At 35.5% G+C, this 72,089-nt stretch overlaps 2 protein-coding genes across 7 annotated transcripts in view; one reads left to right on the top strand and one right to left on the bottom strand.

Annotated features, from left to right (window-relative positions):
• Positions 1-2,977, top strand: part of LOC6649252 (E3 ubiquitin-protein ligase RNF185) — a 3,345-nt gene extending 368 nt beyond the window's left edge. The window contains exons 1-4 of one of the 2 annotated variants that reach the window (XM_047011237.1): positions 1,179-1,261; positions 1,566-2,292; positions 2,361-2,527; positions 2,613-2,977. In XM_047011237.1, the coding sequence (XP_046867193.1) occupies positions 1,679-2,292; positions 2,361-2,527; positions 2,613-2,713 (882 nt within the window). In that variant the 5' untranslated portion in view covers positions 1,179-1,261; positions 1,566-1,678 and the 3' untranslated portion in view covers positions 2,714-2,977. Of the gene's footprint in view, positions 1-1,178; positions 1,262-1,565; positions 2,293-2,360; positions 2,528-2,612 lie in introns of those variants that run through there. The other variant, XM_023178938.2, reaches the window with a different exon arrangement.
• Positions 2,978-13,021: 10,044 nt separating this feature from the next.
• Positions 13,022-71,508, bottom strand: LOC6649251 (protein scalloped). Of its 5 annotated transcripts, none has more exons than XM_023179178.2 (10): positions 71,380-71,508; positions 24,340-24,467; positions 23,942-24,080; positions 17,033-17,163; positions 14,272-14,312; positions 14,016-14,208; positions 13,874-13,936; positions 13,629-13,801; positions 13,314-13,548; positions 13,022-13,251 (listed from the first exon to the last, which is right to left on the bottom strand). In XM_023179178.2, the coding sequence occupies exons 1-10, from the start codon at positions 71,411-71,413 to the stop codon at positions 13,138-13,140; spliced, it is 1,251 nt and encodes a 416-aa protein (XP_023034946.1). In that variant the 5' UTR covers positions 71,414-71,508; the 3' UTR covers positions 13,022-13,137. The 5 variants fall into 5 exon arrangements, with proteins under 5 accessions (XP_023034946.1, XP_015032691.1, XP_015032693.1 ...); XM_015177205.3 differs by having other exon boundaries at positions 14,016-14,193; XM_015177207.3 differs by lacking the exon at positions 71,380-71,508 and adding an exon at positions 40,861-41,295.
• Positions 71,509-72,089: the final 581 nt, after the last annotated feature.

Raw genomic sequence — 72,089 nt, 5'->3', positions numbered from 1 at the left:
CCCTGCCCCCCACACACACACACACCCAAAGCCTCATCACTTCATCACTACCACCTGCTGACCGCTCCCCCTCCCCACACACACTACACCCAAACCTTTGCCCCTCCAAAAACGGCACCTGATATTACCGGAATAATAATATAAACATCACGCGTTTCAACGTTCTTGTTGTCTAATGATTAGCGTATTAAAAAAAAATATTTTTTCCATGATATGCACAAAACATACAAATGTTTATCTAATTCCAAAACTCAATTGTATGTATGTCATATGTATGTGTGTGTGTGTATACGCTCCACCCCTCCACATCCCCCCAACACACACACACATTGGAATATAGCCTTCACATTGCCCTACACTCAATTCCAAACTTTAAAGTAATTTGGTCTAGTGTCGAAAGTTGCATATCGAATACTGTTAATTAGCAGAAACGAGAACGAATTCAAAAACTCTAGAAAAACAACAACAAAAAAAATTCCAAACAGTATGTCACAAAAGAATGCTTACGAAATATTTTCTATCTATTTGATTAATCCATTGCACTAAAGATAAACTGCATAATTGCCTGATTATTCTACATTAATCACGATTAATCCAAGTCATGGCCATTAAGTGTAAGAGATAAGCAATAATATAACAGAAACCTAAACTTAGTATACACAAGGGCGTAGCCCAGGATCTTTCTCTTTTTGTGCGGGAAGCAGGGAGGGGTCAGCTCAGTTGAAAACCCCTCGCTATGCACATGGATTAGGGTGGAACTTAACACCAAGCATTTTCGCTTTAAACAACTGTTTTCAGCTTGAAAAACGCCCAATCAACTGTTGGCGTGTAGTTTTCTCATCGTCATCAGTTTGTACGCACTTGTAATTCACAACTGGTTGAAGCTTGACGGAAAAAAAAATAAAATCAGCTGAGGTTCGAATCAAAGTTCTAGATTTTTCGCTACACTTAAAGAACAAAAGGTCTGAAAACATAAAAAAAAACCTTTCAATAAAAAGTTAATTAGCTTTAGATTAAGTTAAATATGAATTCAAAGTTTTATCATTTTAGCGTTTTTTAAATATCGTTGAAGTAAAAGAATTTCGTTTTAGTTGTGATCAAGATCTATATACACACACACATAAGAAGTAGATAATATCATTTACATTTGATAAATAAATCAAAAAACTTGAATTTCATTTTCTCTCTTGATTTTGGTTATAAATTTTCGATATTATCAGATAATAAAATTTTGGAAGAAACGTAATGATTGCATTTTAAGGTGAGTCTCAAAACTGCAGCCAATTCTACCATAGAGTGTAATATTGATTGATTGATTGATTGGCTTTGTTTTGGTTGGTTAGAAAGTATTTTCTGTATTTGTAGGTTTTCACCACCCACACACCCATCACCCCAATCGTCCACCCCCTCATCATGTAGGTCCCAATTTTGCCAATTAGTTTCAGCCGCATTTGTTCCCACGATGGCAATATTGAGAGCAAACATCAATGTACTATACTGTATTGCATACATATATGTATATATGAAATCAAACTAAGAAATTGCATTTTCTATATTTTTTGCAGTGTGACGTCGCTTAGAGAAAGTGCAAAAGGAACCGAGAACCAATCAAACATTAAGAAATAACAGAAAGCGATAAATAAAAAGCGGACAATATTTTTTGTCATACAGAGATTGGATGATGGAGGAGCTACAATTGCCTACCACATCGAGGGCAGCTGCCAATAGAGTTGGCAGCGGTGTTAGTCCCATTGTGGACACTCAAAATATTGGCTGGGCCAAAATAGAAACTGAACCGGAACAGACTTTGCGTCAACGTGCAACAGGAAAGGGATCGACAACAGAAGCAACTACTAAAGAAATGTCAAATGTCGGAACATCGACTACCAGTACATCATATTCCTTTACAGGCAGTGCCCTGGCTAGTGGTAATATTGCCGATCTGAATGAATCACCAATAAACAATAGCGAATCGGCAAATGCAGCTGGATCATCATCATCATCAGCAGCAGGAACATCATCATCAGCATCAGCTTCAACATCAACAGCATCAGGAACTGATGAAAAGGATAAAGAACAAGAGGAGTCTCTATATGAGTGCAATATTTGTCTGGATACAGCAAAAGATGCAGTGGTCAGCATGTGTGGGCATCTATTCTGTTGGCCATGTCTCCATCAATGGCTATTGACGCGACCAAATCGTAAATTATGCCCCGTTTGCAAGGCAGCCGTCGATAAGGATAAAGTCATACCGCTCTATGGACGGAATAGTACACGCCAAGAGGATCCACGGTAAGTTATATACATACATACATATCCCGCATGGAAACCATTTAATTGTTGTCCTATCGTTGCAATAGAAACAAGGTACCACCGCGACCAGCTGGGCAACGTACAGAGCCAGACCCAGCGCCTGGTTTTCCTGGTTTTGGTTTCGGTGATGGCTTCCACATGTCCTTTGGAATTGGCGCCTTTCCATTTGGTTTCTTTACATCCTCGTTAAATTTTGAAGCTCGCCAAGCTGGCGGTAAGTTAATTCCACCTCTTTCTTATTCATAATATATCATTGCTCCCTCTCTCTCTCTCTCTCTCTCTCTCTCTCTCTCGCTCAGCTGCCAATCGTGGACAGACTCAGAATGAAGATGAACAGGCCCTATCCCGAATGTTTCTCTATTTGGCTTTTTTGTGCATCGGATGGCTGCTCTTTGCATAGCCAGAGATCTAAACAACAAAAGCAACAGCAACAACAACAACAACAATCGCAGCAATCGTTATTCAATCAATTTAGGCAATCCCAAACAAGGACAACGATGAGTGGCGATGATGATGACGACGAAAACGCGTAAATAGTAACAACAATTAGCACACAGTATCCTCCGGCGATAAAAAAAAAATAATATTCCAGCAGTCACTACTATAACTGAAAGTAAAAAAACAAAAAATAGAAAGTATACATGGGCATACACACACGCACACCCAGCCAGCCACCCATACTACACACACACACACACACACACATAGAGAGTGAGAGGTCGTCAGTGAGGATATGTAGGAGTACACGGTTTCCCGTTGTGAATGGGTAAACAAAAAACCTTTGCGTTTCATGACGTCGTCTTTCATTTTCAATTGTACATTTAAAATGTCATATTTAATTATATTCGTGTTCTTTAGCCAGGAGTGTGTGTCATATGTGTGTGTGTGTGTGTGTGTGTGTGTGTGTAGGGTGTAGTGTGTGTGGGTAGTGTGCATGTGTGTGTCTATATAAGAATTGAGAACTCTCTCCACAAGAATTAGTGCTAAGAAGGCCAAACTAATCTAAATCATTTCTATGTATTCTTGGGAAAGTCTTAAATTATATTTACCTACATATACACACATACAAACATAAGAACACACACACACTCACACCCACACACACACACGCATACATATATGTATTTGAGAAAATTGTAAAAAGGAAATGGAAATACATAACGAAACAAAAGACAAAATCACACACCAGGCCACACATAGATATTTGAGATAGATTGCCTATATTGTAATTGATCAATCCGTGTTCTCTCTTCTTTCATTATTTTTTTTTTTGGTTTATCATTACTTTGTTTTCAAATTTTATTAATATTTTATTGATTTACTTGTAATCTCTGTTTTGTGTGTGTATTATTTAAAAAGTCATTCAAAAACGTCTCTTGTGTTTTTTAAATGTTTATAAATATATGAATAAAATATAAAAAGTGAAACAAAAAGTAAATCCAGCATAAATTGTCAATGATCTTTGGTTAATTTATTTAGACAAAAGCGTAATAAATTAAGAGTTGACCTGAAAATTAAGTCAAAAAAACTTGTCTAGACATTTTCTGATAATTCTTATCATTATCCAAAATCGATTTGAACTAGAAATTCTGTCAATGTTCTCTGTTCTGTCCTATGGGATTACATATTAAAGGCTTTCGAAATAACCACCTCCCCTTAAGTATGCAATAAAAATGTACTTTTATTCGCGATGATTTGTTTCTGCAATAAAATGCTCTAAAGGTTTCACGCTGGGCCAATCGTCGGACCTTTGGCTTCTTCGAAAACAAAACTCAGTTTTAATGTTACTGATTTAAAGTATGAAGTCTATATATGATAATATATATATGTATAAAGAATCAATCAAGGCCTGCTTGCTTTATCGAATTTCAAAGTATGCAGTTTGTTTTGATTAAATTGGCTGTAAATTTTTGTTAACTTTGTTTTTCAACAGTTTTTTTTAGACGTAAACTAAAACAAAATGTAAAACTTGAATATTGAAAAACCTAAATTGAAGAACCAACAAAGAGAAAATACTTAAACAATGTGTTGGTTGTTTTGTAAATCATAACTAAATTTAATTTGGAATGCATAATGTAGAATGCGTATTTAGATGTTTTCATAGGTTGAAATGGTATATTAAAGTCACCAAAATGTGTGTAACAGGCAGAAGGAAGCTTCTCCGAGCCCTTAAAGTATATATATTCTTGATCAGGATCAACAGCCGAGTCGATCTAGCCTTGTCCGTCCGTCCGTCTGTCCGTATGAACACCTAGATCTCGGAGACTGTAAAAGCTAAACCACTAAATTTGGTATGTAGACTCGTGTAGTATGTAAAGTGATCAAGTTTATTTTAAATTTTTTGCCACGCCCCTTTCCGCGCCCACAATTTAAAAAAAGCGTTTATCTCAAAAACTATTCTAGCTAGAGACACAATATTTGGTACATATATTTGCTTAGTAAATGCGCACATTATGTATGTGTAAAGATTTTGCCACGCCCCTTTCCGCCCCCGTAATTTGAAAAAACTCGATTATCTCCCGTAATTTTCCACCTTACGCAATTAAATTTGGCACACTTAAATTTGATAGTAATATCCAGCAAAATACCAAATTTGAACAAAATCGGACAAAAAACAGTCGAGTTACGGATATAAACGTTTTTCCATAAGGCCAGAGTTGGCCGTTGGCTGGTGGGGGCGCCAGGGTGCTCGTATGCTTGAGTAAGCGAGATATTAAAATTGTGAAAATGCATTTGTTTAATAAATTTGAAACATTTGCTTTACTGGTGTATGGTATACCCAAGTCGGCGAGACGACTTACTTCATTTAATAAGTTTCTAAATGGTTTTATCCTGCTTTGTCGATATCTTTAACTAGACGGGTCTATGTAAATTCAATTTTATAATTACGCATACGCAATGTGTGCTTATATAGGTAAGGATAGACGTGGCCAAATTAATCCAAATTGTTTCCATTTTTTAAGCAGTTTGATAAAGTTTAAGCTCGTTAACCCATAAATAAGACTTAATGCCAAAAAAAAGCGACCTTTGGGCCGACGTTGGGAAATCATTTTAGTCCAAATCAGTAACCAAAAAAGTTCGAAATATTTTAAGGAGCCCTTTTAGACATTCAGGCCTAAAATTAGTTGCCATAACTCTCATTTATATAGTAGATTTGATGCTTTTTTGTTTTTTTAATATATTAAAATTTTTATTAATGCATTTCAGTGTAAAAATTAAAATGACACATTTTTCCTTACGTAAATTTCACATGTTTCTTCCAACTTTCTACTACTATAACTTCCTGTTTTTATCGCTCAACCCTTTTTGCTTTTTTGTTTTGTTTGTTGTTGTAATGACAAGTATATGTATATGTACCTATGTATATATAAAACAAAATACAATATACGAGAGGCTAAATAGATGAGCAATTGATTCTGATTCTGAAATCACTTGAAAATCAAAATCCATTGCAGACCAAAAGAACCCAATACATACATATATATATATATATATATATACATATTTCAATTACAATTAGAATCGTTTTGTGTAAATTTAATTGCAATTTTATTGTTTCCAGTTTATTATCTAATTTTATTTGCATTTCGCTTTTTGCTGCTGTTTGTTGTTGTTTTTCTTTAAGCACTTTTTCTTTTTAGTTTTTTTTTTGTTTTGTTTTTAATGTTTTTGTTGTTTTATATTTGTTTTGTTTGTCCTTGTATACAATTTACCGAAAACTTTCCCTTTCTTTGCTTTGCTTTGCCATCCTTTCTTTCTTTCTTTTCTCTGCCTTACGAAACAAAATATATAAGTGTAAAAGTTAAAATATATATTTAAATTTTCTAAAAGCCAAAATGTAATTTAAAAGATAACTTAAGTTGGTTGTTTGTTTTAAAAATAATATTGGGGGATTGCTGGCATTTTTAAATATAATTTCTTAATCCTCTTTTGTTTTTCAATTTTTTTGCTACGTTGTTTTTTGCACATTTTTTAGCTTAGTGAATTGATCGGTCGATCAACTACTATGTATATGTATGTATATATTATATACATATGTATAAATAAAAACCCAATTAATACGCACACATACTTATGCATGAAGTAAAGAAGAAGAAGTTTTCCCAAAGTTGTCCCAAAAATTTACCCCCCCCCACCCCAAAAAAAAATTGTGACTCAAATCTGATTTGATGGCAATTTTCAACAGGAACGTACATATGTATGTGTGTATGTGTGTGTGAATAGATGTTTCTATTCTTTTATAGCTCTCTAATAGCAAAAAAAAAAAAAACGAAAAATTTTAATTTTAAAAACTAAATTTCTTATAACTTTTTAGTTGTATGTATACTGCATGAATTCTATGTGTGTGTGTGTGTGAGTGTGTATATATGAAATATATTCATCAGATTCTTAAGAGAATTTTGAGATTTAGTAGCAAATTTTTTACTTTATTCCAGGGGTATAAAAGAGAGAGAGACGAAGAGGGAAGAAAGAGAGAGAATTATTTAAAAACTTATAGAGAATATCTGAATAAACTCGACAAATTTGTTAACAGTTCGTTTACCAGATTCAAAACCACAAAAATTAAGTATTATAAACACTTTTGAAATCTAAAATGCTGATCAAATCTGTTCAAATCCAATTAAACTGAAATGGATTTAAATTTAATTTTGAAATTTTCTATAATACCTTGTGATAAGTTCTGAAATTGTTTGCCAGGTTTAATACAAACTCTATATCTACAATGAAACCTCAATATAACAAACTTCGGCATAGCAAAAATCTCAATATAATCAATTTTTGATCAAGTCTCTTAAAAAAATGAAGTAAGTAAGTCGTCACACCGACTTAGGTATACCATACACCAGTAAAGCAAATGTTTCAAATTTATTAAACAAATGCATTTTCACAATTTTAATATCTCGCTCACTCAAGCATACGAGCACCCTGGCGCCCCCACCAGCCAACGGCCAACTCTGGCCTTATGGAAAAACGTTTATATGCATAACTCGACTGTTTTTTGTCCGATTTTGTTCAAATTTAGTATTTTGCTGGATATTACTATCAAATATAAGTGTGCCAAATTTAATTGCATAAGGTGGAAAATTACGGGAGATAATCGAGTTTTTTCAAATTACGGGGGCGGAAAGGGGCGTGGCAAAATCTTTACACATACACAATGTGCGCATTTACTAAGCAAATATACATACCAAATATTGTGTCTCTAGCTAGAATAGTTTTTGAGATAAACGCTTTTTTCAAATTGTGGGGGCGGAAAGGGGCGTGGCAAAAATTTAAAATTAACTTGATCACTTTACATACTACACGAGTCTACATACCAAATTTAGTGGCTCTAGCTTTTACAGTCTCCGAGGTCTAGGTGTTCATACGGACAGACGGACGAACGGACAAGGCTAGATCGACTCGGCTGTTGATCCTGATCAAGAATATATATACCTTTATGGGGTCGGAAAAGCTTCCTTTTGCCTGTTACATACAATTTGGCGACTTTAATATACCATTTGACCCTGTGGGTGTATGGTATAAGAACTAATATATAGTGGCTTAATAGACATCCCTTTAGTTTTGTTATATCGAGCTGTCAATGTGTAATTGAGCAATGCAGAAATTAATTATTGTATTTAAAAAATTTAAAACAAAATATGCATTAATAATGTTTCGATTTTGTATCAAAGACAGAATTAACACATTTGACCATCTCCTTTGAATGAGTTGAACTAAATGAATTGCTTAATAAATTTCAAGAAATTGCATCTTATTAAAAATTATAAAATTCAAAGCTTTAGTGGGGAGAGAAGTATCCTCCCCTTGCTTATACCTGGCTACGCCCTTGTTTGTCTTTAATTTCATAAACAAATCTCTCCCTTTCACTTTTGAACATTAAAACTTTGCTTAAAAAAAAAAAACTGAAGTAAATCAAATAAAATTTGGCTTGAAGAAAATTGCAAAAGCAAAAAACTAAAAAGTACATACATAATAATAAAAAGTTTTGGGTTAAAATTAGAAAATGAATATCGTTCGATTTGAATTATCATGATCTTGAATTTGTTTTCCATACTTTTATGGTTGTAATACTTTTGCTTCTCTGTTAGGCACTATTTCCTTTTAGCATTTCGGTTTCATTTCAACGTTTTTTTGTATGTATTTCCATTTTTGTATTTATTTATTTGTTTTTGCTTTGTTAATTAATGTATTTGTATTGTTGTTGTTGTTGTTGTTATTGTTGGTTGATTGATTTGCTTTTCGCTTAGCTATTAGACTTGCGTTCGTTTCTGTTTTTTTTTTCAGTGTTTCTGGGTTTTAAGTAATTTAAAGACCGCTTCTAGTAAAATATTTTCATGTACCCACATATATATCTATATACATGTATGTGTATGTATATATTGTATTTTTTCGTTAAATTTATTATTGTTATTTGTTATACCCCAAAAAATTTGTTAGTTTATTGTTGTTGCTCTCGAGAAAAATGTACAATTTTTTTGCGAAAATCGATAGTCGATTTTCGACTTTTTAGTTTTGTTTTTGTTTCGTTTTTGTGTTTTTTTTGTTGCGGTCCTTTCGTGTTATCATTTTTTAATTTTTGTGTGTATTTTTTTTCGTTTTTTTGTCTATTTTATTATTACATCATTATTATTATTACTAACAAAAAAATGCGTATTTGTTTTAGTCGTACAACAACGAAATACTTTACATTTATAAATATGTTAATTTTCTTCTTAAATTTTTCATTTAGATCTTTATAAGTATATATATATACATATATCCATTTGTTTAGATATATATGTATATGTGTATTTAAGAGACTTAAACATCTACATATACATTTAAATTTATAATTTTAATTTATACATTTACAATACAAGTTCGTTTTCTGTTTTGTTTTTTTTTTTTTTTTTAATGTTTACTTTCTTTAAATTAATTTATTTTATTTTATTATCATAATTTATATTGTATTCTTCTTCTCTTTTTTTTTGTGTTTCAACTTTTCGAGCTAAGTGAAAGCAATTTTTGAAATCATTTTTCTCATTTCCTCTTTAAATTTAAATTTAATTTTAATTGAAATTTAAATCAAATAGTTAATCATTTAAATAACGGTGGATCGTTCGATTCATGCTTTAATGAATTGCTTTACATACACACACACACACACACACAAACACACAGAGAGAGATGCAGACACACACACACATTTATATCTATATGTATGTGGCAAGTGGCAAAGAGAATAATAAACTTTAACAGAAAATTTCTGAAAAATAATTTAAATTCTGTTTTTTTCATTTATTGCCAAAATTATTAGTCTTCTTCTTCTTCTTTTACACACACACACACACATATATATATATATATACAGTGGCTCACAGCTTATTCGACCCACCTCATATTTCAAACTTTAAAGCAACATAACTTTTTTTGCAGTGGTGATATTAACAAAAATTAAATGCAGTTATGATTGTTAATGTTTAAACTTAAGAAAACAATCAACATTTATTATATATTATTTCAATTTTACGATAGGGTTAACAAAAACTAAAAAAAAATAACAATTCTATGTCACAGCTTATTCGACCCAATGACTTTATTCAACAGCTGCGATCATTCATTTCTTAGAATAACGGTTATTTTTTGACGTTTGCTTTAGTTGTTATGTCCGTAAGTAGATTTTGCACTTTTCATTCGATTTTTTCCGACAAAGCACGTTTTAGAGCCATGGGAAAGCGTACATCGATGGAAAAACGGGAATTGGTCCTTAAACATTTCAAAGAAGGACATTCTCGAAGGAAAATAGCTGAGTTTGTGGACATTCCCGAGTCCACTGTTAAAGGAATTATAAACCGTTTCGTCCAGGAAAACAGAGTCGAAAATAAAGGGAGAAAGGCTCCAAACAAAATATTAAGTGCGACAGATGAACGGATTATTGTCCGTAAAATTCACGAAAACCCAAAGATTTCGGCTCCAAAACTAGCTGTTGAGATGGAGGAAACAATTGGTAAAACGTGTTCTGCTGAAACCATACGCAGAGTTCTCAGGAATAACGATCTACACGGGAGAATCGCTAGAAAGAAGCCCTTTATAAGTAAGACCAACCGAGAATGCCGCTTTCGATTTGCAAAGGAGCATATAAGCAAGGACAATATCTTTTGGGAGCAAGTTATTTTCGCTGATGAGTCCAAATTCAACATTTTTGGCTCTGATGGACGACCCTATGTCTGGCGAAGAGCAAATACTGAGCTCCATGACAAAAATTTAAAACCAACCGTAAAACATGGCGGTGGCAGCGTTATGGTTTGGGCCTGCATGTCCTCAGCGGGTGTCGGGAGACTTGAGTTTATTGAAACAACCATGACAAAGGATATTTATCTAGATGTTCTTAAGAAAAATTTGGTCCAAAGTGCAGAGAGTCTTGGAATAAAAGAGAATTTCCGGTACTACCAGGATAATGATCCAAAGCACACTTCCGGCATTGTGCAAACCTGGTTAATTTGGAATTGCCCTCACGTCATCAAACCACCGGCACAGTCACCAGATCTCAACGTGATTGAAAATTTGTGGGCAATTTTGGACAATAATATCCGAAAGAGGCAAATAAAAAACAAAAATGAGCTAAAAACTGCCCTTATTGAGGAATGGGCCAAAATTGGCTCGGAAATTACCCGAAAACTGGTTGCATCAGTTCCAAACCGGCTGAAAGCTGTTGTAGAACAGAAGGGAGGCCACACCAAATATTGAAATATTAAAAATATGACTTACATCTAGAATAGTGACCCTTTAAATTAGTTGGGTCGAATAAGCTGTGACATAGAATTGTTCTTTTTTTTTAGTTTTTGTTAACCCCATCGTAAAATTGAAATAATATATAATAAATGAAGATTGTTTTCTTAAGTTTAAACATTAACAATCATAACTGCATTTAATTTTTGTTAATATCACCACTGCAAAAAAAGTTATGTTGCTTTAAAGTTTGAAATATGAGGTGGGTCGAATAAGCTGTGAGCCACTGTATATATACATATGCTGTACACATATCGAAAATTTTAAAAGCCCTCCCCGTGTTCTCTAAAACTTATTGCCAAAAAAAAAACATCTTCTTCTTCTTCCTTTACTTTGTTGTGTGTGTTTTTCTTGTGTTTTTTTTTTGTTTTTCTTTTTTTTTCTTTTTTAAATTAAAACTTAAGCAATTCTTTACATCATTTAAAAGCTATTTAACAAAAAAAAAAAAAAAATTATAATAATATTATTATTATAATAATAAAATAATTAGTCATACATTGGGACAAATACACATAGCACAAAAAAAAAAAAAAAATACTACTATGCATTTCCCTTGTGGCGTTATTGTTGTTGCTTCTTTTTCGATACTTGTTTGTTTGTTTTTTTTTTTTTTTTCTTGCGTTCTCTATTAAAATCAGCGCACACAAACAACAAAAATTCAATGTTGTTGGGGTGGGAAGAGGGAACAGGGGGACAGGGAAAAAGAGAAAAAAAAAAAACAAAATACAAAAACAAATTACACACAAAAAATATTTTTTAAGTAACTTTGAGATCATTTAAATGTATTTTTGATGTAAATGTATGTAAAGAATTCTTTTTCTTTTATGTTTCATTCTTAAATTTAGCATTTTAGTTTAAATTTAATTCTGTTTTTTTTCTTTTTGTTTACAAAACATCCGCAAAGCAACTTTTTCCACATTGAACGCAATTTTCGATTGAAAAATTGAATGCAAAAACAAAAGAAGAAACCAACAAAAAGTGACCCAGACACACACACACACACACACGCAAAGACACACATCGACGGAATTTTCACAAATATATATACGTGTATATGTATGTATATATATATATATATATATATATATATATATGTATATAGTATTGTCTTGAATAGATTACAAATCGTTTGCCCCGTTTCACCTAATATTATCATCATTAATCAAAGGTTGTCTGCATTTGTTTTGTTTCTTGTTAGTTCTAGGTCACTTTCTTCTTGTTTAAGCTAACTTATGTTGAGTCCCTAGCCTCCGGGGGCCTTTCGCCAGCTGATGGATTGTTGGCACCAGCTACCGCAGCGGCCATGGCAGCAGCAGCGGCCACATTCACCTGTCGCAACATGCGTAACTCTCGATCAGAATCGATATCATCTGCTGTTGCTGTTGCTATGGATGATGATCCTGTTTCTGCTATTGCTCCTGCTCCAGCTACAGCTCCTGTTGTTCTTGTTGTTGTTATTGTTGTTGTTGTGTCGTGTTCACGGCCGCCACTTAAATTAAGTGCTGAACTTTCATTAGTATACTCTTTGAGAAACTGTTCATATGTGGTAAGTTGTTGCTGCTGCTGCTGCTGTTGTTGATCATTGGCAACAGCATTGGTATAGGGCGGTGGTGGTGGACGTTCCTCATAGGAGACAAGATGTGGTTGTGGCTGCAGTTGATAGCTTTGCTCTGTAGCAGTTTGAGCATAGAGCACCTCATCCACTTGCAGGGCCGTCATTGAGGCTAAACCCTGAGGTGATGTTGGCGATTGTTTGATAATGGCGACGGCGGCTTCTGCTGCTGCTGCTACTGGTCCTCCTCCTCCTCCTGATCTATCGATTTGTGTGATTCCTTCAGTGTTGGTGGTTCTAGTATTAATGCTGATGTTTGTATTACTATTGTTGTTGTTGTTGTTGGTGGTGGTGTTGTTATTATTATTGTTGTTGCTGCTGCTGCTGTTATTATTGTTATTGTTATTATTATTATTATTGCTGCTGTTGCTGTATTCGCTGATTTGTGCATTGGTGGGGTTTGCGGACAGATGATTGGGCGCTGCTTCATGCAGCTCATGCTATTCCTTTATAAGGCGATAGATATGATGCGTGGTACCGCTATTCTGGGCCGCCACCTCGAACACATACGCTATGCATAGCAGTGTCTCTTCCGTTTCACGCGCTCGCATTACCTATAAGAGAAATAATCAATTAATCTTTAGAATTGTTTGTTGCTGTTTTGGTTTGTACTCACTTGCAATATTGTAAAATTCTCAAGTACACTGTTCATCATATAGCGTTCAGGTAAATTCTTTAGCTTTTGTATGAAATTAATCATATATTCGCACATAGGTGAACGCTGTATGCGATATACATAGCGATTGTTCTCTAAACGTGAATATTCACTTTCCACTTTCTCCACCACCTGTTTGCCAAAGGAGCAAACGATTGTCGAGCAGACAAGTTCAATATTCTCATTGCTTTCATATCTATGAGATGAGAAATTGAATTTGAAATAAGAGCAGTTGCTATCGATAATATCAATTTGGCATGAGTTAGTTTCACTTACTGGCTGGTTACACCATAGAAATCCCCCGTTTCGCTGCCAGTCGTTATATCTGTATTGAGATCCGCCCAACATTTAACCAAATAGAATGCATTTTGCGGACCTTTTTCATAGAGATCTTTGAGACCGCCGGATTTTTCCGGAAATTTATCGAATATCTGTCGTATATCAACTGTCTGTAAATCAAAAGAAATTCATTTTAATTTTAAAAAACAATAAAAGTAGTCGAAAATATATAGAATACATACCTCTAAAAGTGGATCGGAGAAGGATGGCTTACCGCCCAATTGTACAAATAGGTGACGGTTATACTGAAATATTGAAAACAAAGAGTGTTGTGTGCTTAGAAAGTCCAATCCCATTCGGTTTTTGGGGGTTCAGGGTTCTTACCATATCATCTCTTTGGATTTCCATGAATGCCGTAAACTCTAGCAAACGGAATTTGTGCGTGGCAATGGCCCTTCCCTCCCATGGCAATTGTGCGGCCGGTAGACCAGCATCGATATCACCCGATACCGCTGTCGAGGGTTTCCCGGCTGGATATGGTGGCTGGGCGAACGGCTTAATGCTGTAATCATAGAAACTATTGTGGTCAATGCAAATGCGTATGTTTTCATTGATGTTCTAGAGGGATTTGTCAACTTACTCTTGCGACGTGCTCGGCTGTAATCCCGGTTGCCAAAATTGCTAAAACAAAGAGAAAAAAAACCAAGTTAGTTTATGGTTTCTTTAATCTTTCCCTTTCAATTAGAATGATATTTGTTGTTGTTGTTGTTGTTGTTACACAGGATGAGTTGATCAAATGGCTGGCGAGAGCTTTACTTGGCGAGTATTACATACAAAGGATACAAAAATTACGTAAACAAACTGTTGTTTGTACGCCAAAACTACCAAAACCCCACAAAAAAAGGTTTTCATTTTAGAAAATAATAGAAAAAAAAAATTTTTTTTTTGAACATTAAAAAAAATTTTTTTTTCTGTTTCTTAAGTTTTTTTTTGTTTTTTTTTAAGTTTTTTGTTTTTTTTTTCTTTTTTAATTATTTTAGTTGCATTTCAAAAAGCAAGGAGTCGATTTCAATGAGCAAGCGAGCGGTGGCTGAGCGCACTGGTGGCCATGTCTAAAGGGGGATATTTTTTCCAGGGGGGTTGCCGAGAGGGAGTAGATTTTGAGTGTGGGTCGGGCAGGCGGGCGCTGGGTAGAGAGACACATACACATACAATATACGAGAGACAATTAAAATTACACACAGAGACACACACACACAGATACACACATATATATGTATATATGAATACAGGATGACAAGCCCAGGTGGGTTGGAGGTAAGCCAAAGATTAAGACAGAGACATGGAGCAATAGAGATAGAGAGAGGAAGAGAGACAGAGCGCAAAGGAGAGAATGTACCGATGATTTTTAATGAAGTTAGAGCTATTATCACACACACACATAGATCGAGAGAGAGAGACAGTTAGGAAGAGACAGTGAAAAAGAGTGGGAGGAAGAGACAGAAATTGCTTTAGCTAGAAAAACAGAGAAAGATACAGAGAGCAAGAGAGATAGAGAGAGCCAACCAGTCAGCGAGCGAGCGAGCGAGCAAGAGGGCAAGAGCGAGCGATCTAACTGATGATGCTTTTGTGTGGTGTGGTGTGGTGTGGTGTAATGACTGCGTGGTTCAGTGGTTGAGTGGGTGATCACACACAAAACAAAACATATAACACAAAAGACAAATGCAATGCATGTGTGTGGTGTGTGGTGTGTGGATGAGCGATAGTATCCTAAGTATGATTCATCAATAATGCTTTAAGGCTCTACACACTATTCGTTATCGATAACTACAGAACTGCAGGACTAATCGGTGAGCTAATTATCGGGTTTTTAGCTTAATTAAGGAATTAGCACAACGTTGCAGTTGAGAATGAAATGTACAAATATACATATAGTAAATAGGATTATATAGAGGGTGGCATGAGTTATCGATTCCATTTTGCAGGGCACTTATCGTTGTCGATTTTTGGTGTTATGTTTTAGTATTTTTGCAGTGGAGTAGATGATGATGATGATTGATTGGCGGATAGACGATCAGTGGGTAAATTTAAAACATTAGCTTACGCCCGGATACAACGGCGGGTGGTGTAACGGCGGCGGCGGTGGTGGTGGTGCTGTTGCTGTTGCTGTTGCTGCTGCTGCTGCTGGAGTCAGTTGGACTGTAATCGGCGACGTTGAAGTGGAAGTCGATGTATCTGCTGCAGTTGAGCCACTGGCTTGTTGTTGTTGCTGTTGTTGGAGATGATAAGCAGCTGCCACAGCTGCCGCATGGTGGTGATGATGATGATGCGGATGCGGATGCAAATGTGGCGGTGGGTGTGGGTGTGAGAGTGGGTGGTGGGGCAAATTGTGATGGGAATGGGCGTGTCGAATTGGTGATGTTGTAGATGACAGCGATGTTGCTGCTGTCGGTGATGCCTCTGCAACGGATACTGTTGCTGCTGCAGCAGCAGCGGCGGCGGCGGCAGCGGCTGCAGCTGCGGCCACAGCTACTACATCCACCTGTTGTTGTTGTTGGTGATGATGATGTAGATGGGCAGGATGTGGTGGTGGTGGTGGTAAATGCTTCGGATGATGGTGCGACTGTTGATGTTGCTGCTGTTGTTGTTGCTGCTGCTGCTGCTGCTGCTGTTGTTGATGTTGCTGTTGGAGGTGGAAATGGTGGGGATGGTGTTGTTGGTGGTGCTGCTGCAATTGCTGGTGATGTTGGTGGTGGTGGTGGTGCTGCTGTTGCTGCTGCTGCTGATGATGATGGTGGTGGTGGTGGTGGTGATGATGGGCACCCACCGCTGATAATGCCGATGCAGCCAACGCCAAATTATTTGCCGCCTGAGCGGAGACAATCTGTGAACTGGTCATGGTGCTCATTGCCTGCAGTGTCTGCTCTTTCTCGTTAAGTAAATGCAAGGAGACACCGTTCGGTTCCTGGAATAAAGTTGTTTAAGGGACACGAATGGACACGAATGTTTTGTGGGCTGGTTTTTTTTTTTTTGTGTTTAAGGTTGTCATGGATAAGCTCATCTCTAACAATCTAGAGGCCCGCTAGAATATCTCAAGAAAGCCTAAAGGGAGATAGGGAGAAAATGGGGGCGAGAAACAAAGAGAGAAAGAAACGAGCCCCCAACTTGCAACTCTGACCAAAATCTTCCTGCCTTGCTTTTTATGCTCTATAAGAATATCGCCATTTTCATTTAGAAACTCCTCAGTTATAATTGCGTCTTCATTACCATAGATTCTTATATATTCAAGATTCAAGGGTCGAGAAATTCTCATATTACACTTATGACAATGTAGAAGGCGGAGGGGGGTTTTTTTTTTTTGGGGAATTCACGTGATGATAGATGATGAAAATTCAACTTACGACTTTGATTTTCGCTTGGATTTCACGCAGTTTCCGTCGGGCTAGCACTTGGATGTGAGAACTGACTTGTTTACGGGTTCTCGTCTTACCCGTACGCAGTTTGATATAGCGTGCAATTAGCTCATTTCGGCCTGGAAGAAACAAATACACAAAGAAGTCAATAATCAATTAATCAAAAAATAGCCCTTATAATTCCCAACTTGTTTAAGCGTCTTATGAAATGAAATGAATTCTATAGAAAATTATGATAAATTCTATTTTACTACAAGTTGGTTTTTCTCTCATTTGATACACAATAGATTTGTTTGTTGATATTAAATATTTGCATTTCCGCGACTGGTTAAAGCATTAAAGCATTCCGCTTTGAATTTATGCGAGTAATTGTAATTCGCTGGAAATTTTCTTCAATTGTGTTAAAATTTAATCTCCAGGGTTTTATCACGACGACGACAATTTCACGTGCAAGGCAAATGTTAGCCTTGCCATCGACCCATCTTTGACTCATCCCTGTGCCATTCCATACCAAGCCTGCTCTCCCTCCCTTACTCCTTCACCACTTCTTCCCCATCCCCTTTCTATCCTTTCAATTCATGGCCTTAAGTTTGCCTTCGCCATTATCAGCCATGGGGCATCCTTTTTGTATCTGTGTGCCGCTGTGTGTTTGTGTGTGTCTAGATGGGTGTGTGTGTGTGTGTGTGTGTGTGTGCTTTTGTATATTGTACGTACGTTTATGCGTTCACTAATTACATTCTTGGCATAGTTTCAGTTCTAACCGAATAAAATATTTTCAGCGACTCAAATCCCCAGCCAAACAGAGAGACGGGCGGACGAACAGACGTAGAGACAAACGGATGGACGGACAGACGGACGGACACGTATATTGCTAAAGCTCAACCACCCGGTAACTCCACCCTCTAATTGAAGTTAAATGGAGATGGAAATGGAGATGGATATAGGATATGCGAGAGTAAGACCCAAAAAGACGCCTTATAAATACATACAGAAAGATAGAGAGAAAGAGAGAGAGATAGAGAAAGAGAGATAGAAAGAGAGGGAAAGAACGTGACTTAAAAGAAATATAAGATGTTGAGTTAAATTCCATACTTTTGTATTCTCAGTTTGAAAAACTTTATTACAGACACATTGTAAATTGAATTAATACCAAAATATTGCTGCTAGATTGTAATAAATTCATAATCCAAACATATCTTGATTGGTTTGATACTCTTTCTGATTTTCTCCAAAATTTTTTTATAGACAAAATGAAAATGCATTTTGCCTTTCACTTGAATGTCAAATAAAACTCAAATGAATAAAATTAATGGCAATTTCTTCAAACATAATGCATATTACATAATTTCGAATTGTATCGAAAATGCAATTCAACTGACCATAAAATAGATATATATTGACCTTAAGTTCAATCTACAATTGAATGTGCAACTTAATTGAATATGAATATGAACATGAATGTATATAGTATATATTCAACACGCAGATATCATAAAAATCAAAGAATATAAAAACATCATAAAAGCAGACAGTAGCATATATAAATGTTCATCTACACACACACACACACACACACACTGATAAATACATAGACATAAACGGGGTGCGTCAAAGGTTAATCAGTCAATTAAGGCGTCAAGTTTTATCGTCATATATTTCACTTGAGATGTTAAACGAGAGATCAAACTTAGAGAGACAAGAGAGAAGAGCAGACTGTCTTTGGGTTTCAAACTATCACAAGGGTAAATCAAGAGAGAACTTCATACAAAACATAACGAAAACAAAAACTTATATCGTGTTTAGAACCAAATCTATAAGTATTCTATTCTAGATGAAATGATTAACAATTTAAACTATAGTAAGTATTGGGTCAAACGACTCATTTTAGTTCCACTAACTCACTGAGTTCCTCAATAAAGTTAGCTGCTTCTTATATTTTCTTTAAAGAAAAAAGATTCTGATAAAGATATCACCCCTTTTACTTTTATTTAACGCCCCCAAAGTTGGTAAACAAAAGTTGTGATTTCAATAATTTAAAAAAGGTGGCCAAAACGATCCTAAAGATATGGAAATATGTTGTTCAGCCTTACATCATTTAACTAAATCAATAGAACTAAACTTAGAACATGGGAATGGGAATGTATATCTGATATTTAAATTGATTTATATAACCTTTATGATAATCTGTTGAAAATTGTATTAAACTGCATGTAAACTGGCTTCAAAATCTATAAATCAGCCACCCACCATCATTAGCCAAAAAGTTTCATTATCATGGGGCATATTTGTGGTGGCCAACAGCAGCAGCAAGTTGTAGGCCACAAATTTCACAGCCCCCGAGTACGTATAGTTGAAGCCGCCCCTCCTCCCGCTGTGTGTGGACTTTGTGTCATGTGTCATAATAACGGGTAGCCGCCAGTTTGTTCTCTCCGCCCGCCCCGACCCTTTTGGCCAACGCTATCGATGCCGCCGCTGACTATGTAAATATTTGAAGAGTTAACAACCAGACAATGGTTATATTTTTCACACATAACACCATCGACTCGACTCCACACACACACCCACACACCCACACACACACACACACACACACACACACACACACACAACTATGTAGTCTAGTAACCGCCCAAACCGACCATCAACCAGCGATTTTTCGTGGCCAATATCCTGCTTTTAGTGGTCCTGCCGCCTCCTCTTTTGTGTTGTATTCTGCAGATAGTTTTGTGTGATTTTTATTTTGAATTTTTTGTTGCAGGGTTTGCATATTTCTTCTTTATTTTTTTTTTTCAGAGAGTGAACTTTCACTGGCCCAAAGAATGTTTATTGATCAAAACATTTCAACGAGCTAAACCAAAAAGATGCAAAATTTGTTTCAATTTTTAAATGATTTGGGTCACCAACCAACCAACCAACCAACCGAACGAAAGACAACAAAAAAACAATCAAGAATTGTCCTTCCACTCCTGTGACTTTCTGTCCAGTTGGTCCTTCGTTGGTCGTTCGGTGTCGATGTCAAAAACACAAAAAAAGAATCCTAAAAACTAGGTAGAACCATGAAAAAAAAAGTGAAAATTAATTACTTGCTGGAAACCCAAACATGCACACATGGGCTTAGTCAGAGAGGCCAAAACGAGGGCCTTTGAAAAAGGAATTTCGAATGGAAATTCAATGTTTTCTTTTTGCTCGTTCAGTAGTAAATAATTTACATAAATGTTTACAAATATCACTCCTCTCTTGGAAGCCATTTTTAACCCTTTGAATGTGACATAACTTCTTGATGTGACTTTTGATTTTCGTGCCGTAATGACTAAGAAGACTAAGAAATGTTTGTTCAAGTTGTTAATTGCGAAAATAATGTTATGTAGCAGCCGTCCCCGCCGCCCCCTTCTTAGATAAGAAGCTGACACTGACTACGCCCTGTTCTTATATAGGGAATATGCATGCAACAACATAATAGACGAGAACACGGACATGGATACGGACACGGACATGGCTATGGACATGACTATGGACAAGGGCCAGGACCACCCAAAAAGGAAGCAAGAAAAAAAAAAAAAACCAGAGGGCCAGGGCTAACTTCGACCGCGTCAGTTTGTATACCCTTGCAACTTTTTTGGTAAATCTTTCCTTACCTTTATAGCCATCAAAGTGGAAAAACGTTTGCAAAAGAACGGCCTACAATCTTAGCATAGGAAATAACGAAGATATTGATCAAAGTCACTGTTTTCCACCGTTCGTTCCTATGGGAGCTATATGATATAGTTACCCGATCCTTTTTAAATTTGGCACAGCAATCGCGTCAAAAGTAAGGAAGTTATCGACAAAAGTCACTGTTTTCGAAAGATCGTTCCTATGGGAGCTATATGATATAGTCACACGATCTTAATCAAATTTGGCATAGTCGTTTCTATGTGTAATTAACTCACCAATATTAAATTTCATGACAATAGCTCAGAAAATAACGAAGTTATTGAGAAAAGTCACTGTTCGTGACTTTGCCATTTGTATGGGAGCTATATGGTATATCCGTCTGAATCCGAGATATACAACACCTGCAGTATATACAAGCTTACATGCAAAATTTCAGATCTGTAGCTCTAACGGTCTAGGAGGAGTTTGCGTTGATACGATCCAGACGGACGGACGTATGGACGGACGGACGGACATGGCTATTTGAACTCGTCTCGTCGTGCTGATCAAGAATATATATACTTAAGAGATGCTTCCTTCTATGCGTTGCACACTTCTGACCAAAATTAATATACCCTTTTTGCAAGGGTATAAAAATTGAAAGAGGGGCTCAATCTAGCTAGAATTTGGAGTCCTTGCCTGTGGACTAACTTTTGGGTGTAACTGTGTGTGTGTGTGTGTGTTTGTGTGTCCGTACGGGTTGGGCTGGCTGAATGGATGATTCTCACCAACATAAAATGAAAACAATATCCCCTTGGGACATAAATTACAAAAACTTGTTGTTTATGCGTGTGCTGTAGACATCTCAAATAAAGCACGCAGGACCAAGTCAGACGACAACAACAACAACAACATCAACAACACGGCGTATGATGACAATAAGAGAAGCAAAACGGTGACCCACCTTTAGAGAGGCACGTATGCATGTACCTAGGATGGCTGGCAGGTTGGGCTAGGGAGGTGCAAAACGTATAAACGTGACTTTGGCAATGCAAAATTCTCTATATGTAAAACCATTATCTCACTGTGCTACCTATTTACCTAATGGAATTTCAATAATCTGAATGAATTATCTCAAAAGTGTAGCTTTTTAACGATGAGCAAGGACTATCCAACCCAAAGAAAGGAACGATAGTCCCCTATATATAAATACATATGTTAAACTTATTTCTTGTAGTATTTTCATTGATTAACATTAAAAAAAAACGGCCTTTTTACTTGTAATTCTTTTTTGAAATATCCTTTAACAATCTAAAACAAATATTTGATTTGAAACTGTCGTCTTCTAATAGTTTTTTTTTTGTTTTAAACAAGAAAAGACAATACACCTCGACCTTACACAATTCTTTCTTTTGGCACGTCTTAAACATCAATCTTAACCAATTGCTTATATTGATTTTAGTTTAAATAAATTTTCAATAGTTTGTTTAAATTTTCCTTTTATAAGCATAGCTCCTTAAAAGGCAATTAGAGACATGATGTAAAAGGATCTGCTCATTCAGATAAAACGATCAATTTGAAATCTATTAGAAATTACAGAACTAAAATGTTGTCTGCTGTCTAAAAGAAGTGAAGTTCATCCAAATCAACAGTATTTTGGAAGCTAAACCCTTATCTTGTTTATATCTCTTTTAAGAGAGATTCGCTCAATATAATGTTTTCAGGGGAACTTAAGGGAGAACCACATATGGAATAGAATAAACTATAAACGAATAAACTTATATCAATAATTCGTGTTTTTTTTTTTTGTAATTGGAATTTGATAAACAAAACTGAACCATTCATTAAATTTAAACAAAACAATTAAACCTTTTCACAGTTTTGTAGTGATATTTAGTTTTTTTTCCCGTTTTGCTCTCTGCTCTCTACTGACCTTGAAATGTCAGATTTTTATATAATCTGCTTTCCGTAAATGAAAAGTTAAAGACAGATTCTTGTTATTAAATGCAATTAATTAACCTAAGATAAGCGAGAAATGTGGTAAAAGACAGCTGCTTATTTTGGCTCTCAAAAAAACTGTTGGCTAATAGATCTTCAAGTGAGGATCAACTTTTTTCTATTACCTATTATATTGCTTTTTGTTTATAGATTAATTTAAAGCTGATTGTTTTGCTACTTCTGATGAAACGAAATTACTTCGTTTTAGCTCTTTATTCTTTTAATTCCTTTCATGCTAATATTAATGTCTCTTACTCTCAATCTTCTTGGTCTTGGTTCTCCAATCAAAGATGTATCTCTAGCAAAATGTAAAACAATTCATTCTTTGTAATTTGTTCTTTGGCTTAACCTAAAAAACCAGAAAAAGAAGATTATCTACCTTTATTTTCCTGTTTGACTCTTTTTTTCTACATGAAACACAAGTGTCGGGAAAAAAAAGACCCAAGGAAAGACGAAGACGAAGCATAACAGAAGGTAGACAGAAACATTTGGCAATGTAATTCCAGGATTTTTTTTGGGTGCGGCATGGCAAAGGATGATGAACAGCAAGGACAGGAGAAAGACACAGATACAAAAGACGAAGACGAAGACAAAAAAGTCGGCGTGTCGCATGTCCTTGCTTTTAATTTTGTGTCGCTTTTTCGTTTCGTTTGTTGCTTTTGGGCAAAAGAGTTTTATTATATATATGTATATGTACGAACCACAAAGTTCAGAGTTTTAGTTGTCAACTGAATTTTTAGGTGGGTTACATACATACATACAAAATATCCATGTCAGTTACACCGTGTCAAAGTTTTCAACGCCTTCTGCCTGTTGCCATTACCAACCCTCCTTCTGTTCATGGAGCACCCAACAAGGATTTCAATCTAAACACCGTTTCCCGCTTTCTCGTAACACTAAACACAAAGCTTTCACTGAAAGAGCCACAGTTGGTGGGGGGATTTGGTGGGGGCAGGCTCAGGCTCAAGGTTCAAAGTACGGAATTTATGTTTTCTTCCTTGCCGCAAAACACACACACACACACAGAGAGATGTATATGTATGTGAAGGATAGGATACAACATACCAAAAAAAAAAAAACAGAAAAAAAGCAACCGCAAAATTCCTGTTTTGTTATTTGTTTCGTGTGTGTGTGTTCTGCGGTAACTTTTATCGTGCAACTTTCGTCTCTATAAGAGTATATATATACATATATATACCTACAATACATAGACATACACACATACATATATGTATGTATCTAGTCCAACTATCAAATAATACTTACCATACATTTTACCCTCATCGGATAATATGATTTTTCTGCGTCCACATGGTGGATATATTGATAGGGCCTCTTGAAAGCTTTGTTCGATGTCTGGACTCCAGACACCCTCGGCATCAGCAGATGATAAATCTTTTTCATCCTATTTGAAAAGACAAAACGATTACAATTAGTTTCAATTTGTTACGCTTTACCAGACACTAAATCTAATCGAAACATTATTATTCAAATCATAAATTGACATCAATTGGTTTTTTGTCGAATCCAAGAGCAGAAAGCAAGAGTTTTTGATTACCCATTGCATATTTTTGGGGGCGAATATGCCCAATTTCGCATATGTGTTAGCTAGTTACATAATCTTTCGTTTATGATGTCGTGTTGGAATGAAATGGAATACTTACATCGCTCATATCGCCGACATCCAAATTTTTACTATCCACCATGCTGCCATTTGTGTCTGCCGATCCCAGAGGACCCGGAGGACCGGCATTCACTGGTGTCCACGGAGATGGTATGGTGCCGGGTCCAACTGTAAATAAATAAGAGAAAAAAACGAATATTAGAATTGACAATTTGAAAGGTTTCATCTTGAGGCTACTTGCCCTCCCCCTTCCCGCCGCAAATCTCACTTTCCCACACCCAGAACGACAACAACAACAATAACATTAAATTGAAGCAACAGCAAAAACAAAAACAAACACCGGGTCGGGCCGGGCCGGTTGAATGAGACAGGGACAAGAGTGTTGATATGTATTATGAATTTGCGTGTGGCTGCCGCCTGCTAACTGCTATCTGACTGCCAGTTTCAGATGAAAAGCGCTTCAGCACGCACTTAAGTACGTTTTTCATTTCATATATTTAACAATGTGTCGACATACATATGTATGTGTGTATACATAGAAGGGAATGGAACGCGAAAGCCGGCTTTTCCGGCATGAGGATTGAGGATTGCGGAGAACTGCTTGATTATGGCTTTGCTCCCTTTACCCAAGAGGTATGTACAGGTGGGCACCTACATATTTGTAGATTGATAATCATCAGCCAAATTATGTTTGGGTGTACATGTGCGTGTGTGTGTGTGTGTGTGTGTGTGTGTGGTATGCTCAAGTGTAATTCAAGCTAAGCGATTAAATCATCATCCATCATTCAAGACAATCCAATATTACATTTACATCAAAAACTTAGCCATTAAATGGAAAAAAAGCTTTGATTAAAGTAGTTACTTCTGAGTAAGAAATGGCGATAGAGAGACAGAGAGAACTAAAGACTATCAATTCCAACATAAATATTTAATTGAGCCTTAAAACCACTTTTCAGACTAGATCCAACTAATCATTATTAAGTCAAAATGCTGAATTAAGAAAAACAAGATAGAAAGGATAGATTATGGAAAAGTAGATCTTAAATTTTTATTTTTATTAGTCATTTTCAAAATTGTTAACCTTTTTAGGACCTAATCCAAATGGGTTCACAAAAAACAAATGGTCATTATCTTTGACAGGTTTTATCCTTTTGATATCGTTTCCATTAGTAAGTCTCATCGAACTTCAATTATGTGATATTATATGCAAATTAGGTGACTTTTAAAAAAATTATTAAAAATTGAGAATTGGAAAAACAAAACGTTAAAATTATGACATTTTTTCTTGAAATTTTCTTATTCTGTTTAGAAATTTAGAGATTTGATTGTTGCTTTTTCCAAAACATTAAATAAATTCATTATATATATATTTTTGAAGTAATTATATTATAAATTTACAAATTACAAATTAAATGTTGTTTCTCTCTTAATGCGTTTGAAAAGGCAATCAAATTGCAAATATTTAATATGGGAAAGTTCAGAAGTTGAGAAAGAGAATGTAACCATTGATTATGAGATATGAGATCTGAATATTTTCTATGTTTCATTGGCATTCAACTTGAATCGGTTATACGAAGTTATAATGGTTAAGCATAAGCAAAAGTTCTTTAAAAAAAAGAAACATTTTTCTGTATTTTATTTGATGGCTCTTTTCATATGAATGCAAAGTGCAATTGAGTCAAAACACAATGCATTTATCTATGTGGACACAAGATAGTATTTTTAATGATCGCTAACGGTAATTTCCAGCTACTCAAAGATATTCATTCTTTGGCTATATGTATGCAATCAACGTTCAACTATTAAAAGTGACTTAATAATGTTTGACAAAAGAGAAACAGCAGAAAACGAAATGTTATTCAATAGACCCTCTGAGCCTATCAGTTTACACACACACACACGCACACACACACACACACGCGCGCAAGTAGAAAGGTCGAAGAACCATTAGACGGGTTTGCTTATCATTGACAGACAGACGGTCAGTCTCGGTGTATTAGGCAGGTAAAAGTAAACTCACCCGATAGTGTTTTGAATTCCTCAAGGGAATCCAAATGCTTAGAGAACGGCGCCACCTTAGAGCCGTTGTCGAAATCGTTTTTTAAATAAATTTTGATAGAATTGAAAATTTCAGCAAAGGAAAAACAAGTAACAGCAAAATGAACACACAAACAAACACACACACAAAAAAAAACTAATTAAGGCTTTTGCAACACTTTATCTTCGTGATCTAAAGACTTTTCAACACTGATTTGCAGGAAGTATATATATTTTTCCTTTTCAACACTGGCAACTCTATTATTACTATTAGCACTAAAAGCTTCGTTTACTATTCGTTTTCAACTCTTTTATGAGTTTACAACTCGTTGCATTTGCAATTATCCTTTTTTGCTCTTGCTTTTTTTATTTTTGTTTTGTTTTGTTTTCACATTATCATCATCATCGTCGTCGTCATGATTATCCTCATGGTCGTCGTTGTAGTCGTTGTCATCATTAACACTGTCGTGTTTGTCATCAAAACCGATTAACCGAGTTTTTGTGCCCAAACCGAAAGCAACCGAAAAAAAAACAAAACCAAAAAAGGAAGCACAACAATAAAAACCAAGTGGAAAACGCTAACGCGCGCGTCTGTTTGATAGGAACGCGCAGTTGAAACTGAAAATGCCTTTTATTTTCCACTAATTTTTTTTTTTCGTTTTTGTTGTTGTTGTTGTCTTCTTGTCGTTTTCGTATTTGGTTTTTGTTTTTGGGTTTTCAGGGGATGATGGTTGGCTGGCTGGCTGGCTGGCTGGATGGCTGTTTCTCTTGGTTGTTCTCAACACAGGATGCAGTGCACACACAATTAAGGGAAGGCCGAAATGTCGACGTCAACGTCGACGCCAACTGTGACTGTGACTGAGACTGAGACGGAGACGGAGACCGAGACTGAAACTGAGAGACTGTGTGCGTCATTTATAGTACACGAAAAGAAGGGAAATTCCAAGAACAACAGCAGCAGCAACAGCAATGCCGGTGGAGGCGGCACTGGCAGAGGCAAAAGAATGTAATTTTAAGAAATATGTATATTCACAGTGGAAAGCGGATAGAACCTCAACTTTTCTCCCCCCCTACCAAACCAGTACCCTCTGTACTCCACTCCACTCCACCTCCACCTCCCCGCTTACCTACATATTTGCCCATGCAAATCAAGCTCAATCTTTAAAATTTAATTTGCATTCAAAAGGCGTAAATCTCCCCATCTCTCTCCCATTCTCTCAATCTCTTTCTCTCTATCTATGTCTCTTCAAAAGTTCAATTCAAAGTCCAAATTGATTGCAACTTTAATGGCAACATAAGATCATTGTAACTGGATAGATTCGTTTTGGGACAAATGCCGTAAATCTTATCCACAAAAAAAAAAAAAAAAAAACTTTACAATTTCCAATCAAACTCATGATAATGATATAAATTTCAATTGAAGTTTTAACTAATCAACGAAAAGAACTAAAATCAAGTTTTTATTACCGAAACTTGAGACACTTGGGGAAATAAAATCGGTTCTCTGAGAATAACCCAAAGACAAAGTATTTTTTGATTAGTTTTAGTTTTTATATCTCTAAACAGTTTTCTTTATTCCTTTCGAAATTTTTCGCAAAAACTGAAATTTCTTTTAGCTTTTCTAGTAATAAATAATAAAAATTTTCAATTTGTGTTTTCTGTTTTTGTATTTAAATGCGAGTTTATGACATAAATAAATTAGAAATGTACATAGACCTTAAAAGAATCCTTTAGATAATTGAAGTTTATCATTGAATTATTATTCAAATTTCAATAAGAAATGTCTTTAGTTTTATAAAGTTTCTTTTCATCATCTATATATGTAGTATTGATATATCCATTAAAATCGATTGCACATTTCGATAAGCTAGCAAATTGATCAGAATGTAAATGCAGTTAGACCAAGTTCAGTTTTCGCCTTTGATTTTAATTCTTTTGTCACCTGTTGTTGGTCATTTGAAAATGGTTCTCATTTTTGTCAAATGGAAACTTTGGTATTTTGATGCTAATGCCAACAACACTACTGTACACATAAATTGCAGAATATTTGGCCGATGCCGCGCCGCCGCCCCCCGAGTTCAGAAAGTGAGCTGAGGGTTTAACTGGGTAACTATCTAATGCATATTGCAATCCATATATGTATGTACATATATAATATATTTATGTGTATATATAGGGTAGAGAGAGCAGGGGTTGCTACTCAATATTTAGGGGTGACTCTGTGCCATTTTTCATAATCTTACAATCAACGCACTCAACACACACACACACACACACACATACATCGACGAAAACGCTGCAACATTTCCGGTTCATTGTAATTTCCAATTAGAAAAACGCACAAAAATTCTAACGTCACCTAGGCTTGAAGAATTTATTGTGTTTGGGAAAACACACAGCTTTAACACTAGATCGATTTACAGCTGCTTCTCTATGGAGGATGAATTAATAAGGGAATGCATTTGCCGTCTATGAATGGCTAGCACTAAGTGTGTAAGTGTGTGTGTGTGTGTCCCCAGCTATATATATATATATGTATTTCCTACCCTTACAATTGGAATTTATGGTATGCGGTGTATGTGTTTTTTCTTCTTTCTTTTTTCCTTTTTCCCTTTTTATTCACGGTTCGATGGTGTGACTATGAACAGCTGTGCCGCTGCTTGCCAGGATCAGGATCAGTAGACCCCTCTATGAGCAACGCCAAGGCGTGGGTTACACCAACAGTGAAACCTTATCGTACACTAACCCATCGAACATTTCATCTTTATAGAGTTTATTATATATTAAATTGGCAAACATTCAAAAAGAATCAAGAAATGTTTTTTGGTGGGATGAGAGAGGGTGAGAGAGGGAGTCAAGTCAAGATCATTAAAACAAATGAGAGATTGGATTGGAGAAAGATCATTTTTAAAGGATCAAGCTAAAGGCTCATTAGCTAAATAGAAACGCGACTAATTTCCTTTATTACTTTATGTTTTATGTGTAATGAAAGCGAAATAAATTTTTATTTATAGACCAACTTCATTAGAAAGCAATAAACTTGCTTACTTTTTGCCTTTCCATAAAGAAAATTAACAAAAAACCAAATAAGAAAAAGGGGAAGAGGAAGACTATGCCAATCATTGGGGGGAAACGAGGGAAATATCCTCCTTCCAAATGCCTGATTTATCCCATCGAAGTGAAGAGCCACTGTTTTTTACTCTTTTTCTTTTTCTATATTATGAATTTCAATCTCAAATAGAGGATTACTCTTTCTCCTTTCTCTCTCTCTCTCTGCGTCTTAGTTGGTTTTCAAATGATTTCTATATGTTATAGTTGTTACTTGGCTCAGTTTCATACCAATAACTCACAAAAATTGAAGAATCAGACAAACGAAGAGACGAATATAAGCTTCTGCTTATATTTATGTAAAAATATCGTTTTGTCCTTTCGTCACTGCTAGTCAACTGTCCTCTTGTACGAATTACTACTGTGAAAATCTGCAAAGAGCATAGAAACAAGCAACGCTTGAGTTGCATCAAGCGTAGCATAACGTACGGTAAGTGTCCTGCAATGTGCCAAGGTTTTTTAACCAAAGCAAAAGTTTCACCCTAACCTACACTAAACGCACACCAATACACGGACACACACACACTCCCTCCCCATTGTGTCAGTGTGGCACTACCCCCAGTTGATGGTACTCCGTAGTCCGTAAGCCCGTGGTTCGAGTTCGGAATCGAGTTTGGGTTTGGGTTTGGGCGGACGGCCTCTTGCATACACAATTGACATTCCATGGTGTGCGCGAGTTATCAAAATATGTATCGTAAATATTTCGTTGGGCATGGCATACTTTGCTGCCCAGGCACGTATATACACATACATATTTATATATATCCCTGTGTGTGCGTGTGTGTGTGTGTGTAAGAAGCCTGACAAAAGGCGCGCCTATTGTATAGGCAAAGTTCCTCTCATATTAATATTATATGTATGTATGTTTGTATGTATGTGTATATATTCATACACTTGCAGAAACAATATAAAACTATTCCAAATTGTACATACATTTGGAAAGTGTACTCGAATCGTATCCTTTGTTTTTAAATTTAATTAACAAAAATCAAAGGACTTGCCGCAATTTTTTGGACCTTTGGCCAACTGAAGAACTAAAAAATGTTGGTTTAATTAAAACTTGTTTTTTTTTTTCTTTGTTCGTTTTGTTTTCTATTACATATTATCGCTTAGAGAGCTTAGAGAGGCCAGGACATGCGATCCTTTGACGCAATGCGTGACTTAAAGGCAAAATGGAAATGCCTAGGCTTTTTTTTCCCATTTTATTGATGGAGAGAGAGAGAGGGAGGAAGGGAGGGAGGTAAATAGAGAAAGGGTGTAATACCGTTTCACTTAACTCTTTGATTTCGAGTCTCTCTTTCTGTGTGTAATTCCACAGGGATGTCCTCTATGACTCAAAGCACTATATCCTTGGGCTTTGAAATTCATCTAATACCAGAGAGGGAGAAAGAGAGAGAAAGAAATAGATGTGCTTCTCATACCCTTTCATATTCCACAGAGCATATTAGTAATGACATCTGTCAAGGATATTTCAAAGATAGTTTCCATATCATTTCTATATAGATTATATACAAGTCGTATAGAGTATCTCGAATAAACCCAAGACATTGATTCATATTCATGTACGGATACTTTTTTGCATATTTGCCACCCTATTGTAGACATTTGTGTGTGTGTGTGTTTGTGTGTCTGTGTGTGTGTAAGTGAGTGTTGATAGTTCATCATCAATCAACCACGCAACAGAAAGCAGCCTCAATAAGTGCGTCCAGATGCAGAAAGAAGATTTATTTATTATACAATGCCATTACCATATTGTCTATTAAGCATTCATATAAGTATATATATTAGGATCAAGTTGAAAACCATCCTTTAAATATATGCTAAGCTGACATCGGGAATCACTCAAAATGTTTTCAATTGCAATCTTGGATACTTCATAAATTCATACAGGATCAATATCAATTTGTCTATTTTAGGAACAGAATATAATCAAGTTAATTTTGTTTTATTCTATGACTAAATGAGAACAATAGAAACAAGTTTAACTTTAACGTGGCAAAGTTTATGTTCTTTTTGCCAATATCTAGTTTGCATCCCATCAAGGATAAATGCTTCTTACCTGGCCTTAGTTTTAAACCAATTTTAATCAAATTTAATGAGCTAATAAAACTAAATCACATAATACGATTCATTATCAACTGCGACAGGTATTCATTTTAATCGAGCTGCCATTCCAGATTTGTTGGCTCTTATAGTCTTTTTGAAATCTCTATATTAATGTCACAAACAATTTGAGTATAGAAGATGTTTAAGAACATGCCAATATTTATTCAAAAATTGTATTTTAGGATTGTTGATTAATGCTCAATAAGAATGTTATATACATAGGTGTAGATTTTGGGGTAGGGTTCAAATCGGTCGATTTGATTTGGGAAATTAATTCTGGTAATCATTCTTGGAAGAGAAACATTTCCTCCATTCCTTACACGAGGATTTGCCACTCATGCTCAAAAGCTCATTTTATCCTTTTAAGAAACGTTGAATAGATTTCAAATCTCATAATATATTTTGCTTTAATAAAAAGTATGAATTTCCAAGTTTTAAAGACCATAATTTAATATGAAATACTTTTTTTAATGCCATGTCATTTCAATCTCTTCCAAATTATTCAAACTATGAACTAAAATTTTGAGATTATCAAATGAGGAAACTTTGGTTTCTTCTCCTTAATCAATGAATCTGTCGTATTGTTGTTACTTTTTATGATATGCAATTGTTAAATGAAAAGATAATGAAACTTCACTTTGGCCCATCCCATACCATTTTCTTTCCATCCCATTCCATCCCATATTTCAATTTGTGGATCATGTCATAATTCTCATTTACTTCTGACAGCAAAGTTTGTACCGGAAGTAATGCAAAAAGCGAAGAAGCAGCTCTACTTCATCTTCCTACTGCCCCGCCTCCGTGCCAGCTCCTCGACAAAGTGCAAGCTGGTTTGGTTTTTGTTGTTATTGTTGTTGTTGTTGGTGAAAGGGTATCTATTTGTATTTGTATTTGGCCCCCTTCACCACACCCCCCCTCTTATCTACTTGACGACTACAAGCACATGTGTTGTTGTTGTGTCTTAGTCTAAGAGACTTAGACTTTCCTTTTGCCTCGGGTAGCCACGATCTTCGATGGTTTTGGCGATCAGCAGTAACAACATTTGCGAATGTGCTTAATTGGTTTCGCTGCCAGATGGAAAAAAAACACACACACACACACACACACAACAACAATAACAACAAAAACGACAGCAATAGCAAAAAAAAAAAAAAGTCGCACATACGTTTATGTATAACAGTTCTCGGCGAGGCAGTAAACCGGTTAACAGATTTAGTCGGATGCTGAGCCCGCTGCCCTGTGGAGCACCGGAGCAGCAGAGGCTTTGGGAGTCAGTCGAAGGAGCGGCGGCAATTGGAACTGGTTTCCGTTTAGTTTTTTTTTGTTGTTGTTGCGTTTTTAATGGGCAGCTGGTAAAGCCAGCGAGTGAGCCAGCTAGCGGTGGGCTCCAAACAAGAACTGCAAAAATATAAGTTAACTTCATTTGCCAAAATCTATGGGTGGAGTGAGAGGTGAAGTGGTATTGAGTGTTTGGTTTGCTTTGCTTTGATTTAGAGGGGTTTGCTCAGGGGGGGCGCAGACAGGCAGGCAGGGGGCGAAACTGACACTTTTGGTAAGTGCATAGAGTGAGAGATAGAGAGAGAGAGAGAGATAGAGAGAGTGAGAGAGACAGAGAGAGGATGGAGATGGCGGAAAAACTGTTTGACTGTTTGGCTGGTGGCTACTGTTTGTATGTGGACTACTTTTCGAATGTTAAAGAGATGTTCGGGGCGTTAACCAGTTGCGATTCCATTTTGACATGAGCAGAGATTCATTGCGATGGCTAAAAAGAAAAGCAAAATGCCAGCCGAGTGGCCGAGGGTCACTTGAAAAATTCAACCATTATTTCAGGCACTCAATTAATCATCATTCATTTAGTTTTTAAGTCAATAAGCAACAGATTTTTATAGCTAAAACGATTTAGATTAGTCAGTCAGTCGAATGTGTGTGTGTGTAAGTGTGTGTGTAAGTGTGTGTGAGCGAGTGAGTAAGGTGGCCACTCATTGTGTTAAAAACGTGTAACTCTAACGTCTTTTATCTAGCCATCGTGCGTCACGTGCCAAAAATCATTTTGCAATGTGCCAAAAGACATTCAAAGAAATTATTTTCTTCTGTTCTTGAAGAATGAGACTTATGATAGTTAATCAAAGTCAAATATATAGTTAAGTATATATAGTTAAGTGATTTCTAACTTAAACTATTAATCTATAGAAAGCAAATGAAAAGTGACAGTAATTTTCAAAATACAATAAACTCAGTTTAAACTTGGTTTGGCTTTAATATGTTTTTGTTATCCATCTTATTTCTCTACAGTTTCCTTTAGGTTCGAGACACTTTAGTTCTGGGCATAACCTTGAAATTAGATTCTTGATTTTCGAACATGGAATTTGGATGGATCCTTAAAAGTGTCGATCTTCAATTGTAATTTCTATTGATTTGCCCCTAAAAGTATGCAATATACTGTAAAATTAGTTATTCTTTTAACGAATCATATCATATCTTTTCGTAAGCCTTGTAACTCAACAAGTCTCTACAAACAATGTTTGCTTTGAAGATTATTCCAAAAGTTAATTCTTTATCTGATTATTGCATACTTTGAGGGGCAAATTCGGACGTTTTACAGCCCCAGATCCTCCACTGAAATATGTATATAGATGAATACTAATTTCGTTATCATCAGGATTACAATCTAGTACAAAACAATTTAATGAATCAAAATGAATATCTTCCCTGGTATTCAACGAGTACTCAAGATGCCAAATCACCTCATCTCACTTAAATATTTAGTAATTCAAACAATGAAGTTTTAGAAAACGTCAAACACAAACTAATCCAAATGAATAAAAGATCGAGTGATTTTAAACCGTTATTCATAGTTTCTTTAACAAACTCTTCACTATTCAGTACTATTCATTTAATAACCCCTTATAATTAATTAGTCTTCTCCTTCATAATTGAAGTTCTCGTTAGAAATATAATGAGGAAAGGACCTAAAGATTCCTTAAAGATTTCCTGAATTAATTTTCCGCCTGTTTTAGGGTAAAATACATTTATCCATCGTTTAGTATCGCAACTAAACACATTTGGATAATTAATATAAACAACAAGTATAATAAGTTGCAAACTAATTTCAAAAGTTTCTGAAGGGGGAGGGGGGGTAGGGGGTGGGGGTGTGAATGGGGCTGATGTTGAGGGTGTGAAGGTGTTTGGCGGTTGAGATAATAAATCTAGAATCTACAATCTACACACCAAAAAATACAACAACAACCAAAAACTAGGTAGTGGCTAGATGGTAACTTTTAGTCAATTTACTACTATCAACAATAACAACAACAACAACAACAATAACAACGTTTGACTTTTGCCTCGCCTTTCGCATGGGTGTGTGAGTGACTCTGAGACTGTGTGTATGTTCTCAAATAGCATTTAAAATTAAATCAATGACTCATACAGGTGCCTAACTAAGTACATACATAGATAGATAGATAGATACCACTACAAACACACATGCAATGACAACTACGACAACAACAATAACGCAGTGCTCTATCGTCGACGTTGACGTCGACGTCGACGTCGTCAGCGGTCGTTGGTCGTCTCAGCGTAGATATACCCAGTCCCCGTGCCGAGTTTCTTTCTATGTATGTATATATACATATATATAAGTATTTGTAGGTACATATGTATATTATAAGTAAGTATGTAGTTTTAGGGCGCACACAAAACACATTGATTTCACTTTGGACCAACGGGAAGCTCAACACACACTAGACAGAAGTCTGTCTGTGTCGCCTTCATCATCATCATCATCATCATGATGATCATCGTCATCGTCATCGTCATTTGCATTTTGTCTCCTTCCTTCTGTATTGACCAAAATGTTTGCTTTTGAGCTATGCGTGAATAAGTATTTATTATTTGTTTATTTTTTTTTAGTATTTGTCTGCTTCTTTCTACCTTTAGATGGTGTCGGTGCCGACCAACAGACCGATCGACCCCGTCCAACATTGCTTCTGGTTGCACACACACACACACACACTTAAATACACACAAACACTTTTTAAATAATTGGCAACAATTTTTCCAACCAAATAATCACGAGGGCGACAGAGAGAGAGAGAGGCGTGAACGAGAGAAGTCAGAGAGAGAGAGAGAGAGGGAGTGAGAGAGAAAGAGGGAGGGAGAGGATGTGCGAGAACAGGAAGTGCGAAGCAAGTCACGTACCACAGAATGGCAAACCCGGCTAAATGAGTGCACAAAAACAAAAACAAATAGCAAAAATAAAAGTAGCGGGCGACGAGAAATCAAACACACACATAACAACAGCAACAACAGCAACAAAAAGAAAACAAAATTTAGAGAAAATACATCTACCGCCCACCCCCCACCAACCCCCTTTCCACAATTTTAGGCCAACCATCAATTGGTAGGGCTAATCTTATCTAATATGGTAATCCAAAAATTTCTACAAAACTTCATTCATGTTTTTGTTTCTTTTCTTCTGGAGAGGGTGGGGTGAACGGGGGGGTTCATCGACACTAGACTCGAAAGATCTCTGCAATGGCCACAAAATTTCAACTCATTATGCTAAGTATTTGTCTAATCTGAACGTTAAATCGAATTACTTTACAACAAATTGTTGTTTTGTCTTTCTATTTTTTTTTTTTTTTTGAGATACATCTCTATTTAATCTCTGTATTAGATGTTCGATGCTGATGATCTTTCACTTTCTCAACAAGTGAAAAAGTATCTCAATAAAGTTTTTATTTAGCATTTGAATTGAGATATTTATGGAATTTCATATCTCTTTATGTTGGGAATGTAAAATACACTAAGAGATCGAGAAAAGGATGAAGAGAGCGACGACGAGGAGGTTGGAGATTACACAGAATCTGACATATACATATGTATATACATATGTAATAATATCATTTAATTTTTATATATACATATATATATAGACATACATATACATATATGTATATATTCATTTGTGGCCTTCAAATATGGATTAAACTTGGTTTTTAAATTTTAAAATTGATTTCTGGGATTAATTTGACATACCGTTTGAATAATTTGAATAATTTTTTCTAATTTCTTATACCAAAAATAGTAAGCAAAAATATTTCAAAAACTATAATTTCCATTTTCCTATTCATTTAAAATTTATTAACTATTTTACTACCCTTAATTGTGTCAAAAGTCTGATAGAAATATGAATTACGTATGGAAAAGTAATTAATCTCTTTTTGCTTTTTATACTTTATTAAAACATATTTCAATGCAGAAAAAATAAATCTTTACTTACATATGTATATGTAAGCTCAGCCAATTCATTAAATATTTTAATATAAATTAAAGTTGATTTTAATTCTATACAAATAGAGATTGTTACATGTTAAAATCCTCTATACATATGTATATAGAAAGATAAAGAAACTTTTGCATTTAGCTTTGTATTTATAAAATTAAATTTTTTGTTTTTGTTTTTTTTTTTTTTTTGCTATGGCTCATTATCTAACTTTGATTTAGTAAGAAATAACACACACATAACAAACATATACACTTGAGAATATACATATATATGTATGTATATATATACATACATATGTATCATACATATGTATCAAAGATTTGCTCAAAAGTCAATTCTTGGTCAGCAGCATCTCATTTCTAAGATATACGAGTCATACGATAGATTTCTAGGAATTGGTTAGTCCAAAATTTGTATTTTGTTTTCTTTCTTTTTTTTTGCTATTTTTTGATTACGGAAGCATATTTCCTTAATACATATGTATGTATGTATGTATGTGTATTTCTTATGAAAGACATTTTCTGTGTTGTCGATAGTGAAATATTTATATAAAAAAGAAACAAACTATATATAACTATTTATATGTACATATGTATATATATATTATATTGTTGTTTCATCAAGAATGGTTGAACTAATTGAAAATTAGCTGCTATAAGCAATAGATGGATGGAATAATTTATTTCGTTTCATTTGGTATTTAATATTTCATCATTTGTGCTAATAGAAAGGGGAAATCCAAAAGGAAGTGAATATTCTTAGGGACAAGCATGAAACTGGTTTATGGCACTTGAGATTGAAGATTGACCGAGAACGGGGAAGGGGTAGAACGGAGGGGTGGGGGGTGAGGGAGGGCGGCACAAAAAAAAAAGGTGAAGGAGGAGATGACTGCTGGCTACCGTTAAGTCAATACTTACTTACTAACTAGTTGTTGTGACTTAGAGTGAGAAGGAAAAAGGAAATGCGAATGCAAACAGACACACCTACATAATGACTGTGTGTGTGTGTGTAGAACAGATCCCCAATATTGCGTAATACAAAACTCAAACCAAAAGACAAAAGCAAATTCAAAACTAGGCCCAAAGCCAGTTAATCGAAAACATATTCACATAGATATACATAGATATATATATACATATATGTATGTGTGTGTGTGTATATGTATGTGCATATATATAAATAAAAAGATTGGCCCCAAAAACCAGCAGCAGCAGCAGAAGAAACACAAAAATACAAGAAAAGAAGAAAAGAAACAGAAAACAAGAAGAAAAAAAAAACTGGTAGGACAACTTTTTGTTTCGGCTGCTAGAAATCCACACACGTCCAAGTCAAAGAAGTCGAATGTGTTGAAGCGCTATTGCTGACTTGGCCAACAGAGAGAGAGAGAGAGAGAGAGAGAGAGAGAGAGAGAGAGAGAGAGATACGGAGACAAAGACAGAGACAGAGAGAGAGAGAGAGAGACCTGATCCGACTCCAAACTATGGGACTGTTTGTCTGTGGACCGACTGCTAACTGCTAGCTCTGTGGGCCCCCCTCCTCATCCTCCTTCTCTTCCACTTCATCTTCATCCTATGGATCGGTCTCTAATTTGCATAACAGCGCGATAACAGAGCGAAATCGACAACGACAACGACGACAACAGTCAACGATATTTGGGAGAGATTGAAAAACGATTTTGGGCGCCAAAGTAAAAGACACACACACACACACACACATATGTATGTACATATGTACATACATGCACACATATGGGGAAAAGAAAAAAGATATTGCGCAAGACACTATGATGATGATGATGATGATGCGACAGGGTTCTGTGAACCCCACCTTCTGCTGCTTCTTCTGGAAAAACACCTACTGACACAAACACATGTAAATCTAGCCTGTCTCCCTCTCTCTCTGTGTGTGTGTGTGTGCGTCTCGCTTGAATAGACACACACATACAAAGAGACACTTAGCTGAAACCTGTATAAGAAGTCCAACATAAACATATCGCGCATTCGCGTCTTTGTCACCATCCATCGACAATAAAAACAACAACAACAACAATATCGAGACTTTGTTGTTTGCTGTTGACTTTTATTGTCGTAGAACGCGCGTGTACCATCAACTAACAGAGAGTGAGAGACAGAGAGAGAGCATACATAAATAAAAGAGAGTAGCAACGACTTGCTCTGCGAGAAAAAGAAAGAGATTGCAGAAGAACCACAAATCAAACTATGATCAAAAGGATAAAGAGAGCGACACGAAAGGAGAAAGAGGACAACAACAACAACAAGACAAAACAACAAAAAAGCAACCTCTGTTGCTGTTGTTGTTGTTGTTAAACCATTAAGACCTTATTTGAACTCCCGGCAGATATGAATCTAAATGCGTTTTGGCTTAAGGGGGAAATCCCCTAGATTTAAGCCTTACAAACCAAAAAGAAAAAACCTCCAACTTTACACATACGTATTAAAGAAAAAACAATTAATTGTTCTTTAATTACCAAAGATTAACATAATCGATTAGAGGAGAGAAGAAGAAGAGTAAAAATATAAAAAGACAATATTTACACTTTTTAATAGTACTAACATATTATGTTTGTATGTACTATATAAATTTAATTGAATGACTTGTCAAAAGCGAGAGGGAAAGCCATAGAGAATAAGAAAGAGAAGTCTCAACTCTAGCTAGTTATTAACTTTTTAGTTTGTCATGTGCTTGAGACATGAACTTAGTACCCTAAAAAAAGGGAGAAATAAAAGAGAATCATTTAATTATCTGGATTGGGTTGACTTATGTAGATGACTATGCCAAAATGAAAGGCTTCAAAGTTAAGTTTGGAAAAAAATATCCTAAGGATACTTTTACTTTGTTACGATTTAGAAATATAAATCGAAAATGTTATTGCCATAATAGTTTTGATCGTTCTTAGCTTAAAAGAAAAGACAGCAAAAGTGTATTGAATTTTAAATATTTCATTATTTTATCTGGTTAGATAATTATTTTATTGAATTAGTATGTAAGAATATTAGTATTCGGTAAACAATTTTCTCTCGATATAAATCAACTCATTCATTTCGATCACTTGCTCTTTTGATCACTTGCCCAGCTTAAGTATTCTGAGATTTGTTTTCATGATCAAATTTTTGTAATATTGTTAAAGAGCAGAAAATGTGCACAGAGAAAGTGAATAAAAAAGAACAATTGGAACCAACTCACTCAATAATGAGTAACAAAAAACTACATAATATAGCGGAATTATCTGAATAATAAGAACTGAAATATCAACAAAGTTTTAAAAATCACTTTAATCACTATACAATAAATATATTTGCATTTAATTCCTACATTTTTTTTTTTGACCAGAATTTGTTTATTTTTCATTTGTAAATGTTTCAACTAAAATTTGTCTTTAAACTTTGGTATTTTTGGAGATCTAATAATTCTATAATTTTCTTAAAAATATTTTTGTCCACGAAATCTCCTTAGAAATTAATGTATTTAGCAAGTTTTAATATCCTTTTAAATAGAATCTAACAATAAGATTCATATATAACGAAAAATGAAAATGTTTGCATTTGTTATTGTATTTTGTTTCTATAGGTAGGTGACATTTTCCTTTATCTAGTCATGACCTCAGGAAAAACTATTGTTACTATAGATTAGAGGTCAAGAATTGCCTTTGCGATAAGCAAGGTATTTCCCTCTCTCTTTCGCTCTCTATCTCTCTCTCTCGGAGCTACGACTCTTAAAGATAGCAATGATTCATCATTAATGATTATAAATGCAAAAAAGAAAGAAAAAAAAACCCCTAGGTGGTCGCGAGCCATCTTCAAGACACAAAAAAAAAAAACCGAAGGGGGCCAAACAACACAACGATGATGATTGGTGGAAACAAGAGAAAAAGAGGGAAGATCTTTTGCAGAAGATGTTGATAATGATAATGATGATGATGATGATGATGCTGCTGGTGGTGGTGGTGGAGAAGAGGAAGAAAAATAACAAGAACAAGAACAAGAAGAAGAAACGCACCTGCCGTCGTCTCTGGTTTGCCAACAACGTCCAATTCGCTGCTGCTGAGATTGTTCTGCAATTGCAGCAGGCCAGTGCTGCAAGTGCTTGAGCTGGTAATGTTTTTCATGCAGCCCGTTTATAATCAGGTGGTGGTGGTGGTGGGTTGGTGGTTCTGGTGCTGGTGCTGCTGTTCCTTTCGATAAAGGATGTTGTCGATGATGATGACGATGATTTTAGTGCGTGTTGCTGTTGCTGATGATGTCACTGTTGAGTGTCGGCCGGCGACACTTTTTCTTTTTTTATTTTCCCCTTCGTTTTTGAATTTTGATTGCGATTCTGATGATTGTGTATTTATTATCATGAACAACAACAACCACAACAACTCTCTGTTGTGTGTGTGATAACACACGCCTCGAAAGCGTTTTTAAACACTTTTGCTTTTGCTTTTGCTTTTTTTTCCTTTTGCTTCTCTTATTTTTTTCTCATTATTATTATTATTTTCTTTTTTGTATATTTTTAACTTGATTTTCCTTTGCTTTTCTTTTGAAATTGAATTGATATGATTATTATTATTGATTTTGCACTCCACTGACACTTTGATTTCCCCCTTTTAGGCAGTTTGTGTGTGTGTGTGTGTGTAAAGGTTGGGGGGTAATGGTAAATCGGTGGGGGTTAACAGAAAAAAAAAAAAAAAAAAAAGCTGCAATGAAGTTTTGCGGATTGAGATTGTTGAGGATCGTCGTCGTTTCCCCTTCTTCGTTCTCTCAGATTTCCGTCAACGTCTGCGCGTTGTATGTATGTATCTATATCTGTGTGTGTGTGTGTGTGTGTGTGTGTGAGCAGCTTTCTATGTGCGTGTCGTGGTGGCGACTGTATATATATGTGTGTGTATATGTGTGTGTGGTTCTGGCTTTTCAGTAGAAAAAAGGCGCAGCAAGTCAGCAGAGAGCGCCAAGCGATTTGCTAATTCTTCTAGACTTTCTGCTTAAATTCTGGCGCTCTTCTTTTGTTGTTGGCTTTTTTTTCTGTTCACTTTTTCTTTTATTGAATGAAATATATTTTGTTTTTCTTTTTCTTTATTTTTTTTTTTTGTGTTAAATTGCATTGCTTGGTGGTTTTTTTTTCGTTCTTTTTATTCCCTTCGCAAAGGTATTCCTAAAAAAATTTTTAGCTTACTTTGAATAAATTGTTCTTCATGTTTCTTGCAAGTAAACAAACTCTGCATACACACACACACACAGATACAGCACACACACACACACACACACAAGCTTATGCGTTTATATGCAGAAAGCGCCAGCGTAGAAACAGAGGGGGCGGAGGGGGAATAAATGTATGTATATGTATTGCATGTACATTTAATATCTATATATGTATTTAGCAACTTAAGCAGACCACAACAAAAACAAAAAATTAACAAAAAAAAAAGTAAATTAAAATAAAATAAAAGCACACTAAAACACACACACAGTGACAAACAGAGATAGAGAGAGAGAGAGAGATGAAGAAACACAGGGCGCACACACTTTATTGCAAAGCGGCGGTGGCAATGGTAACGAGGGGCGGTGGCGGTGTCGGTGACGAGGTGGGGCGGGTCGGTGAAACGAACGCTTATGACGACAACGAAAAAATCGCGGAAACACTGCGAAACACGCAACGCGCAGAAGCGAGAGAAACTCATCGACTGAATCTGAATCAATACAAAAACGAACGAACGAGCCAGTAGCTAGTAGCTGGGTTGGCCAGGTCTGGTCTGGTCTCTGTTGCCTGTTTGACTGGTCTAACACACACTCACTAACACTCACACACACACACACACACACACACACACACAGAGAGAGTGCATACATGTGCAGAAGCGATCAAGCCCCAAACACAGCAGCACGCTCGCTCTCTCGGGCTCTCTCCATTCTTCTTTCGCTCAGTATTTTTATACCCTTCCAAAAGGAGTATATTCATTCTTGGTCAGAAGTGTGCTACCCCTAGAAGGATGTATTTCCGATCATATAAAGTATATGCATTCTTGATCAGCACTACAATACGAATTTCGTATCCGTCCGTCTCAATATAGCTCTAAAATTTCACATATGGGTTCTATGTACTGCAGGCATTGTAGATCTCGAATCGAACCACTCAATATCTTGGATTTTCCTTATGCAATTATTATAAAAATTAATATTTGTCAGTTGTATTTCGTTGGAAAAAACTGTGCGGAATTTCATAAAGATCGGCCAACTATGAGATAAGGAATCATTGGTAGAATTACATTTTTAGCTTCTTCTGAGACCATGACCAAACATAATAATGTATAATTCTGGTAAATTTATTATATACCTGTCACAAAAACATCCGCTGTAGTTGATTTCAGGTAAGGAAGGAGTAAGCAAACGACTTATAAGGGTATTCAAACTTCGGTGAGGTAGAAGTTAGCTCCGGCACTCTGGTTTTTTTCTTTGATACGTGTGTGTGACTAATACAGCGCAGCCGCTCATTTACTTTGCGCTCGATTTCGCTCACTTGTTGTTGTGAACATAGAAGAACCAATACACACAATCACAAGAACACGCGCCTGTGTGTGAGTGTGTTATGAAAAAAACAACAAAAACAAAAGTACTCTGTACCGCGCCATGTCAGAGCGCTATCGTACAACCTGTACCTGTTGTATCCACCCAGGCAGCAGCAGCAGCAGCAGCAGCGGAGAGACAGAGACAGAGAGAGAAAAAGAGATAGGGCCAAAGCGAAAGAGAAGATAAAATGATTTCAAGATTTTGTGGAACTGGTTCAATTCTAGTTTCCTGCATTTTGATGGGGAAAAACAGCTGATGCATAATCAAATAAATGTATTCGGTTATTTTCCTTCTGTTCTCCAGAATTGCGAACTGGTTCCTATTCAAAATTCTCTCGATAAATAAAAACATCTGAAAAACATTTGATATAAACCATAGAAAGTATCGTTTAGATCTCACATTGTTATGCCATATCAAAATGATAGTTTTGTGTAGGATGCAATTAGTAAATTTAGTATGTAGACTCTCATTGAGATTGTTTCAACCGCGACTCTGATATTTTTATGCTATATTTAAGCTATATTTTGTGTAAAAACACTATAAGTTTCTAATCATTGCATATTACTTCTGAAAAACCTATGGAAACGCATAACTCCTGGTGCTGAAGTTTGAATATTATACATGATGCTGTAAAAAGAATTTGTACAAACTTAATAGATCAATATGTACATATATGGATTTCAAATATAATCAGTATGTGTTAAACAGTATTAATGATCATAAATCATTATACCTACATATAGAAAACCTTCAGATATGACTAATTTGCATAGATGATCTATGTTTAACTAAGGGGGCTTTTCCTATAGACTTTAAATTTTGAATAATTGGACAATTTGGCAACATTGTGAAATGATTGAAACACACAAAGCTTAAAAGTCTACAGTAAGTTGTCTCTTTCTATATACTTAGTTTTAAAGGTAGTTTATATGTATGTACATATATCTTTAAGGAACTATAGAATAATAAGAATATTGATCATTGTACATATTTGTATTAATAAGAATATACAATATCTGCATAAACTGGGCTTTAATTTCCTAAAGGTCAGTTAATACACTTGCTTAAGCCACACTTGATGCACACACTCACACACTAACACACACACACACACACACACACACACACACACACACACATCTGTACGTTAATTAAATTAATCATTAATGAATTGGGTAAATTTTGATGACAAATGTTACCGGAATAAATGATAATAAAGTGGCAATCGTTTTTATTTTTCTTTTTCTCTGTTTTGTGTTTTATTCTTGATTCGCTTTTGTTGTTTTAGTAATACAATAGAGTTAATGGTATAGGTGGAGGACAGAATGGACAGTCATAGGGGGAGGAGGAAGGAGCAGACAGACAGACAGACAGAAAGACATATGTGTGGATGTGTGTGTACGAGAGTGGCAAGCATGTTAAACAAGTAATAGTAGGTACATACAAACACACATATGTATGTATCTGTGTGTGTATATAGATACATATGTATATGTATCTGAGACTATTGCAGCAAAAGCTTTTTTTTTTCTTTTTTGTCGCCAGACTCCAAAGACTTTGTCGTCAGCTGTATGTATGTGTGTATGTTTGTATGCAGTTACTGCAGGTGGAGTGAAGGAGTAAAAGTAAATGCATCGGGTCAGCATATCCATACAAAGACATATGTTTGTATATTTCTATATGTATTCAAGTTTTGGGTTGACCAACTGATGATAATGATGAAGGAAATGGGCGGCCAAAGCGTCTGATCTTGTCGCGCTTATTGTTAGATGGAGGGAACAAGTTTTTCTTTCATAACCTGACCCTCCAATCCCCCCTCCACCAGCTTTTATGGCCACTGTCATTGATCTGTTAACTTTTCCCCTCTCACCATGCGCTCTCTCTCTCTCTCGCTCTCACACTGTTTCGCTGTCTCTGCATCTGTGTGTGTATGTCAGCTGGGTAAGAGAGAGAGGAAGCGAGAGAGCTGGAGCTTTACATCTCTCTGTATACATTCCCCCCACCAAAGACTAGGCTAAAAATGCGATCGATCTCCTAACAGCAGCAAACTCTGTTAGTTAACAGAAATTTTTGAAATATTTCCACCATGAGTGTGCGCCACTGACAACAGAAGAGACCAGACCAAGCGGTAGCCAATTGCTGTTGCTGTTGTTGTTGCTTTTTGCTGTCGGCGTGCTTTTGATTTAGCCAAGTTTTGTATGGGGAAATGTTGGTCGATTGGTCGTTCGATTCGTGGGGGACAACAACAACAACACAACAAGAAAATAGAAAACAAATACATTTCGAGTTCATTTCTACGAAAATATCATTGAAATCATTTGAAAAGTCTTTTAATTATTACATCTACCAATTTATAAATAAATTAGCATTTTATATACAGTGTTTTAAATTGATAACTGCAATGAATTAAATTTCACAACTTAATGTACATTTTTGAAGTAAATATTTTGTAAGATTTATTATTAATTTTTATCTGTTAATAGTTTATTTTTCCCAACGTTATTTTCTCATTGGTAATTTTCCTATAATTGAATGCTAAAAGCCACTTTAAATGATGTATATAAGTTGTCGTAACGACTTTGGTATACCATGCATTAAGTAAAATGCATAAGACCCAATTGATGTACCCAACGACCAACTTCTGTTGGGTTTTCTATTGGAAAGGGTTTAAAATGTAACCAGATTAGAACTATGCGTTCTTAAGGTTCATTAAAACAAACCAAATAGTAAATTGAGATGACTTTTCATAACAATTGCGTTCCTCTTGAACGACGATCGTTTGATCCGACTACAAAGAGTGTTCACTGTACATACATACATATGTATGTATACATAAATTGTGCCATTTCATGAAATTTGATTAACATTTGATGACAATTTCCACAGCTTCACAACTTTATCCACTCATCAAAGTACATACATACATACATACAAATACGTATATGTACATACATATGCGAATCATGGTGATTCGGTTACAAACGTAGTTATTTGTTTTTTGTAAGCCTATAAGTACGCTTTTTTTCTCCCCCTACATACAGAACGAAACGCACATCCTCCAAATATATGTATGTATGTATGTACATATACATATGTATGTATGTATATACATATCCTACATGTTATGCATGTGTGTATCTGTGATGTATGTATGTATGTACATACATATCAGCTGCCATAACAATGATGTGCTGTTCTTCATGAAGTCAACATTTTGCATGAAAGGCAGCCCACAAAAAAAAAAAAAAAAGAAAAATGAACGAAAAGACCAGTGAACTAGAAGGGAGCATTTTAAAGAGGAAACGAATTTGATTTACCCCTTGAAATTGTACAAATAAGTAATGCATAAGGAATACATCCCATGATTTACATTACTTTACCCAACACTGTTAGGCAAACAAAAAGATTTGCTCAACACTAGACTCTAACTAGACTAGACAACTGCTTGCGTCATTGTTATTGCTCTCAAGTGTTGATATTATGAAACAAAAATGGAATTTAGTCATAATAAAATTAGTTTGACTTTGCCTAACTATTACTTAAGATTGACTTTGAAAAAATCTCTAATTGGGTAGAAATAGGAAAGGTTTAGTAATACCTTGGTAAATGCTTGTAAATCAACAGAAATATTTCTAAACGTAAGAACATAACACAAATATTAAAACATAAAACAACAAAAGCAGTGTAACCACTTATTTCATCAAGTTAATGCAACAAATTCAGTCGAAGCAGTGCAATAAAGCAGTGCAGTCTAGGTACTAACAGCAATTCCAGATTCACTGATTCAAAAAGTAAACTTGACGGAGATAAAACTCTCGACAAAACTCTTTAAAATATTTAAATAAATTGAAAAATAAAGTCTATCCGTAAAAGGACTAGAGAACACATGTTACCATCGTGTCGAGGTAACCTAACTATTTGATTCATCATACCCTATTATTTCAGTCATAAAAAAAACCTCATAAAAGCACAGCAAGTAGCGTGCGACAAGCTGTTGGTGTGCACACACACACACACATACACATATACAGGCATTTATATGTACAATGTATTTGTATAGAAATTAATAAGTTCCAGTTAAAGACCAACTGAATCATTTGTTGTCGCACAATCGGACAAGCAAACATAAACCACAGATGATGATGATGATGATGATGATGATGATGATGATGACGATGATGTTGATAATGATGAGGGGGCAGAACGAGAGATACAGAGAGGGAGAGAGTATGGGGAGATGGGGTTGGGTTGGGCCTGAGATGCGATGGTAGACAACTTATATGTTATGATGCTGATCCGGGTGTTTTCTCTTGTATTTGTATAAACATATATATAATTTAATATAAAGCAAACTAAACATACATACACATACATATGTATGTACATATGTATGTACATATATATGGGGAAAAGAGGGAGAGGGAGATACATTATCATTATAAGCTATCGTTTAAACTTTCTTGTTCTATTTCGGCCGGTTCTATTTCTTCAGTGGATGACGATGCAGCACTTCCAATACTCAGACGAGCGCCAAACTGTAAAGCAGAAGATGGAACATCTTTTATTATGTTGCTGGTAGTCGTGATAGTCGCCCGATCTGCTGTTGCTCCTAATCCAATTGTCATTGATGAGGCGAATCCAGTTGCTACAACGCCAATTACACTGGTCGAAGTATCGAGAATTGAATTGGTTGTCGTCGTACGACCCACCTGACCCTGATAGGAAGAGGGCACATCGATGGTGCTATGCATCCCCTTGCGTAGGTCACCTCGTGGCATGCAAAACGGATGATCATGGAAATCGTTGCTATAATCAATTGCATTGGACGTTTGATTTTCATGGACAAACAGCTGTTCGGCTTTTGGGGCAATATATAGTTCGACTGGTGGCTTCAATTTATTAACTACTTGATCCTCCAAAGCTGAAGCGTCTACAGATGATGCCTGATCTTCTTGGGCAAGCCCCTCCTCTTGGTCATCCTGACCTGGGGCACGAGTTTTACCAGATTTAGTTGGTTGTCCGAGAACCACATGGGTTATTTTAGTGCCTGTTGGCACAAAATCGAATGTCATAAGTTCACTGAACACACAACTGCTAACCGTTGCAAACGATCCAAGAATCTCTTTGATATAACTACTCGAGAGGCCATAGTAGACATCTGTCCAATTGGATACCGATAGTATACACCACAATTGATAGGCATTCTCACGGAGACGTCCACGATGTTTTTGCAAAAAATCAATGCCAGCTATTAGCATGTAATCATCATGAAATTCTTTTACAATATCACAATTGTCACTCGACAGAGGATCAAATGGTCCATCAATGCATAATTGTGCAGTGCCCCAGACATACTCCAGGGCATAGTAATCGACCAGATTGTAATGTTTTCGTGTACCACTCGTGGGCAACATATAAGTGACAATCAAACGTCGCACCAGCTGTATATAACGTTCATAGAGCATAAGGGCCGCTGCCACAGTATCCTGGGCCTCCAGAATGCCAGACTTGAAGAGGGCACATAGGAAGAATATAAACATTAACTCATTACCCGGACCATAATCCAGGCATGTGGTACTACCAAAGGCTTGCGAAAAATAATAACCCAATTCATGAAGAAATTTACACTTTGGATTGAGAGCCTTATCAAGTAGAACGAAGGCATTATGATACATGTGCCGCATCCAGGCCCGATACGATCGAATACAACTCTGACGTGACGATTGGACCGGTGGCATTTGCGCTCGGAGATTCTTCAATTGCCAGCCAGGCGGTAGATTCTCATTCACCAGATGTTCGAGACGATTGAAAATGTTGCAGAGCTTTTGCATTTGTTCGCTTACCGGATATTTGCCACGCATCCTTTGTCCTTGGATGGCAACACTGGTGTTACTTATATATGCCACCACATCGTAATAGGCACGAGAACGTACCCAATTATTTAGATCCTTAGTCGTATGTATTTTCTTCTCATGTTCCACAAAACTTGGAACACTCACCGCCTTCGTAAGGGCCTCCTCGGCATCGGCCATTTGTTGGGCATTCATTTTATTTATTTTCAAATATATATATTTTAGATATAAATGTTGATTAACTAGTCAAAGTTGGAGAGAGAATAGAGAGAATGGGAGTTCATTCTAAAAAATTAAAATCACCAATTTCAGCCCCCAATAATCTAAAACTAGATCGGCCCCTGTTTACTAATTCAATTGTTTGTCCTAGTTCATTTTATGCGTTTTTAAAGATATCCGAATTCGTGTATCCGAAATTTGGCATCTGGCAACACTATCTCAGCTCTTTGACAGCTTCTTTTAGCAGGAAATAGCTACTTTTAGCTATAGTCCCGCCAAAAACATAATGTTTCTTTTGTTAATTACACAAAAACTACATAATAAATCGCCAAGGCACATCTGAGGTCGTGCTCTCTTCGTTTCTCTTTCGTTTGTTACCAAATTTATGTAGTTTAAGCTCGTTTTGGGCCCGAGTAGCTTAAGTACCTATGCCTATGACTAGGCGGTGCCTGTGCCTATTTATGTGATGGGCACTGTATGAGGCTTGAATATAATTTCATCATTAAAATTGATAATACTTTCATCGATTGAATTTGAACTTCCGTTGATCATTCAAAGGGAATATACATTTTCCTGAGTACCCGATTCAAATTTGTATAGAAAGATTGACCGATTGACAATATGATGATAACCGAGTAGCTTATGCCTTTTACGTTCATGTATGTCTAATCATTGTTGGGGTTTAAGTCGGAAATTTCTATCAATTGTTAACGAGCATTCGTAGACGAAAGTCGTCGTCGTCGTAGCTAGTACTAAATTTAAAGAAAACAGAAATAAATTTATACAGTTTGATAATAACCAAAATAAAAGTTTGCTAACTAACTTTAGACATGGGCAATCCACTGTGGGGTCTTCTTTGGCTAATTATCTTCATATTTATCTCATTCATTGTGGCAGAAGTTGGAGCATTTTTCTATGTTTGGACCTATCTATTTTCACAATGCTGCGATTGCTGTCAGGTAAGTTTTCAAAGTCCCATTTGGTAATTGGCTCATTGGCCCTTTTTTGTTTGGTTTCTAGGGAATTTCTGAATTCTTTCTCAAATGTGTGCAATTCCCGGGTTACTGTTGGGCGGCCATGGTGCATTGCAAGCCGATGTGCTAAATAAGTGACATGGAATGGCTGTTCTCGGGTTTTATTCGGTGCATTCATATCAACCATTGACGAGCTGTGTATGTCTGCTTGCATATATGAAGAGATCGTGTGATACATATATTGATGTGAATAAATGTATAGTGCCGGCCGATGATAAGCACACGCCATAAAGTGCCCAAGACAAAAACAAATAACTAACAAAAGCCAAAAAAGCTAAAATGAAAACGAAAACGTTCTAGATGAATTTTTCTTTTCTATTCTTGTTTTTTTTTTTTGTTGTTTATGATTGGAGAGTTGAGAGTTAAGAGCGAGCTGCCAAGTAAGTAGATTAGCTGCTTGGGAGATAACACAGTTTGGCCAAGCCATACAAATACTTTTAGGCATATACCTAGCAGAGTCGGAATCTACATTTATAAGTTTTATATGACTTAACCGCCAACAAGTTGAGTGATGTTTATTTTTTTTTTTTCGGATGACTAGTCTACGTATCTACATTCGTGGTACATATATATACGTACATATGTATATATAGTCCGATAACCAGAGTCCGCATACAAAGTTGGTTTGGTTTGGTTTGGTTGGCAAGAGCTATGCGATCAGTAAACTACAGATAACACCGAGATGTAGCCAAGAAGACGTAACTGATGGAATGATAAGGATAACAAACGGAACAAATCTTGTGAGAATCTACTAAACCTAATTACCCACTAACCAACTGAACGACATTTCAAATTAGAGAGAACACTAACTTATACATTAAGTAAGAGAGAAAATTCTTTGTCAAAGTTTACTTTAATAGGTATTACTTACATCATCTTATGATTTTTTTCAAAAATACTCCAAGCTTTGTTACATTTATATTATTGATTACAAAACATTTTTCTTAATAAAACATTTCCATTGATTGATCTAAGAAAATTAGCTAAATGCAGGCCAAATATTAAGAATATGAGTACTTTTTTTTATTGAATATCGTTCGTTTCAAACAGGGTCGGATTTGAAAAAAACCAAGAGTGCCCTTTGGCCGAGGGCCTCTGCAAAAGGAGAGCACAAAACGATATCAAGAAATGACAACCAACGGCAGGCCAAAAACCAGAGGGCCGGGGTTAACTTCGACCGCGTCGAAGTTTGGTAACTCTTTCCTTACCCATAGCCATCAAAGTGTAAAAACGTTTTATCCAAAAAGTGTAATGTCTGCGAAAGAATGGCCCACATTCTTAGCATAGGAAATAACGAAGTTATTGACAAAAGTCACTGTTTTCCACCGATCGTTCCTATGGGAGCTATATGATATATAGTCACCAGATCTTTATCAAATTCGGCGTAGTCGTTTATATGTGTAATAAACTCACATATATTAAATTTCATAACAATAACTCAAAAAGTAACGAAGTTATTGACAAAAGTCACTGTTTTCGACCGATCGTTCCTATGGGAGCTATATGATATAGTCACACGATCTTAATCAAATTTGGCGTAGTCGTTTATATGTTTAATAAACTCACTTATATTAAATTTCATAACAATAACTCAAAAAGTAACGAAGTTATTGAGAAAAGTCACTGTTCGTGACTTTGACGTCTTTTGTCAATAACTTCGTTACTTTTGACGCGATTGCTTTCAAATTAAATATTTGTTAGTTTAGTATATCTGTTAATGACTGTGACGAATTGGATAAATATCGGGTTACTATATCATATAGCTCCCATAGGAACGATCGGTGGAAAACAGTGACTTTGATCAATATCTTCGTTATTTCCTATGCTAAGATTGTAGGCCGTTCTTTCGGACACATTAGCCCTTTTAGCTTAAACGTTTTTCCACTTTGATGGCTATAGGTAAGGAAAAAGTTACCAAAAAAGTTGCAAGGGTATACAAACTTTGACGCGGTCGAAGTTAGCCCCGGCCCTCTGGTTTTAAATCCGCTCCAGGTTTCTAAACTCTTAAAAGGGGCTTGGACCAGTAACTTTTGATGACTTTGATTAAATTTCATTTCAATTGAATCAAAGATATGAAAATACTACATTTCCCTTTGATCCCGAATTCTCTATATAGGAAATTCGAGCAAATTCAGTGATTAATTCAAAAATGTATTGATTTTGCTATTTACAATTAGATGGATAACAACAGTCCACGGTCCAGTGGTCAATTCAAAGTAGGGCAACATTTAATCTGTTCAGCACTTGATCAATCCAGAGAAAATTTCTTTGGCAAACAAATACTAAGTATATTATGAAAGTTTCCACACAAATATATGAAAAGGGAGGATAAAAATTAAGATTATTTAGTCCCATTTTGGGTTCTATGCAATTTGAAAACAAATTAAAGAGTTTTAGGTAACTTCAAATAAGAAAGATAATTAATATTCAAGAATAAATCAACAAGAACAAATGTATGTATACATATACATATATCAATTCAATTATATGATTAAACAGAGCTATTCTAGGACCTTGAAGTTGTTAGGTCTGGAAATTTTGGTTGGACTCTGTTAAATATTTATAGCACATTTAACATAAAGTCAATCTATCCATCGATTTGAATGTTTTGTGTACTACTTCTGTGTGTGTGTGTGGGTGGGTGTGTACGTGTACATTTTTATCGTAAATACCTTGTACATATGCGTACCTTAAACCGCCTAATTCATACCATAATTTGGCGCTTCAATTGCAACCTGAATTTGAGTTTCAAATAAATAAACAAGTGAAGAAAATTTTCAAAAAATTTCGGCCAGATAATTTGAGTAGAAATATATATATGTAAATACATATATATATATATATAGGCGTAGGAATCGTAAAAATATATATATATATATATAGACCTACGTACAGCTGTGGAGAGATCTCTCACATGGAATCGTTTGCCCTGCCTGTTTGTTGTGCGTGTGTGTATGTCTCTGTATGTGTGTGTGTGTGTGTGTGTGTGTGTTGTTATTACTATTATTTTTGCAAAAATCTTGAATTTTGTTTGGACCGGCGCCAAATTAGAAGAGGAAGACGCTTTCTGTGCGTCTAAAAATAAAGGAAAATCAAATCGTTGCGCTGCGTCGTCGCAAGCGGTCGGCGGTCGGGCAAATAATAGATACATAGATACACTTTATTTTATTTTCCTCGACTTTTATTTTTTTTCCTTCTTTTCAGAGATTTAAAGTAGATACATAAAATTATATGCATACAGAGACCAGAGACTTGAGAGAAAGAGTAAGATATAGAGAGGAATAGAGAGGAAGATACAGATACAGATTGACTGGGTGTGTGTGTGTGTGTGTGTGCGTGTGTGTTTAGTGTTTTATAGTAGAGAACGACCGTGGGCGAATCTACAATCCCCTGCAGCACCATGGCGAAACATAACTAAATGGTTCCATTACCATTAATAAAATAAGGCAAAAACTAAGCCATAATCTGGCGTCTCTCTCTTTCTCCCTCTCTCTTCCTCACTGTATCTCTCTCTCTCTCTCTCTCTAGATACACCCACGTTTAGTTAGGCCTATTCCAGGCAATTGTGAAAAAAAAAAAATATATATATATAGGTATACATATGGTTTGAATATAGAAAGTTTTAATAGTTTGACCCATAACAAAATTAAAGGAAGATCTTTATTTTTGTGATTGATCTTAGCCAGTGAATCACAGAACCTCGATTTCTTTAACTAACTATGTAACCATAGCAATTAACGGAAAATTCTTGTTACGATTGAGCAAAAGACGCAGATTCCATTTCACAAAGGGAGCGATTAAACGAAAGTCCAATCATATGACATTCAATGTTTTTTAAAGTATCGATTATCACTAAGAACAAAGTCGACAGGAGCGAGTGAACGAAAGTCGATTGTCCTTATTATTCAGAATATCTATAACCGGAGCAGTATACATAGATACATATATCGTGTCTAAGGAGTTACTATAATCTGGAATCCTTTTAACCGGAGATCCCATTTACCGGATTTTCTTTTTCAACTCAATTATTCAATTATTTTCAACTAATTATTTTACAATCTTGTAACTTTGACAAGAATTAAGTTACGAATTAAATCCTTTTCGATTAAAAATTAAGTAGATCTCACAATCAGATGTAAACTTTAAAATGTATAATTTACATATATAATGATGTGTTTTCATTTTTAGTTGATTCTAGAAAATGGATAAATACAAAATAGTTTACGTTTATTTATCCATGGGTCTAATAAAGTTTCCTCTATTGATTCCACTTCATTTTAGTTATGATTCTCAACCAGTTTAAGTAATGAAGGAGATTTCAGCTTTAAGCTGGATAAGCTTTTTGAAGATGTGAAATCAATTCGCGAATAAGTAAAATTTTTTTTATATATTCGCCGGCAATTCCTTACATTTGGTAATAACTAAAGTTAATAAACAATTTTCCATGGTTTTTCCTTATTTTTTTTTCCCCCCTCCCTTTGATTTCATTCTAGACGAAACTGTTGAATGTTTGTAAAGGGTTTATATGGTTTATGTGCTTTTGCATGAATAAAATGATCAACATTTTTTCGCTTCCATTTTCTCTTTAGTTGATAACAATGATATCAAAATGTGGCCCTGTGTCTGTAAGCACAAATCAAAATGTAGTTGGTAAAAACTGGCGGCGAGCAAATCTGAACGCTCTTGTCCATCTCTGTCCATTCATTCTGGCCAACATGGAAAAATACAATGCGAAAAATACAATGAAAAAAAAAGGAGGAAAATTGTGAAAATAAAAGCAGCAAGTTAAAATATGTATAAAGGGAATCTGCATTCAATGCATTCACTTTGAAACGAAATTGCAATACTCTTACCAATCAAATTTTATTGCTGCCACATACATAATATCTGTAAATCGATGCATATCCAAGGATATTTCGAGTGTTGCTCGTCAGCAGAGTTTCTTTCAACGATTTCTAACCATGTGTTTTGTCTGTCTATGGTGCTTACTTTTGTAGTGCAAGAATGACGCATAAGCCGAATATGGGAAATATGTGCAGCATTAATTTTACCGTTTCGGCACAATCACCAGGAGGCCCGTCCCTAAAGGATGGGAAGGTGTGGGGAGGGAGGAGAATTGGATTTTCCAGCTCTACCAATTTCTGAATACCAACTCAGGCAGGACTTTTGCAGTTGCTCTCTGGGATTGGTTTGGTTCGGTTTGGTCAGTGGTTGACTTTGCAACTGATGAGATGAGATGGAGAATTGAGGTAGGAAATGGAGATGGTTCTGGATGTGGATGTGGATGTGGATGGGTGTACACATGCAATATACACAATCAAAATTCCATTCTGTGTCATGGCTCATACATCCAGAGATTCAGCGTTGGCCGATTTGGGGGTTTGAGGTTCGGGGTTTTCGGGGTTTGGGTGGCAGTCATTCAGTTAGTCATTCAGCCAAGCATTTAGTCAGTCAACCAGGCGAAGGATGGACATGGAGCTGGACATGGACACGGACATGGACCGACTATTTGTCGGTAGAGCATTTCCATTTCGGAAAATCTCTCTCACACACACACACACACACACACACACAGAAGCAGACAGACAGATAGAAACATTGTGTGTGGGTGAGAGAAAGAGACGATAGAGAGACACAGACAGGAGCAGAGTAAGCGAGAGCTAAAGAAAAAAAATTCCATTCTTTGGGGCATTTCGTTATAAACAAAAATATTTCCAACATTCCTTACTACTCCACGGTTGAATTGAAAAAAAAAACAAAAAATAAAAAAAAAATAGAAAACGAGAAAAAAAAGCCAACAACAATAAAAGCCAACAACAAAATAAAACCAAAGTCGAAGCTAAATATTGTTTGAATTATTCCGATTTTGGCCTTCCATCGATCTAACCAAAATTCATTGCACATTGCAGGACATTCATACAACTCATTGAGCCACCCAATCCACCCATCATTCACCCAAATTCACACACACACACACGCACACACACACATACACACGCACACACTTTTGTGCATTCAATTATTCACTCACACCCAGCTTGACTTCTCCCCATCAAACAGTCTGTTCTTTGATATTTGAATTCGGTTGCGAAATTTTTGGTGCGGACGAGTATATTTTTTTTGTCGGTTTTTTTGTGTTTCATGTTTTTTTTTTGTTGTTGTTGTTTGTTTGTTGGATCTTCTTGGTCCTCTTTGGGCAGCAATCAAACAGGCAGCGGGCCAGACGCCTCTCTCTCATTGTTGTTAATTTAAATGTCCAGCTTTCCAACTGCATTCAACTCCAACTCTTGACAGTATTGGGATGGACCATACACTTGCCCAAATATCTGTGTCTCTCTCTCTGTGTGTGAGTGTGTGTTGCACATGTTCACCCACACGCACACATGTTAATTAACAATTTTGTTTGAATTCCAATTTTCAACTGCAACTGAGAAATCGGGAAATGTTTCAATGACGGATTTGCTGTGGCAAATTGATTACCAAACAGATTCAGCTTGAATATCAAGTTTCAAATGGCTTTTCATATCGATATCTTTAATATATCGATAAATATCTGAGTAATTCTTTTTGGGAATATCCTTGACATCTTTAATAAATTTGATAACACTTTGAATCGCATCGTCGAATTCATCTCAAACTAAATACTCAAATTATCCTCTGCCAAATATCATCTAAATGCTAAACAGATTAGTAATTATCTAAAACTAAACACACTAGAATTAAATTCTTTAAAATATCGCTAAATATCGGAAACTAAATACTTAAGCATATCGAGTCGACATACAAATCGATGGCAACACAACAACACATATCGATAAATATCTTAAATTAAATGATCGATATATAATTATAATCGCAATTGCTTTCTGCGTATATCGTTGTTTTTCAGTAGATAAATCGTTAAATCGGGATTATAAAACTAAATCGGTTTGAAGATAGATTGAAATAAACGATTGTTAGTGAAATTGGTTTGTTTTATAAATTTTGATCCTAAAGAACTTGAATCTTTAATCAGAAATAATCACACATTTTAAATAGACCTCAGATCTATATGGCTTAGCCTTTTATTGACGAAATGATTTGGAATGGTTAAGAGGAGATGCAGGTAAGGCAAAAGTATGGGAATCAAATTATATACCTTTGTATATGTAAATACATATGTTGATATATGCATTTTTCGTTTTTGTTGTTGTTTTTTTCTTGCATTTCGCATTCTGTTCTGCAATATATTATTTTTTGTGGAATTTCACTTGCATTCGTAATTAACTTCATAATTAATTTGGTCAAATGAACCCCGGACGGGAGCAAGTGCAGCCTCTCCTTCATGTCCATGTTGATTATTGTTGTGGTCGAATTTGATGATGACGATGATGATGATGATGATGGGTCTGTGGCCCCATGTGTTTCACATTTCTCTCAATGGAGCATTCAAGTGCAGAAATATATTTATTTATTATTGAAAAATACCTTTCATATTTCATATACATATGTATACTTTGGTTTGTATATCTGTATATACAAATACATACATATGTATGTATATATGTATGTATGTATGTATGTATATTATATGCTCGTTTGTATTTATATTTCAATTCTGAAGTTAAGTTGCTTATGACACTCTTGACATTACACATCATCGCCAAACAAATGAGCACGTTGAACACGTTCTAGTGAGTGACTGACTGACTGACTGATAGACTGACAATGGGAGACCAGACACACACACAACATTTCTCCATATATCCTTCTCCATCACAAGGTGTGAATTTGTGAAATGCTCATTTAATTGATAAGTACAACAATTTAGCATAATAATAATAATAATAGGTAGTGGGCGCAATTGGTAAGTACATCACAGAGGCCAAAATGGACACGCACACACGTTTTGGGTCAAGAATATTTGCTATCAATATGGAACAAAATTATGGCAGCACTTCAATAGTTAATTCGGTCGTTTTGCTCTCCATCTTTCTCTCTCTCTCTCTCTATTTCTCCATTTAGAAGCTAATTGGTAAAATCATAGAAATCAAATGAGCATTTCCCTATTGAGCACTAAAATAACTTAACAATTGTTTACTCTCACTCAAATTCTTCTTCAATATTTTGATACAACTCCAAGTAAACTTTTGAATCCATATTAGAACAAAGGAAGATCTAAAGGATAAACAAATGGAATAACTCCTGATCACTCAAGCATTGATTGAATTATAAGAGTTATGTATGTATATAGGGATGAAAAATGGAGGAACTTTTTCCCTTAAAGTATGCAACAGGCTGGTAAAGTGTTTATAGTTTTCAAGAAATACACAACTTTTTGTACTGTCTGCCTATTGTCTACTTTATGGGGCAAAGTTCACACTAATTTTTGCAAAGCATCTGAAATATTTGTCATTTATTGAACTTTTTTCCCTCTTTTCTTTAAGGAGTTAAACTTCATTTTTAATCGCTCTCAAAATTGTTTTGAAATAGTCTTAAAAAAATTGTGAATTCATAATCCTAAACTAAGGAAAGATTGTTAATTATAGTTTCGAAAATCCCAAAACCTGAAAGATCTAATTTTATTCATTACCATCGACAGTTTTACTTCCCAATCGATTCATACTTTTTTTTCACAATAAATGCATTCTAATGTCTCCTCATTCCAAGAGAGAGTGAGAGACAGTTTGGGAGAGTCTCAGAAAGAAAACCAAACTACAGGGAATTGATTGTTAATGGTTTTTCGTTTTTAGTTGCAAATAAAATTTGATTTTTGGGGGCTGAGCGAAAACATGCTGTCATTTGTGCACGTCTCGAAGACATGTCACCGTGATAATTTAGCAAAGAACTTGCGATTTATTTCATTCGCAGAGAATGAATTGGTGAAAAGTCACATAGTATGCATATAGGTTGTCATCAAATTGTGCACCCACCCACCCCGTCTCCACCCGCCAGTCCACCACCGACAACGCGGCGATTTGTGCTCCTTGAGGAAAGCAAATTCTAAGCGTCATGAATCATTTTCTTGGACATTACATAGCGAGGCATAATGAAATGAAAGGGTGACATATCAATGGAGTGAGAGAAAGCGAGTGCCGTGAGGAGGAGGAGGGGGTGGGTGGTGGTGTTAGTGGGGGAGAGTAGTGAATTATGGCCATAAACCAAGTGAAAAACCAACTGTAACAAAAATAACGCTGACTCTTAGAAAAACAAAAGAAAAAAAGCTGCCGAGAGCAGCAGAAAAATTGCATTTCAAGTTGAGCTTTAGACCATGGGCTGGCTTATGGTTAGTATCGCTCTCTCTCTCTCTCTCTCTATCTCTCTCTCTCTCTCTCTCTCAGCGGAGGGGGGCGAAAACACATGTTGCTACATATGTAGCCCCCCTTCTTCATTCTCTCCCCTCTGCATTTTCCACGTGTAAGCGGTCTTGAGTGGGTGCTCATCGCTGACTAATCATGCCCATGCATTTAGCTCTTTCCCTCTCTCTTCTACACACTTTCCCCTTCCCCTACCTTTGCCCTGGTCTAACTCTATCTCTGTCTTCGTTGGTGTGTTGCATTATGCTGTTGCCTCTGCCGCTTGTTGCTGCTTGCAACACCTCCTACATAAACAAAAAAAATGAAACATACGAAAATCATAACCAAAACGAAGGCAAAACTACAAATTTTGAAACACTTTTCATAAAGACATAAATATTGGAAAAAAAAATGGTTAAATGCAACCAATGATTGTTGTTGTATAAAGAGCAATAATAACAACAACAACAGCAAAAAAAAAAAAAAAACAAAAAATGAAAACCTAAACTAAAGAAAAACCAAGCAACATCTGTTACGGTTGCGCAAATTGCGCAACAAACAACGAGCAAGCGCAAGCTTTTGCAGAGTTTTTTTTTTTTTGGATGTTGCAGTTGCAATTGCAACGCGCTGCAAATGTTGGTTATATGTATGGGCGGGCGGCGGGCAGGCAGGAGGGGTGAGTGGGAAGGGGGTAGACTTCATTTCATTTCGGTTGACGAAATACGAGTGCAAGTACGAGCAAAAACCAACAACAATAACAAATCCAAATGAAAATGAAAATGAAAATGCGAAAATTGTGCTACAACAATGAAAAGTTGCACACACACACACTCACACACACACATGCCACAATTATTTCTAAAGAACCCTCAATGCCATGCACTCAATGAGAAGGGGCAAGAAATAAAGATGAGCTACTCCAGGTCATGATGATGTTCCTTCTTCTTTTTTGTTGGCTAATGACAAAAACTAACCAAGGCTAGTTAATAGAGCTAACTAGACACAATAATTTGTGTGCTGGTCCAAGTATTTTGTTTTCACAATCGAAAATGAACGCAGTCAAATGTTTGATTTGAACATATTGAGGGATCAACTAATGGATTATCCCAACAAATAAGGATTCGATTGATTCGACTTGATTCGATTCTGGTTCCTATTGACTAACATCGACTGACAGACATTATCAGATCCCGAAAACTTTTACAGAAAGTTTAGCTAAACACGCGAATAAAAAATCAGGACTAAGTTTAATTGCTTAAGCACTTATAGATTCAAAGATTTCGATACACGGTTAAAAGGATATTTTGGCAACCGTAATACATATATATTTTCTTTAAGCCAATTGGTATGGGATTAAGTAACAAAATTTGTATGTTTATGATGAAAAAAAGCCAATCCCAATCCCAATCCCACCACCCGTTTTTGTGGTTTAAATTATATGCTTGTATTTCGAAATCAATATAGAAAATTTGTGAAAATCTCTCAAAAGAGCCACCTGAAAAAACCATTTGTACCTACTTCGGATTCATATGAATAAAGGAAAAATTCATTTTGAACAGTTTTCAAATTTCAAAGAATACGATTTGGAAACACAAAACTTAACCACGAATTCATATTCAAAAAACAAATAATATTTCCTTTTTCGTTCCACATTAATTTATAATTTATCCATCTATTTTAACTGTCGTTTTTTTATACCCTTGCAAAATGGGTAATTTTGGTCAGAAGTGTCCGTGAAATTTTGCATGTAGGCTTGTATATACTGCAGGGGTTGTATATCTCGGATTCAGCCGGAACGGACCACTATATCATATAGCTCCCATACAAACCGCAAAGTCACGAACATTGACTTTTCTCAATAACTTCGTTATTTTCTAAAGTATTGTCGTGAAATTTAATATTGGTGAGTTAATTACACATATAAACGACTATGCCAAATTTGATAAATTTGATCGGGTGATTATATCATATAGCTCCCATAGGAACGGTCGGTCGAAAACAGTGACTTTCTTCAATAACTTCGTTACTTTTGACGCGATTGCTTTCAAATTAAATATTTGTTAGTTTAGTATATCTGTTAATGACTGTGACGAATTGGATAAATATCGGGTTACTATATCATATAGCTCCCATAGGAACGATCGGTGGAAAACAGTGACTTTGATCAATATCTTCGTTATTTCCTATGCTAAGATTGTCGTTCTTTCGGACACATTAGCCCTTTTAGCTTAAACGTTTTTCCACTTTGATGGCTATAGGTAAGGAAAGAGTTACCAAAAAAGTTGCAAGGGTATACAAACTTTGACGCGGTCGAAGTTAGCCCCGGCCCTCTGGTTTTTGTTACATAAAGCTTTGAATTACAACAAACCTAAGAAAGTTTGCCCTTCAAAAGGACTTTAGCTAAGGTGGACACATATTTATTTATTTGATTCCTTTTAGGCGTGAATAAAGCAACAGGTAAACCATTCTTTCTATCTCTCTCTCTCTCTCTCTCTCTCTCTCACTCTCTCTCTCTCTCTCTCTCTCTCTCTCTCTCTCTCTGTCTTCTCTACCTCTCTTTTCTTTGTTTCATTTCATTTCTAGATACCTTAAAGGTTAGGTTATTTTTTATAGTCAAAACATTTAATTAATTAATGAAGCCCCTTTTGATCGATCGATAATGTGATTAACAAATGATGGACACAGATTGCAGATTAGAGAATTTCCTTCTCTGGTGAATGGGAACCTCCTTTGACCTTTGACCAATTTGCCGACGCCAAGAAGTCACTTCTTTGCCTCATTAAGAAACCAAACAGAAAAAAAAGAAGGAAAAAATCGACGTATTGACATTGTTTCTATAATATGGCTTGGCGCTGGTTGTTGGACTCCTTTGGCTGTTGGTGTTGGTTAGTGCGTCGGCATATTCGAAAGTATTTCTATAAACAGACAAAAAGCTTTAAATTTAAGACGCGACGGCGGTCAGCCCCAACACCGTTTGGCGGCAGCGGCGGCTTTTAGGTTTTTGTTTTTTCGGCGGGATAGCCGGCAACAGAGAGTGCGATAAGGGGTTAAGTAAAAAATTTTTTCAAACGAAACCAAAACAGAAATAAAAACAGCAACGTTTATCGTCGCTTTCCCCCCTCTTGCCCCACTGCCATGGGCATTTTGTTTCCGCTCTTTGCCGCCTTATTTTGCCGTGTTCCCAGGCGAAACAGTTGCAACAATCTTATGGATATGCATAGAGAGAGAGAGACCGAGACCGAGAGCAAGAGCAAGATGCGGATGGGTAGATGGAGTCAGATGGTAGACAGACAGACGGATGTATGAATGCTATGCAGCAGTTGTTGCTATATAAGAAATTCTTTATCCCATACCAGCGTAGAGAGAGATGGCAGTGGCAATGGCAATGGTTGGGATGGTTCGACGGTTGGAGATGGAGTTGGAGTTGGAGCCGTAGCCCAGGAGAACCAAAATAAAATGCGCAATGCATACAAGGAGCTATGCTCACGAGAACATCGAGCGAACCGTCGTCGACGTCGTCGTCGTGGTCTTCGTCTTCTCAAAGAACGCTGGCTGCTACAACGTGACATTCCTTAAATTATTTTCTGTGCTCAAGAAAACATTAAAAAATATTTTTATCTTGTGCAGAAAACAAAAAAAAAAAAAAAAAAAAATAAGAAAGAAACTTAACTGAGAAAAAGAAAGAGACCCTAAGCGACTGAGCGAACGAATACGAAACAAAAACCGAAGCGAACCAAACAGAAATACAGAAAGAACTTTGTATGGGAAGAATCCTTTTTGAAAAATCCCCCCAAAAGCCAAATGCCAAGGCATAAACATGGAGGATACCCTTGAAAAAGTCGACACTACCATAAAGTTAACAATGAATGTGGATAAACATTTATGTCGTTTCTTCTCTTCTCTACAGGGTATAAACCATTCCATAGACTAACCAGAACAACAGGGGATGGGGCCATGTGGATGGGTCGTCGTCGTCGCATCGTCGGAAAGTTAGAGGAGTTTGGGGTTGCTGATTCGCAAAAGAAAAGAGCAGCAGGGAAAAAATGCGACTCTCATTAATTTGTGGAAAATTGATTTTGTAACAAGTAAGATAAAAACAAGTAACAGCAGTCAAGCATCTTCACAAACAGACAGACACAGACACAGAGACAGCAACAGCAACAAAACATAAAAAACAACAACCAAGAGATAGAGGAAGATATAGAGATAGAGAGACAAAGACAAAGACAGCGAGAGAGAAAGAGGGAATGAGATAAATGTAAGGAAACATGTGCAAGCACAACTGTACTACTAAAGTTAATATAGATATGCTAGATATCTATTATATAGGTCAGTTAAATGATTCTATGTATATATACATATATATGGAATCTACAAGAGGCCACAAACTTATAGCGATTACTGTCAATGAGTGAAACGATAACGATTTTTGGCAATGGCTTTTATTGTTTCATTTCAATTTGTTATCAAAAATATCGATAGAAATGTAAATCGAACGTTGTGAGATCGAAACATCGACATTGTTTGGGAATAACTGAGATTATAGACCCATTCATTTGGCCTAAAAGTTATAAAAAATAACCAAGATGTTAAGAAAAAGTGAGCGTAATTACCTTAAAACACAAACTACAATTAATTTTTCAATGGAAATTTTCAAATACACAAAAATATCGATAAAAAAGAAAATCGAACTATCTGAAAACGAAACCAAAAAACATTATAGACCTCATGGATGGTGTTAGGTGTGAAAATATAAGACAAATGTTAGAAAAATTTAGCAGATTGAAAATCTAAACCGAACTAATTCAAATTTTACCCATTGGTCGAAAAGTACTTGTATCTTTTCGACCATTCGTTTAGCTGTTTAAGAATCGCCAAAGTTTCGTAATCTAATCTAAGTTAACGATTTGTTTTTAATCTATTAACATAAGTTTAATAAATAAAGTAGATTACTCTCAGTTAGTTACTTCATTTTGTTATTAGCACTGGCCAACATTGTAAATAATTAAATACATGAATTTACGATGTGTAAACTGATATGATTAGAGCATTTATCGATTATTTTCAATTCGAATCAAATCTTTTTTTTTGGAAATTGCTTCAAATAGAAACCTTAGATTATGCATATTTATTGAATGAAATATTTAAAATACCTAAAAACCTCTTTTAAATCACTTGTATTTAGCTAAATGATTTATATAAGTAATCAAACATTTCTTTAATCATTTGATTAGTGTGTAGATAACTCTATAAGTAAAATGGAAACAACAACTATATATATATTTGATATACTTATTGAAGCTAACAGCTTATAGAAAAGTGTGATGTGGGTTGATTTCTATTCTAAATTTTTAATTTTGAATGCTTTATGCTGGTTTTCCCAATGTAAAAAATTGACTCCAAATTGGTTTAATACTAAATAATGTATGTATTAAACTTTTGCCATTCGATGGTTTAGTTCTCAGGGTATGCAAATTGCATCAAAAATGCATTTAACGACGAGAAGGACAACAGCTGGATGAACTAGATGTCCAAATTGCTATACTCAGTGTGTCCACTTAGGTGATGACGTGTAGTCCATTTGACCTTAAAGTGAATCCTCCACCTAACCCTTACTTATTGTGAGTGTTTTGTTTTAAAACCCATGCAAAATGACTTGACATAAATGTGTCAATTGTTGGTGTGTGTGTGTGAGTGTGTGTGTGACTTGATGATGGTTAACAATTGTTCGAGATCAATATTTTATGCCTGAATGCACAGTTGGAGCGGGTTTTAGTTGCCGCAATCTACGTGGTGAAGGATTGTGAGAGGAAATTGATCTGCTATCTAGAGGTTAGACCAAGGTATTTTCTGTGTACTCCCTCTCTCTCTCTCTCTCCCTTTTGACTTACACTCTATCTTCCATTATTCTTGGCTACCATTATCAGCTGTTTCTGTCATTTAAGTGGGCTCCCTTTCCAGCTCCACACACACACAAAACACATGCACTATATATATAGATACACACACACACACACACACACACATTCATACTTTTTGTTTTCTGTCGTTTTCAACATTTTTCAACGTTCAGGAATTTGAGAAATTCTTGACTTTAAAGTAAAAATAAATTCCATGCAACATCCGCCATGTTGGCTTTGGCTATTTTTGCCGCCATAGTCCCAGAGCCGCCGTTGTCGTCGTTGTCGTCGTCGTCGTCGTCGTCCGACAACCGTCAACCGCTCCATCTTCCCTTATATTCAGCATTATAGTAACCCATGCCATACCACAACAGAGCACTATAAACATATATACAACATACATATATGCATTGCACTGCACTCGAATGGCCACTACTTTTTCTGTCCCCTACCTCCTACTCCTTCACACACTCACACTCACACACACATGCTGTGTGTCGGCTTTGGATGTCTTCCGGCGGCCGGCAAATATTTTCTTATATCTCTCTTTGTATTTTATTTAATTTTCTTAGTTGATTATTTCACACAACATTTAACATTTAACTTTATGATCAAAGGTACCCCCACAACCCCCTACCGACCGTCCGCATACTAGTTTGTGCCAAATTTTCTATTGCCTACTTTTGTGTCACATTTATTGCATTAAAAGACTTTGTAGATTCAATTTCTTTAAATTATTCATTGATTTATGCAAAACAACAACAACAACAAGGCTCATGAAAATCAGAGAGTAAATCTGAATGTAAAGGAATGAGAGGCTGAATCCGGAGAATCGATTTCTTTTGAATCGACTTTTGATTAAATAAACAACAAAGTTGATGTTCATTATTTAAAATCCAAGAAAATGAAACATTTATGTTATGCATTTTTTCATACCTGTCCAAATTCTCAAAGAGTCAACACTACTTTAGACATATAAATGAATACATTCGAATAACTAAGAGTATGACCTGAATGAGAGTCAAATATACAATGAAATGAAATGAATATAAATGATTGTTAAGTCTCTTTCAGAGTGTTCAAATTGAAATGCAATTTTGAATAATCATTCAAAAACGTAGAATATCTACAGTTTTATTCAATAATCATTCGTCTCAATCACTAACTATTTTAATAATATTCAAAAAACGTTTAAACTCTTAATGATAAGAATTTTATCACTCTTTTATTTGGTTCATTGTAGTAAGTGAAAGTTGATAACAAAAGGATTTTCTTGACCGAAATTGATAACAAGCAGCCTTGAATTTACCTTAGAAACAGTTGGGGCTAATTCGTACTAAATCCGCACCTGATAACAATGTATTTTCGTATAGACAATTAGTTCGAATTTATATTTATAGTACGATTTATAAGTGACTTACGATTTTTCAAAACATACATAGCCATATTTTCGAAATAATCTCTCTAACAAAAAGCAGCTTTTTCTTTTTAATAGAAATATTTTTCTTGAGAGTGTCCATTGAATTTCTTGAAATTTTTCAAAGTTTTGCTACAGTTAAACAAAAAAGTTTCAGAGCCAAATAGAAAATTGAATCTTCTTCCTAGTTTTATATTTAACTTTCAATATCAAGTTGCAATGATATTGAAATGATTATTATTGAAAAATTGTTTTCTTGTTATTGAGTGGAGATCAAGATTCTCTCAGTTCTTATGACATGCTGTGAATTTCTTTCAATTTGATATGAGACACAGGGGAATCGAATTATAGGTGTTTACATAGAACCAGAACTAGGTATGTACATATTTATTATTAAAGTTTTTCTTCTAATCTGTTTATTTATTTATATATTAGGTGTAATCTGAACCAATGTCCCTATGTCGATTTGTCAGTATTTGTTATTCATAAGGTTTTCGGTTGCATGTAATTAATTTCGCTAGACCGATGAAACCAGAGGGGAAAGACTCTAACACACACACACTGAATGTGTGTGTATGCTAGTGGTGGGGTGGCAGGGGTAAGTTAGTGGGTGAATAGATGTGGTGGGTGGCAATGGAATATACAAGAAGAAGAGGGTGAAACAAGAACACTTGACTTCGGCACCGTTAATCGATTTGAAATTTTATGATGTTGCCTGGAAAATAAATTGCCAATGCATTTGTTTACGCCGTCGTCAAATTTCCGAACCAATCCCCACCAGGGACCAGAAGGTGGGTTTTTTTTTGACGTCTCCAATCAGTCCCCCAATCCCTTTGCTTTCTTTGTCTTCGTCGTCGTCTTTTCTGTGTGTTGCACATTACTCGAGAGTCTAATTAGGTTTACTTTCCCCCCCACACATACACCATGCGACCCTCTTGGCCCTTTTTTTTCTCTCTCTTCTTAGCCTCCTTACACGTAGTCTAATGCTAGTAACTGCACTTTTAGTATCTAACTATCTGTATGTGTACATATATTATAGCCATTCAAAGATCTTAACACGCTTTTTTGGGGCCAAGTAAGACTACTCTTACGCCAAATGGTGTGTCTATTGACTATTTGATTCGAAATTTTATCATATTTTGATAGAACTACAAAACTTTACAAAAACTTTAACATTTTTGTTATACTTTTTGGTTGCGAAAAGGTATTAAAAGAATAATATTAATCTTTTTTAGCGTTTACTTGGTAAAGCTAAGGCAAGTTGGGGTAAAGATCTTTGTTAGAAGCTTCTTCTATATGAGATCAATATCACTAATTGGTTCTGAATGTTATCTGAACTTGACTTTAGCTCGAATGAGAGACCCTTTCAAAGGGTTTTGTAGAAACTAAGACCTTTGAGTTCCATTTGAGAAATCACAAGCTGTTTAGGTATAAGGAAAGGCTGCTAAAAGTGTTATCCCATTAACACCCAACTCTTCTTATCATGAAATTGAACTTGAAAAGTTATAGTTAAAGCTTTTTTTGTCATTGGAAGTTCTGTTGAACTCAAGGAAATCACAATTATATATATATAATATTCTAGATATTAATTAAAAAGTAACTTCAAAATTAAGAGAACTGTCAAAAAGTTATAAACGAAAACTAATTGAATTTAAGTTTGACAAATTGTTCGAATTGTTAAACCTCAAATCAAATGCTTAAAAACTTCTTTTGCTTATCCTTAGATATCTTAGAGATAGAGAATGAAAAACTTTTGTATGATCCTCAAGTTTAGTTGATTTTTTTTTTGGGGTTAGCAGGCCAAGTCCAATGAAATGTCCTCGATGGACAATATATAGTAACTTAAGACCCTAAAGCCAAGCATGTGTATGTGTGTGTGTGTAAGTGCGCTTTGAGTGGGTTCGCGTGTGTGTGTGTGTGTGTGTGTGTGTATGTTCTTTGACAACGATTCTGCAATATCTTGGCAACTGCAATAATTCGCTTGACTGCCTTACACTCTCGTACTTGCGGGGTTTCCCCAGATATTTTGCCACTATCTCTCCTCCCTCCAACCACCCTCCACCCTGACCAAGCACACACACACACACACACACACACACACACACCACACCTTACATTATATATTCATTTGTATTGCAAAGTTTCCCATTCGATTAAACGATTTCACAATTCCCATATAACAGGCCAATCCTCTTCACCCCCCTTCCCCTTCCAACACCACCTCCTTCATTCACAATTTAACTATTCTCTTTCAGTCATTTTGAATTTTACCCTCTTATAAATTGTAATTGTAGATCTTTGCCCATTGACAATTATGTGATCGATCGAGTTATAAAATTTAAGCACAGTTTCCAGACGGTCAACGTCTCGATCAAAAAAGAAGGCCCAAGAATGGATCTCATATATCATACATATATACATATATCTACATACATATATACATACATATAAGTTCCTATCTATCTATGTATTGTCTGGAAATTGATATTCGTCAAGCATTGAATTCAAATTGACTTGATTAGACTGGATTTATGCTGATTTCATTCAATATCATTTATCACATAGATGGATTTTGAATTTTACAGTATTTTTAACTGATTGAAATCTAATTTGTTTAGTTTAAGATTTTATTGGAGAAATATTTGCATACATTATTTGTTATAATTTTGATAAAAGTCTCTGAAATTCTTATAAATGCAATGACCTTTAGAGTTCGGTAAATACTTTAATTTTAAGATGATCCTTTGAATTTACACTCTATATCTATCTAAGTTTCAAAATCTAAATCTAAATCCTAAGGATTCCAAGATGTTGACTACAACTTTTGAGGGGAACTCTCAGATTGTTTGCTCATTTCTCATTTCCATATTCTTTAAGCAAATCGTTTGGAGCTTGAGATTGGAATTGAAAAAAGAGAAAACATTTTTTATATTGTAAGATAAGAAGATAGAAGAAGATCAGAAGAAGGCTAAGAAGTTTGGCTATAATCCAGCAGGTCTCTTAACAAACGAAAGTTTTCATTTTATTTATTTTTTAATCTGTATAAATTTCATTGAGTATTTCTGAAAACTTAAACAAATTTCGCAGCATTTTGCTGAATAAGATTCGAATATTACTTTAGAGTTTGCAAACTAATTAATCTAATTTCATGGCGAAAAATTATGCGACAACAATTCTTAATTCAGTTTCTTTAGCTTTAATTAATTAAAATAGTCTATTTCAATATAAAAATAGTTGTAAAGATTGGAAATATTTTAATTTCTATGCAATTTAAAACAATATATTGTGATTTAGGCTCTGAATATCTAGTTAAATTAGGCAAAACGTATTTAAAAAGAAATCTAATAAGCTAAATAGCTAAAAACTAGCTAAAAAACCCTAACCACTTAGCTAAAAAATGGCTAAACGCGGATCCAATCAGATAACAATTGATGAAATGCTTCTCCAATCAGTAAAAAAAGATGCTGAAAAGTTAAGAAGATTTTTAAAGCCGCTAAAAAGCTAGTTGAATCAATTATGCATCCTTTTCAAATGTTTCTCATATGATCTACGATCCTATGATCTTTGATCCTTTATCAGTAAGATGTTAAGAAACGATATATTATTTCATATAAAGTAATAACTTTCAATTAAATCATTTAAATCCATTTTGATCTAGAATTGAAATTAAGAAGTATCTTCAATTATCTTCAATTTTCATTGATGGAAAAAATATCAAGCCAAACGAAGAGTTTACAATGGATGAGTAAGTCTTGCATTATGAATGGATGCACACAGATGGTGCATTATATGGCTATATATATATATGTATATCTGTATATATGTACATAGATATATACCTAAATATATATGTATTTTTGCATATACTTCATTCGCACGTCGTCTGTCGGAGTTGTCCAGAATTGAGTCAAGTTGGAGTGGCTTGGAGTGTGGTCACACAGTGTGGTCGCTGATAACAATTTGCCGTGAAGCAGCAGTAGCAACAGATTATAGAGACCCGCCCCAAGCCGCAACCCCCCCAACCCCCCTTTTCGATCGCACAACCTGCACCCAATATCTGTGGCGATGTTATGCGATATGCCATGTTTCAGTGTTTTTTTTTTTTGTTTTTTCGCCAAGCCAAATGTCTATGAATCATCCATTAACAAAAGCAAGTGTTATGACTATTTGATGATACATATATGTATGTACATATATATATATAAATAGACTTAATATTAATGCTGATTTGCCGACGGCAAAAATAAAATGAAATAAAAATGTTTCTACTTACTTTTGTATAGAAATTTGGAGTAATCACAATCCATTGTTGTTGTTGTTGTTAGTGTTGTTGTAGTTGCGGGTGGGGAAGTTGATTAGGAGATTTGGGAAGAGATTTGCACTTAGTTGCTTGAGTATATATACATATATATATATATATATATGATCTCAAGGATCTTCCTTCTTTCTTAATATTTTTGGTTTTCAATATTTTTTACACTAAACATCACACACACATATACACACACACACACACACACACACAAAGGTGTGTTATGTGGCATTAGCTTGCTTTGCTCCTTGGCTATTTTTTTTTTTTTGCCTTTTTGCCTTTTCTTACACACACAGAGAGAGAAAAAAAAGAAACAAAAAATTGTTAAGCACTCGCACAACCGTTAACAACAATTGTAATTTTGGCACTGACTTTTAACCGTCGCGTCGTTTTTGTTTTTTTTCTACTTCTTCTTCTTTAATTAACCTTCTTTTACATGAACTTTATGGCGTTTTTTTTTTTTTGCGCGCTTTTCTGTGTGGACGTTTTAGTTTTTTTGTTTTTTTTTTTTTTTTTTTAGTTTTATTTGCTTTTAGTATTATGCAAATTTACAAGCATAAACAACATTGTAAATTTTCGGTGTTTTTTGTTTTTTTTTTTTTTGGTATTTTCTGGGTGGTGAGGTTAATCGACACAGGTGTGTTATCCCTCTCACTCGCTCACTGTCGCTC

The sequence above is a fragment of the Drosophila willistoni genome (genome assembly GCF_018902025.1).
Source record: "Drosophila willistoni isolate 14030-0811.24 chromosome XL unlocalized genomic scaffold, UCI_dwil_1.1 Seg141, whole genome shotgun sequence".
Classification (NCBI taxonomy): domain Eukaryota; kingdom Metazoa; phylum Arthropoda; class Insecta; order Diptera; family Drosophilidae; genus Drosophila; species Drosophila willistoni.
Note: the sequence above shows the minus strand (reverse complement) of the source record. Positions and strands in the feature narration are given on the sequence as shown.

Bases quoted from the DNA above. Each gene is read 5' to 3' on its own strand.
- LOC6649251 (XM_015177207.3), bottom strand. From the start codon at position 40,969: ATGAAAAACATTACCAGCTCAAGCACTTGCAGCACTGGCCTGCTGCAA. The intron at 14,209-14,271 runs GTAAGTTGACAA...TGACCACAATAG, and splicing joins CAGCCGAGCACGTCGCAAGA to TTTCTATGATTACAGCATTA. The intron at 13,549-13,628 runs GTAAGTGAAACT...CTCATCTCATAG, and splicing joins TTCTATGGTGTAACCAGCCA to ATATGAAAGCAATGAGAATA.